Source organism: Pholcus phalangioides, unplaced genomic scaffold (assembly GCF_987345545.1).
Source record: "Pholcus phalangioides strain wild (caught in Gottingen) unplaced genomic scaffold, Ppha-v1.0 ptg000007l_1, whole genome shotgun sequence".
NCBI lineage: Eukaryota > Metazoa > Arthropoda > Arachnida > Araneae > Pholcidae > Pholcus > Pholcus phalangioides.
The window spans coordinates 48,913,661-48,985,749 of NW_028301600.1; the positions used below are offsets into that span (position 1 = coordinate 48,913,661).

Sequence of the window (72,089 nt, forward strand, 5' to 3'; positions counted from 1 at the left end):
AGATGCAACAAGAACCGACACGGTAAGGCGATCGACGAGACTATCTACCAGGCGCCGATACACGGAGATATCTACCTCCTCGTCGGAAGATAACGAACCATCTGCTGCCGGACCAGCGAACCCGAAGCTGAAAACCCACGTGAAGAGAAAATCTCGAAAATGGAAAAAGAGGCAGAGGCCCACTAACTGGACCGCAGGGAAAAGAGGCACGGTGCCCATCAGTTAGCCCAATAAAAGAGTTGACAAGCCCTCACGACATAAACAGCAAAAGAGGTCGAGAGTTTATGATCAGCTTATACCACACGGTGAAAAGGGAAAAGAGGCTAAAAGCCCACTAGCTGCACAAGAACAGAGGCCAAGAGCTCACATCTTGCCCGACATTAATATACTAAGTAATATACTGTGTATTTTCCTTATTATTTTATTATTACTTGTTTTTTTTTATATTTTCTTTCCATCATTTATTAATTTTTATAATTATTTTTTCTCTTTTTATTCTTATTATGATTTTCTCTTTTTCTTCTTCCCTCGCTTACCCAGCCGGACTGCCAGCTGGAATTTTTCCGGCACGACCGCGCCCTCCGGGGTACAGAGCTTGTATCGCTGGTGCGACAGAGCCTGGTCGTGATCAGTTCGTTTAGTTTAGTTTAGTAAAATACGTGCCGGGCAGATTTTTCCCATATTATTCGACTGTTCGAATAAGTGAACACCCATTTCTCAATCTGCGCCCATAGGCAGGCGGATGGAAGAATGACATTCAATAAGAAATGAGTTGGCGTCAGATGAAAGGTAGCATTCGTCACAAAATATCTGTTCCGACAATTCATCGTCGAATCAAAGATGTCAAACATATCGTTTTGAAGAAAATGACTCGCTAACCTTGCCTTGTACCAAACCATGGACGTAGCCAAAAATTTATTTCCGGGGGGGGGGGCTGCAAAATGACAAAATAATAGATTTAATCATGTTATTCCATAAAAATCTGTCATTTTCTAACATTTAGGGAAGGGACCGGGCCCATGGTCCCCCACCTCGCTACGGCCTTATACCAGACGTGAATACCATCGATTAAACTGGCTGGTAAATACATTATGTGTTTATGCGGACAAATACAGGTTGATTCAGAAAAGATGGAAAAAACTTTGAGGTGATCATAGTTTCAAAAATCAAGGGGTGATATATAGTACACACCAATACAAACAATTGTCATCAAAGAATGCATGGTCTAACATGAAACTCCAGCCCTTTCGAAACGGCATTCCTGTTGAAATTTATCGGGAGAAAAAGAACACCATGCATGCAAAACCTGGGGAAGAAGAAACAGTATGAAAATCTGCGTCGCAGTGAATAAAAGGCGCGGACGCCAGCCCTGTGAAGTTATTCCAGCGTGCAACCGCGTTCTAACAGTTGTAATAAAAGCGATAATGGCGTGCTTTAGTAATACTGAGTTGTGTGAAAAACTGATTTTCACACACGTTTTCACATTAACACAGCTAGAAAGCTGCTCGTTCGCTCAATGAGTTTACAGCAGACGCCTCTGGGCAGCAATACTAATCATACCGATCTAGATTCAAACAGTGACCGAGAACAACGGTGTTCGGTATAACCCCGCTCTCTCCTACATTAAAGATATTGCCGTTTTAACGCATAAGGCCTCATAAGAGGCTTCATGAAAATGAGATCTCGCCAAAATTTTCTAGGGTACGCATGAAAATAGCTAAGCAAGCACTTCTAGCCAATCAGGAGCCTCAGAAAAATCACTTTGCCCAGAAGTCCATGAGGCTCTTGAGAGGGACCTGGTATACTGTGCATCGGTGGTTAATATCAACGATATGAAGACAAGAATCACGAATGAAATCGCAAATTATTGACGTAAATATACTGGGGCATATTTATGTACACATGTACTGGCATTGTCATCATTATGCCCTTCACAGCCCCTCCAGTCCTTCTTCGCTTATGTGTCCATGTTAAATGTTTGTGACTGTAAGTAGTTATTTGTGAATAACGTTTAATTAAAATTTATCTGCGAAAATGTGTTAATTTTTTTTAAATGAAGTTTGTACGAATTTTTTTTTTTTTTTTTGCGCACAAATAAAACTGTATTTTGCTGTTACAAGTCCACAAGAAACACAATTTTGCTATCTTATTTTCTTCAGGTTTTATTTGCTTTCTAAATTGTAAACCCTAATACATTCTGTATTTGTGTGGCATGTATATTTTACGGTAAATGTGATAAATCCGGTGATTATGCATAACCACCGATTATTACTCGTAATGTTTCATAAATTTTGCATATTTATCACATTTACCGGTGATTATCTATAATCGTCAATGAATTACTCAAATTTACCAGACATTTTGCTATAACTTTAGTCTAGGACGATGGGTTCGATCAGTGATGATGTTTAAAAATGTTGATAAATTTTAAGAAAACTAACATATGACACAGATTGATAATAATTTATGCGTTTTTATCCTTAAGTAAAAGGCACTATGCCACAAAAAGAATATTTTATAGGAGAACAATTTAAAGATTTTTTTGTGTATCTTTCTATACAGCTTGCTTGTTTTATAAATAGAATATATCGTAAGTGAATATTGTCTCTGTTATTTACTGAAATAGGACTTTGTGTCATATACCTCTGTGTAATGTAACGAAAGTACAGCAAATTAATAGCAATATTACAATACCGAAAAAAATTTAAATAGTGCTCGTTACCTCTGGCGTACGAATTTAATTTTTATGGCAAAATATGTGTCGTGAACACATTGCGTACTAGAGATACATACTGATAAATAGGGCTAGGATTTCTATCGCATGTCATACGTTTTTATGGCAAGTCATATCTTAAGCATTTTTGAGCGATCGGCCATATTTTATGAATTTTCAAGCAATAGATCTCTTTTTTTAGGTCATTTTATCACCGAAAATATTAATTCACTCGCACTGAATTCTGGCCTTTTTTTTTTTCTTTTTTTGGAAAAAAAAACTTTTACATTCCCAGTAGCCACTTTTTTGTTCTCGGAAGGTTCTTTTGCTGTTTCGGAATGGCAGCCAAGTACTTGCGAAAGATGTCATTCATTCGGACACTCGAAATCTTCACGTTCAATGCATTTTCACTCACGCCTAAATACAGTACATGGATTTTTGTCAGGAAGTTCAGACTTGGTTTTGACACCGTTCCCCGCCACTGTAAAACTCCAAAGCTCAATAGCAATGTTTGTTTTTTTGGCATTATGGGTTTTTGAAGTATAACAATCAATTTTTTAATTTTCTTCTTCCCTAAAACTGACACTCCTTGAAGTTTGGTAGTTGACTCCCTTAATTCTGGCACTACCTAAAAATAAGGGTTCAGAGAGTGAAAAAAGTTACAGAAATTTTCCCAGGATTTCAGCACCAACCATCTGACTGCAACCATCTGGTCATATGGGCATTGTAAAGGATTCGCATCACGTGGATATGAGTTCAAATCCCGACGGTGGCGCAGTGGTGGTTGGCTGAATTTGGTTTTCTGTCGTTTTCCAGCTTCAGGTGCAAATGGGAGTCTATCTCCTCGTTAAAAAAAAATCACACAACATATCCTACAGTCAAGGCAGCAACCAATTTTTTTTTTAATTTTTAGATGATAAAAACCCTACCCTACAGATAAGAGTGGTTGAATTTAAGTGATATTTCCTCATGATTTCTTCCGTAATTATCATACTTACCAACTTCATTCGGGAATTATGCATAATCACCATTTTTCCTTTAGGCCGTTCACCCAGCACCTCCTAGAGATAGAAGACCTCCGCACGCTGCTCGTGACGGCAGCAAGTGGATTATTTTCCCTGAGAATATTGAGGGGAAAAAATTCCCTGCTCGTGCCAGGATCATCGTTTTGTGGAAGACAAATGATCGGACTCGGAATTGGCGATTTCTGTGCCCCACATCCAATCACCATGCGGTATTGTGAGCCATCCAGGAAGATTCTACGCCAAAATAAGAAACGAAATAGGATGCTGGGGTTCAAAATGTGGCAAACTTGCTAGGTCGTCTTAATGACGTTACAGATGAACTTGACACTCCGTGCAGAGGCCTATCTCTAGGAGGTGCTGGTTCACCGCCCAGGCTCTATCGTCAATTGCCAATAGCCATTGCCCCAGTTAAGGGGCCGGGCGGTGTGCATAATCACCGGTAAAAGTGTGGTAAATGTGGGGAAATTTATCAAACTTACCAAGACGATTGGTGATTATATAATAACCAACGATTATATTTATAATCACAACATTGTTTACCGTAACGTATATACTGTATATTGTTTTGATTTTCTTTGATGATTCATGTACAATTTGAATTAGTCATTGGTGATAAAACTGTTGATATAAAAAAACATAAATGTTGACCATTTTTGTATAAAAAATAATTTATATCATAAAAATATGAACAAACTTTATCTGACTTTCGAAGAACAAAAAAACCTACAAATACGTTGCCATTTGTTATCACTATGAACATAGCCATCGACAGAGTCTGATGCAAACTGTCTTTCTAGAATTTTATGTCCATGAGCAGCTCCATCTATTTGAGGTTGTGAGATTTCTTCTTTTTTAAAGATTGATCGAGGCCGATTATAGTCTTGATCTTTTTGTACTTTCAGCTTTTTTGACCTTATACGAGCCTTACTTCTGCACTTTGGGTTTACTGAAAGTGTTGCTTGACTGCTGATGTGCGTAACTATCGACTTTTTCAGAGCAACTACTATATTCACTACAGCTTCTGCAACCTCTTCTGGTTTGGCTTCTTTTTCAGACAATAATTCCCAGTCTTCTTTTGATACACCCGGAGGAGGCTGGAAAATGAAATTTTTTCATTGAAATTTTAAAATTTTCGAGTAAAAGAAATAACATTGCAGTTGAAATTGGAAGAAAATCTTCGAGTTATAATTTTAAGTTATTAGTTATCTAATAGACTAAAATATAATTCTATGTAATTCTTGGGGTAATAAACTGATTTAAAGAAAACACGATGACCTGAAAAGAAAATTTTTCAACAGTTTATTATGTGCTAGTTTATCTTTTATACTACGCAAAATAGAAATACAAACGATTGCTAGAAAATTATACAGTGGTAGCAAACTTTGAATTTCAAAAAGGTTTCGCCTTTTGCGTAAACCTTGTGATAAATTTTAGCTGGAAACTGGAAATTTAAACATGATATTGTTCGTAGAGTGAAAATTATAATATTTCCTTATCTCACATCTAAATGCAGTATTAGACATTTAAATTCAAATCTCTATTTGCTTTTTATAAAACTATTAGAACAACTTTTGAGGAAGATAGAACAGTTTTTAAAACTGTAACAGTATAATAATGCTTTAAAAAAATAACTGTAACGAAGTATAGCATAAATAAAAAAAATTAATAATCTTATTGAATAAAATTAATAATCTTATTGAATAAAATTAATAATCTTATTGAATAAAATTAATAATCTTATTGAATAAAATTAATAATCTTATTGAATAAAATTAATAATCTTATTGAATAAAATTAATAATCTTATTGAATAAAATTAATAATCTTATTGAATAAAATTAATAATCTTATTGAATAAAATTAATAAATAAAACTATAACAGTAAGAAAACTACCATTATATAAGAATACTTTTTATACTGATAGAACACTGGCACTGAACACATGATGACTGGAAAAAAAGTTTTATGGTGTGACGAGTCGCGTTTTCAATTATATCGAGCAGATCAGGGCCGTCGCCATAAATTTATTTCGGTGGGGAACAACTGATATTTCGGAGGGGGGGGGACAAAAGTGTTAAAACAATAGACTTATGCATGTTATTCCATGTATATCAGCCATTTTCTAACATTTCGGGGGGCCGACTCCCGGCCCTCCTCTCGCTACGACCTTGGAGCCATGGCCCTCCACAAAGGTAGGGCCGGTGTAATCTCATTTTTTTGTTTTTTTTATACTATGAATTCACTGTAAAGGGGCCCGTCAAGGATTTCAGCCCGGGAGCCCGGATCGAAGATATGGGAGTCATGCTTGGAGTAGATGCATGTCGAGAGCGGCTGTTATAATCAACAGGCTAGTTCGTGGTACATTCATTTGTCATTCAATGGGACAAATAGTGCATCCGCAAGCGTCTGAGATAGGTGAATACTGTGCGAACATTTTTTTGACGGGACACACCCATTCCTTCTGGCGGGTTCTGCCTTTTCCATCAGGACAATGCGCCGCCATACAACTCAGTCATCGCCCAATAATTTTTAAAGGAACGCTCATTTGAGTTGGAGGTCATGACCCGACAAAGTAAGTCACCAGATCTCAACCCTAATTTTTTTTTTTGGGATGTTATTACAAAGCGCAGTGCTACACAGAAATCCAGTGTCTCAGAATACAGTAGAACTGTGGGACATTTTATACAGCACAACCAAACCTCGATTTAACGCCACAATTTATTTCGCAGAATTCTGATGTTATAACGAGTTAGGCGTTGTACCGAAACACGGTTTAACACGCGTAAAGCTTAGAAATGGAAGATTTTCACTGAAAATTTCTGACGTTAAGTGGGTCTGTCGCAACACCGGGGGGGGGGCCGTTATAACAGGGTTCGACTGTGTATGGTGTCAATTGCCTACAGCAGAGGTCTTCTTTTACTCATCATCAAAAGAAGAGCACCCTTACGACAAGTTTGGCATACGAATGCATGAAATCAGGATGATTTGAATCCTTGAATTAAATTTGTACAAGATGGTTTAATCGGAACGTTGATCAAGTGCTCGCGAACACGAAATCGGGCGTGAACATCGAGCACTCTGGATGCTTTACGGAAGCACTATGGTGCTTGCGAGCAACGGGTTGAAGATGCCTGTGGCCTACAGAATGCTTCCGAAAACTCGTGGAGTCCATACCCTGCATATATCTCTTTTGCTGTTCAGCGCACGCGTGGAGGAGCTTCCGACCAGTTTGTCTGGCAATAAATGCTGTGTATATTAATACATCTATTGTAAATACTGTGTCGACGCATTTCTCTTATTTTTTCATAGTTGAAGCGTTCGGCCGAATAAGGGTCTATGTTACAATTTTGTGAAATCGGTTTTTTGACTGAATAACGTTTCATACAGCTTCCGTTACACGTTCCTAAAGTAAGTTCCTCCAGGAACCAACAGATATACTTGCTATGCGCCTTTACACAGTTGCAGTCCATGCAATAAAGATGTTTCCCTAATTCAGCGATGACTTTCACTGTGTCTTCCTCTACAATTTGGAAAAAACGACATACACGTTATTCGGCCGAACGCTTCAATTATAAAATTTTCATTCTGATATTAGGATATAATTCCTTAAATTTTTTGTGTTGGTTACCGGTTACATAGAAAATGCTGCATTTAACGTGTTAAATATCGGAACTTAAACTTACTTCAAAAATTTTTAATGGGACCCCATACTGGCCTCCTGCAGCTCCCCCAGTAGAAATTATGGGGAGAACAAAGTGATCATTCCAGATGAACTCTTCAACTTCGTGAGCGGCACCCGGGCCACCTGAAAAATGAAAAAAGTACATTTTTTCTCGTAAGTTGCTTTTACTAATAATTCAACACGATAGAATACTTTTTGATTTCATATTCCTAATTTTTTATGAGTACAGAACACAAGACCAACTGAGTTTTCCTGCCGAAATATACCTAACATTATTTCAAGTATACAATTTCTCTTATGCAATGCAGTGTATGGCCGGGATTACACTAAAAAAGTTTTATAAAAGATCTTTTTCAAAACTTTTGAAAAACAACCAATAAGCCTATTGCGTTACATTCGCTCGAATGTAACCGATACGTATATTGGTTGCATTTTTCAAGTTTTATCAAAGAGCTTTTACAAAATTTTTATTGTGTAATGACGGCCTATGAGACTGAAGTTTATACGGAAATGAAGTCCTTGATTTAAATCGCGTTGAAATTCATCATCTGATAATTATTAAATGATGTGAACGGAATACTCAGTAGAATATACAGGTGCATAGCAAACGAGGGGGTTATGATATTTTACTGGCGAACCGTTGATCCTGGAGGTATACAAGTTTCCAAATAACGTGTAGCACTCAGATATGTCATTCATTTTTCAAGGGGTGTGTTGTATAACTATTAAAATAAGAAAGTTGTTGGCCCGCCTTTCCTGATACCAACAAAAATTTCCAGCGATAAATGCGGGTAAAACGGTTTTTCCGTATTTAGAGCTATTCTTTCCCAAATTTCCTCCGTTTTTCGAATACCGAACATCTCTGTGAATAATGCACTTAGAAAAGTGGAATTTTATTTTTGTTGGCATCAGGAGAGACAGGGCAAAACAACTTTTTAATTGGAAGTTAGAGCACATGGGGACCACATCAAAAATTTAGGTTTTTCATTTTGTGACGCACTGTATTTTCACTCACAAAACTGGTACAGGGTAATCTTTGAACGCATGTCGAGCATTTTTTTAATTGGAATCATATCTCTACGACGGACGGTTGAGGAGATAAAGGCCTTACAGGACACCCTGTATAGTAATTATTCTGCATTTTTTTAGACCTTTCCAAAAGGGTTGAAATCTCTGATCAATCACAAAAAAAAAAAAAAAAGGAAATTTTTTCCATATATCCATCATTATTGATGTGTTCCTTCTGCACTTTGAAGCTGTCCTTTGCTAGACTATTCTGAGTAGACGGGGATAAACGTCGGCTAAGGCAAAGGAGCCTTGAGTAACGAAAATTTGAAAACCGCTGATCTAAAGTAATGAGACTTGCATATAGTAGCCCATATCCCCCCAGAAACGTCACCCTATTCTAATAAGAGGCCCTGTTCATCAGTACGTTTGAGTGGTTCTCGATCGGGGCCATTGTGGTACTGGGATATATTGGGGGGGGGGGCATAAAGAGCTGTGAAAAAATCAGGATCAAATTTGCTCTACAAGGAAATATGTAGAGAAAAAATCGCCATCTGGTGGCATTGTCAGCAATTGTCAGAAGACTGGGAATTATTGCAACAGCTTTGGCCTGAGTTAGGTGACCGTCTATGTACGGTCCCGTTCAGTGCACACGAGCTCCAAGGAAAGAGTGCGATGTTCGTTGCCTCTGTAGTCTAGTGACCTAAGGCGTTCACCCGGAAAGTGAAAGGACGTGGGTTCGATTTCCCGCAGGGCAGTTGAATTTTCTCTTTTTCCAAAATAATATCTTTGCATCAGCCCGCTGTTAAAAACCTTTGTGTGTGTGTGTAGAGAAAAAATATGCTTACTTTTTTTAGAATCCTGTTCATGGAAGTAGGGAATGTTCCCATTTACCGGGGTCTCACGTCCAGGAACTCAACTACAAATGAAAACTAACTCTGTGGTTCGTGGCCAGTATCTACTTTGGCGCTTCCCCCACCTTAATCTCGAGTGGGAAAATAGTAAACCTAGAGAGTCCAGATGCACAAGACCCCCCGTCGTTACGGCTTTGCTCATGTTTATAGGAAGCCTATACATGATGAGAACTGGTACTTACTTCCAGCTAAGCGTGAGCCACAGAACACCACTTTTCCCAGGGAACCATGATGGCGAGACGGTCATGCATAGAACCAACACCTTCTACAGCACTCTGCTTTAGAAGGTATTGATAGAACCCGGACAACAAGAAAACTCACTCTGGGGCTCTTGAGAAGAATCAAGAAGATCACCCCCTCGTCTCTTCTGGATCCATGCCTGACCCGGGAGGTTACAGAAATCGATCTTATTTATAAAATTTTTGTTCATTATAAAAATTTAGTTTTAACTAAATTCAATTTATTAAGCAAGATGGATTTTCTTTTTGGATGAGAGTGGGGCCCCGGATTAGACAAGGGGGCCACAAGGAAAAAATATGGTCAAAGGGGGGGGGGGCCATGAGCTAAAAAAAAAGGTTAGGAAATACTGCGCCAAAGGGTAAATTTCTGGTTTTCTTATTCAAGCGGTAGTCGCCATACGAAGATCATACACCTAGCGGTGTACGAACACGGAGCTGGCATACATGTACATACATTTAGTGTATGAAATAGCTGAGGGCAATGGACGAATCGCTCAACAAATTCATCGGAAATGCTTCCCATACAGACATGAACCGGGACGCCGTTTGTTTGCATCTTTACATCAAAACTTGTGTGATTTTGGGGCATTTAGAGGTATCCATGCTCTTATTTGTAAAATAACTATGTCCAATAAATGTTTTTTCCACTGAGTCATTTCAGCTTTTTGTACGTCTGCAACCACTTTCCCATGACGTTTTCAGTTATGGGTTACTATGCAATTCTTATTCCTTTAAATGATGTTTACCTCGCCTAAGCATTTGTCATAATATTTTTGAGACATCCTGCATAAACCAAAATAAAAACATTTCTTTATAGCTATAATATTGCCGTGTGTGTGAGTAAAACATAGAAAATACACTATTCATTTATATAACAGTACAGTTTGCTCGGTCCAAGGTCCGGTATTCTGTGAAGGATTTAAGTGCAAATGTGCTGCGTGACCCAACGATTGGTATATTGAGCTTGATGATTGTTTATAGTAATTTATATATATATACAGCTCTCGGAAGGTGGGATGAAAATGACGTGAACTTTGAAGCAGTGTTTCTCAAAATTTTGTCATCCGTGAGCCTAGGTCAACGTTCATCGCGGCTCCCCAGAATAGTCTAATAAATAACCCTCCAACGCAATCACACGTCAATATCACCAGCTCACCGCGATGCCCCTGACAAAAGTTAGCGACGCCCCAAAGAGCTGCGACGCGCATTTTGAGAATCATTGGCTTAAAAGATAGTCGAGAACCCATCGAGAGAAGAAAGATATTCCTTTCTTTCGAAAAGAGTCGGAAACCGGTTAGTTTGTTATTGCGCGTATGCTCAGAAAAATTTCAAGATTAGGCTTGCAACAACTTCATGTTGTATTTTTAGGCTTTGTGTGTGTGTGTGTATAGTCAAGTTTTATATCCTTTATATAAGTGAATTTTCACATTCTTTCTGATATTTTCTTTTTTGTTTTGGCCCAAAAGTACATATACGAACCTTCGATAACGATACAGGTGTCAAATAATCTTGCAACAGCAGTTTCTCGTTCTCTGACAGAATCACCTACAAAATACGTTTGTCCGTATGAGACTGCTTCAAAACTTCCATCTGGATTTTGGTGAGCCTTTGCGTTAAATTTCTGTATTGAACAGATAAAAAAAATCCATTTATTATACATACCGTATACATACACAAATATCACTGAAGATATTAGAAAATAGAACAAACACTTCAATAGAGCACTTCTTTATATTTCTTATACGGTGATAGCTCGGCTTACGAATATTTCGGCTAATGAAGATTTTTTGATGATTTTTCTGACTCGGCTAACGAATACGGATTCAGCTAACGAACATTTCCGTTAATATGAATGCATGTGCTAACAAACTAGCAGCTTCGTGTGCTGAATTTTCAAGCCAATTATCATCAGAATTACTAGCACCAAAGTCCGATTAACTCATACCCACCTCGGAATCTTTTTCCAGATGTGGGGGAGAGCGGGGTAATGCCGAACACTTGAGGGAAATCTTTAATTACTCAGTTATTTGTAATAGTTCATGAAAAAATTTACTATATAGGTAGATACCCTGTTTTATTACCCACTAAAAAACCACATTTGACTTTATAGTTAGTTTTCATAGAATTTTTTTTGCAAGAGCTTAAAATATGTTCGAAATTGCCCGGCAATACCGAACGGGGTCAGCTAAGTAAGGAATGTAGCTTTCGTTACGCATTTTTTAATGAAATATTAGTTACTTTAATTACTTAAATGACATAATCAACTCTAGAACCAATTGTTCCTGCTAAAATATACAACCATACAACTAAGGTGAACACAAAGCTAGCAATTATTTTTGATCTATGTGAATACTTTTCATGTTCTAAAAATTTAAATAACATTTGTATCTATGTTCTAAAAAATAGCAAAAATAACATCAACATAAGAGTTGAAACTGGCTTAGAACCTAACGCTGCCTACAAAAATCACAACTAAAATTTTCTCTGCAGTCTCTGCACCACAGCACTCTGAGTGCATACCCAGAAAACATACGATACCTGAACCAGAGTTCTTCGTTTTTACCCAATTCACCAAAAGTTAGACCCCTCTCTTGAAGTGGCAGGAGCAGGGCCGCAATTAGATGCTTGGTCAACCGGGGCAAGCACGGATTTTGGCGCCCCTTGTTATGTTGAAGGAGAGGCTAAAGGGTGAAATTTTCGCCCCTTCTAGTCCGGCGCCCGGGGCACCAGACCCGTCTGCTCCGCCCTAGTTGCGGCTATGGGCAGGAGGATGAAAGTAATTAGATCGACGTCGTCTAACTCGTCATTATTACATAATGTTTCATCAATGTCATCTTCATCTTCCAATGATGATTCAAAAGATATGTTTCTTCTGCACTTTTTCTTTTGAAGTCATATTGGGTATTAGATTTTAGATACAGTTTTTCTAGGGTTTCTGTTTTCTTATGGTTCGGTCTTCTTAACCTTCGAATTAGTCTTCCTTAATTTGTTTTGTTTCCTTTTATTCCAAGATTCTCTCGTGGTTTCTGTTCTTCATCTGTAAGTTTTTTTAGTAATTTAATTTCCTTAATCTTTTCCTTTAGTTCTTTTATTTTGAGCCTTAATTATTTTTCTTTAGATGCATCTTCAACGGGTTTTTTATTTGGTGTCCGTGTATAAAAACCATTAAAAGTTCCTGTCTTGAACCAGGTTTTACCACTTTTAAGTGGGAGAAATTTGTTTAAATGCATTCCACAGAAGCAGATGGTGTAGAAATTTCCGCATTCTATGGAATTGATCCACCAACTTCAGATGCACCAAGTGCATTTACACGTAAGCTTGGGTTTTTCCCGTTTCAATTGAAATATCAGAAATAACATCATATGTTGAAGTCCCGTTTTCTCCTTCTTGGATACCATCATCTATGATTGGTAATAGGTGATTCATAAAGTAATATTAAGTAGGGCTGGTCCGCGCGCGCGCGCGTGATTATATAATCGATTAATCGGGTCAGTTAATCGATCAATTGTTAATCGCAGTTAAAAATTTTAGTTGAGTTAATCGACTCGATCAATTCGATTAAAATTTTTATTAAAAGTTTGAATTAATCGGTTTTTTTGAAAAAAACCGATTAGATAATGTATGAATCATGTTTTATATACAGAACATTTTTGATAAATGCCATGTTTAAAAATATTTGAATCAATATTTTGATCAAATTAGATTGAACAAAAACTGATGATTTCAATTTCAAATTGAGTTTGATTGAAGTTTTAGAAAGCCAAAACTTATTGTCTCCACTATGAACAGTAGTTTTTCGTATTCTTGGAAGCATCAGCTCATCTCTTCACAAGTATCATTCGAGAGGAGTCAAAAAAGCAACAATGTAATCGCAAGTATGTAGTTTCCAAATCAGTGAAAAGTAACCGATTTTTCTAAAAAACGACAAGATCCACGTGAAGAAATTAAAGGTTTTGCAATTATGTTCAGAATATTAAATTGTTTGAAGCGGGTAGAGAATATTAAATTGTTTGAAGCGGGTAGCCTTATTGCTTAACCTATTCCTATATTTTTTTTAAATCTACCGAATAGGTGAGTTGAAATGAATGAAATATATTTTTATAGTATCTATTAATATTATATAGTATTACAAAAAATATTCCATTAAAATTCGATTAATAGGTCGATAAATTGATTAAAATTTTTTGTTTAACCAGTTAAATATTTTAATCGATTTCCAGCCCTAGTATTAACCCCTTGAACTGAAATGACAAGTCCAGCTCATCGTGAAATTGTATGTCTGAGCAGTGCTGCCTGAAATAAATTGCATTTCAAGGGGTTAAGAAGTCCTAATATAAGTAATCCATATTTCAGCGATAGTAAAACAGTAATATTTATTTATTCACAAAATTTCCCATGACAAAGCATTAAGGACAATACGGAACACCAGCGGATGTTCGATTAAAATTCGACATCTCGTGGCAATTTCTCAATCTAAAACTTTCTTCCTATTTAAAACTTTCGGCCGGTATTGCACTATAAACGTTTGATAAAATCACTTTTATAAAACTCAAAAAAAATCCAACCAATAAAGCGCATAGGTTTTATTCGAGCAAATGCAACCGATAATCTTATTGGTTGAATTTTTCAAGTTTTATAAAAGGACTTTTAGAAAACTTTTATAGTGCAATACCGGCCTTATCCAAGTTAGCGCCAATTTAGTATTCGTGAAATGACCATGAATAAATTATAATCGCAAACAGATGACTGTTAGAAGAACGATGATTATAATAATAATTGTTCTGAAATTCAATTGACTATTTCATTTTCTTTAATGAAACAGTCTTGTGAATTAGTTTGTGTTACCCGGTGCTTTTCAGTTAATATCTATCAACAGTTTACACTTCAAGAAAATAAGTTCGCACTCACTTTCGAATCATGTTTGGGTAAAAGGTGAACGACTGGTTCTTTTGCGTCGATTTGCATGATGTCTCTATTGTTCTCAAATGCTTTGTAAAATGTCCTCGCAACGACGTCTGGAGCCCCGAAAAATCCACCGGTGCATAGTGTTATGTTCTTCACTTTCGCGAGTTCTTTACCCAGAGCTCTAAAAATGAAGAGATTAAGAATTTTACGTGATTTCTATAATAATAAAAAAGGATTTCGAAAAACTGCGAAATAAAAAATTAAGAGATGCTTACTTAGCTATTTCTTCCGATCTTGGATTTTGAAATTTACTGCTACCGGATATGTATACACAGGTTTCCGGCTGAGTAAAAAATTTCTTCATACAGTTGACCTGAAAAAAACAAGTTCTTTATACATTACATGTTCATTGAATTTAACTTGAATCATTTTTCTTCAAAGTACTTCTTCAAAGATGAAAAAATAAATTCACTCTTAGCTGATAACATATTAATCACAAACATAGCCTCATCACAGGGCGAATGAGAAGTACAGTAGTATAAAGAAGAACGTAACTGAAAAAGGACATAAACATTTGCCACATGCATGTTAATGAATCTGAACGAAGAAAATAAAAATTATTTTTCCATACAATGGAAGAAATGCCAACTATGAAAACTGTTACCCATAACGGTGTTCTCACATCATAAATTGTTATACAACAAGCAATTAAAGTTGAAAATTTGAAATGATTGGACTGATTTGAAATGGTTTTTGGAAATATCTGTAGAGTCGGATTTGCTATATCGCCAGAATCTGGAAACGAAAAAGGAAACGTATGCAGGCCAAAATAACCATAAATGCATTTGGAAATTTTTTGGAAGCGCCGTCATGCACGTGAATTACCATTAGTAAGTTGAACTCATACCAGGAGCAGAAAGAATCTGAATATACGAGCAACATATTAAAGCACAAGACTCAAATTAATTTAAATATCGTACAGAAAAAATATTCAAACATACGTAGGAATAAAAAAATTCTATACTTCCAGGAAGAAATCTAAGGATGCTAGGGTGTGTCAATGCGAGGTCGCCTATATGTAATTAGTGTAACACAACACAAGAAAGAATTCGTTGCTTCGCCTCTGTTTCATTCTAAATAAACATCTTCATTCATAAATGCTTATATTATTTGGAACATATCTTCACTGCCGCAGCGATACTGAAGAAAAGTTTATTTTTAACTTAAACTATAATACTTATGGCTTTTATTGTAAGCGACATTAATAAAACTGTAGGACATAATAAGAGACAGATCAAATATCACTATGAGAAACCACAAAATTATTTTTTCTGTTCCCTTAGATTAGAGGGATCTTATATGTCAACGTTTTCATTAACGACAAGAATCCGCCTGTTCTTCAGCAGGCTACTGTATTTTATTTCAGTATTTGAGAAGTGAGAGTTTCCGGATGTGAGACCATCAAAGACAATGTGACTCACACGAAGGCTAGACATCACTTTTTTTATAAAACGGTTTACAGGAGTGATCATAAAAAAATTAATTAATTAATTTTTCTGTGAGCTTGGAATATTCAGTGGCAGCACATTTTCTTTTTTGTTACTGTAATTGTTTGAAGAAGCACCACGTCGTTTACTTGTTCAAAAAGTAACGAAAACTAAACATTTAACTAAATCTCCACAAAAACGATATGCTTCATGCAACGGCAATATAATGGTATCTAGATACATAATCTTCTAATCTAATTACTAGGGCTAGGATTTTATGCTCTAAAAACATCTAAAAAATACTCTATAAAATATGCATTTACGCTCTTGAAAAACTAAATATGCCCTATAAAACGAAAAATATGTCATAAAGAAATTTTTCATTCCTATCTCGAATAACATTAGTTTTAGCAAAATAATATGATAATGAGAAGTGTTGATGCAGTCGATAACTATTTTGAACCATTACTTATTGAATGAACTAAAAATTTCCCTTTTGAGCAAATTTTTCCCTCAAAATTCAGAATTAATGTGTTGCCATCTATAGGTAAAAATATCTAGTCAAGTAGTGTAGTATTTAGCGCTTTAGAAAAGCACAAAATTGAATAAATAAATAATTCTTTTTATTTGATAAAAACTCTCAAAATTTTCCACAAACGCTAAAAGATTCCCCCATTTACCAATTTTAGCCAACTTTTCCCACGAGTTACCTTCACCGATTTAGATGATTAATTTATTTACAGCCACACACCAGTGTCGTTGAAGGGCTAGTATTTTTATGGTCTAACAATTCAATGCCATTGCTTATTGGTTGAGAAATGTGAATTTCATGATTTTTTAACCAATCAGTAACGGCGTTCTATTTTTAGTGCATAAAAATCCTAGCCCTAAGAGCTCTTGTCAGAGGCGGGAATCGCAGAAACCATTCTGAAGTTGGATTGGAATATCGAGGAAAAAATTTACTTTTTATCGAAAATCATGAAATATGCAAAATATGCCTTAAAATTTTGAAAATATGCTCTATCACGTAAAAATAGCGAAATATACAAAAACAAAAAATATGCAAAGACAGAAATCCGAGCCGTACTAATTACATAGATAAATAATTCAGTTCGATTACATAATCTATCAAAAAAATGGATTATTTATACTGTTTACAGTCAAATCCCGTTTTAATGAATACCGTTATAACGAAAAATCTCGGTTTAACGAACACTTTTCTAATCCTCCAGATAAGTTTACATAGGAACAATGCAAAAACCTAGAATTCCTTTATAACGAAGTAATTTCTCTGGTCTCTTGGAGTTCGTTATAATGGGATTCGACTGTATTTTTAATAGACGTTGTAAATTGTACATGTACAGCAATAACATCCTGCAGCAGGGCTCCCAGGCTAGGATCTTCGGTGAGCCCCTCCAAAGTGAATTTGTAGTGTGAAAAAACAAAAAGTAATGAGAATAGTCCCGGGCCCCTGGGCTGGAGCCTTGTCAGTTCCACCCTTGTAAAGGCCATGGGCAGTAGTCTCGAGAAAGGATTTTGTCACACAAAAAAGTCTTCAGGCATTCATATGCCACATAAAACGAAAAAAAGATTTATGTAATGAAAAACTCCTAATATATTTTTCACTCTCGCTTATGGTATAGAATCTTTATTGCAGAGGTTTTATTTCGTTTTATAAGCTACTTTAATGCATTTCTAGAATCAATATTTTACGCATATCGTATCAGTTCAATTTAATGCAATATAACGCAAAACCAATTCATAACTCGCGATTTTGTCCAAAATGCTGAAGAAAAACTTGAGAAAACTCCAAAAACAAAGAGAGCTTTTTGATGTTTTCACTAGAACAATGCGTTTCATTCTTGATGACGCTGTTATTCCCCTTTTTCTTATTCAAAAAGAATTTGTAAAGCGGCAGTAACAACGACCACCAACTAATTTATCTTGATCTATACGTAGACCCATGATGCATGTGCGAGAAGTGTTCCGGGTCGGATTAAATTGACCTTCGACTGTCTGACGTTAGAAAGCAAATTCGATATGTCTGACAATCAAGCTGCTGAATAAAGAAAAAAGTTGAGCTTAATAATCTTTAAATTTCCGTGACGTTCCGGAAAATAGTAATACTGTTTTCAGGGATGGACTTAGGCAGGTGCGAAGGGGGCGACCGCACCGGGCCGCTAAATTTTTGGGGCCGCAAAAGGAGATGAAAATTTTTTGATTACATTTTTGACTTCAACTTCTTAACAAAGAAATAGCTTAAAATTCAGTCCAGGGTAGAGAACCTCTAAGTGTGAGGGCCGGGATAGATACAGTCGGTCCCGCTTATAACGTTCCTGCTCACAACATTTTCCCGCTTAGTAGGACTTATTTTGTGGGTCCTAACTCTACCAAATTCTCATTAAGATTTCCTGTTTGAAGCGTTTTCTCGCTTACAACGTTTTTTCATGACGCTTTTTTGAAAAACGTTGTGAGCGGGATCCACTGTAATCGGTTTTCTAGCCCTGAGAGCCCTAAACCTTAAAGTGCCTGGGGGTGACTTGCAATTTTTCACTGGGAAGCGGACACTTTTGTCCGTATTTATTGCCAAATGGCATTTTTTTACGACCATGAAATAGTTTTACAGTCGTTCTCGGACACCAGTGTGAACCTGGTGGGCACCAGAGTACCCATGGTCACCCTGGGGTATTGGGAAACCCCTGTTCAGAGGGGCCGTAATTTTTTTTTTTTGCACCGGGCCGCAAAATACTTAAGCCCGTCTCTGACTGTTTTGTAATAAGCTTTTATTTAAAAAATATAATGCTATGTGCCGACGTGAAAAAACATTGGAGGGGGGGGACTGCAAAAAAATCACCATTCGTCAAGTATATACGAGACTCAAGATCGTACGCAAGAACGTGAATTGTGTTTTGGAAATGGCGAGGTGCCCAGTTTTCTCACAAAATTTATTGGGGGAAGGGGGTCAAATAGTTTCAGCCCCCAGCCCCGGCGCCCTATGTTATATACTTTATATTACGCTCAATGTGTTATATACTAATATGTACAATACCCGACTGTAAAACTTACCAAACATTGGATTTTAGCCTCGGCTGTGGCATCTTTAGGTGTTTCAGATGTTGATGGATTAAGAGCTCGTTTTATTCGAGCTTTCAAAGTGGCCATAAACTGAGGTGTGTGAACATTCTGTAATGATAGTAATAAATTTCAGGTCAGTGTTAATATGTTCTTCTCAGTTTATTTAATATCTATGTGAATTTGGCATTGCATTCCATATTTCTCCCTTTTTTTTCAGAATAAAACCCTCAAAAACATTATTGTACAAAGTATTGTTACATTGATACTACAGTATTACTGCAAACAAATACAATAACACATAGTACATAAACACTTTTAAATACACACATACGATTGGCATTTGCCAACCTAAAGTAATGTACATGGATATACAGTATTTCACTTCATGTGGTTATTGCATTGACAAAAAAATGAATCTTACGGTAATCATATCATTTCCCATGAGCATTGTGAACCAAGATGGCACAGGACATTGATCGAATTTCACCAAAACTACATGTTTACGGTGCTCACAATAAAACACCTATACATAGAGCAAAACATTTTCGATGTAAGAAAAAAAACAAACATTTATCAACAAACATACAATATTGCAAGTTCGATTTGCCTGAAAGTTCCTCGTATCAAGAACAACTGCTATCTCGGAGCAAACTTTGCTATTTAAAAATAATATATATTCTCCCTCACCCTCTGTCCCCTAACTTTAAATTAGAAAGTTGCTGCTCTGTTTCTCCTGAAGCAAAAAAAAAAAAATCCGATTATCTAAGTGTAATATTCGCTGAGATATTTGAATTCAAAATCGGAGAGAAGTTTGGAAAGAACAGCATAAATGAGGGCAAGGAGCGTTGTCCGTTAGCTAATGATGTTTTTTCCTGAACTTTTATCAGATTTTTGAATTCAAATATCTCAGCAAATATTGCGCTCAGAAACATGGCGGATATTTTTGTTGGGCTCAGAAGAGACAGAGCAAAAATTTTCTAATTGGAAGTTATAGGACGGAGGGGGGGGGGACAATATAAAAATTTAGGTTTTTTTATCTTGTGACACACTGTATTTTTACTCTCGAAACTGGTACAGGGTGACTTCTGAACACATTTTCTTCATTTTTTAAATTGAAACCATACCTCTACGACGAATGATTGATGAAATAAAGGCCAAAATAGGACTTAGGCTACAGGACACCTCTAACGACAGAGTTTACGTGATTGTGTTGAGATTTATGTTGGAATTTCAAAAGATTACGATAGCGTTATAAAATTACCTGTTGCTGAGATGTTTTGGACTTTGTATACGCTTCTGAGACTATTATTATGACGACACCTGCAAGATCGGTTTTCTGTTGAAAAGTGCATAATCTTTCGACCTTTTCAGGAGTTAACGATGAAACTTGGCTAATATCACTCACTTGCGATATCATCCTAGTAAGTTGCCTTCTATCTAAAAAATTAAACAGACATGAATAAATAAACGTACTGGTAAAAAAAAAAGTGTCATGAAGAGAGAGGCCGGGTATAAAAAGTTATTAAATACATATGTTATTATTACCTCCTTGTCCTTCGGAATCATGTTTTTGCATCATTGAGCGTTTGCTATCTGCTATGGTGTTAGATATGTCTTGATAGGCTTTTGATAGGACGGAGTGACCTTCTGGTATTGCTGCTAATTCCCTTGGAGTAGCGGAATTACTGGGACATACGCTGGCATCATCTACGACGTCTTGGCTTTCTTGAACATCTGACGAACACCAAACGTCATATCCATCAGCTTCCAAGCTAACTTTCAACTCGTGTGTCTGCCAGAACAAAGTGAGAATTTGCTTCAGAAAACTATATTAATATGTGTAAAACATTGCGTATGTGTGTTGTTTTATTTATTATTTTTACACACATCAACTACAGATAACAACACGAACAATCTAGAAAGTGACTATATCTTTAGAATATGTAGGAAATTAAGATACCGTAAATATATAGAGAAAATAGTGGCAAATCGTGTCGTTGGTGTTATTTATTTCCAGTTATTTGCTGTATAAAAATGTTGCGATTTTTTTTTCCACATTTTCAATCATTCCTAGATTGAAACCACTGAGACGATTTACAATTGCTTTCAAGATTAGAAGTTCTATATTAGAATCAGTATATACTGTATTATAGAAATAATAACGAGGTGTGATTATATTCTCAAACAAATCGTAAAGCTGATAAATATTTATAACTACTATTTAATCATGAATTTCACATTTTTTAATATTGACATTATATAACGAGTATTATAACAGCATTGTACTCACTAAGACTTTTTGTTTCGGATGTGCGCTTATGACAACTAGGTTTGGATTCGTAGTTTTTGCACTACGTGTTTCGTATACGACGGCTGAATTTGGAGCTTCTCGGAATTTCTGAAAAGATAATTAAAATGTAAAGCTTTCGATATCAAAACACATATTCACCCTTTTAATAACGTAAGGTATTTAGGGTAGGGGCCCAAATATCACCCACTTAAGCCATTATTTTAATTACACGACTAATTCGTGTGCAATTTGTGTAAAAATTGTTCTATTCTATATTGCCTAGACTATTATCTAAAAATAAACTGAATTACAACTGTATATAACAGGTAATTTTAACACACCCAAAAAAAATTTTTTTGCGACCTCTGAATTTTTCCTATTAAAAAAAGAGTTCCTAATTTCGCCCACTATTTGTTTCTAATATCGCCTACGTCTAAAATGAAGTTTGAAAGGTTGAAATAAAGTTTACTTTATGCTATGATCATGCATATTTTATTAAACGTGAAAATTAAGACACAACGAAATACAACGAGATTTTTTTTTGTACTTTTAGAAATATAATTAACGTAGCCTTTCAACACTTTTCCTAAACACAACATCAAAAAAAAAAAAAAAAAAAAAAAGAATTTAGGAGCATTCTACACAAACATAACGCTTTGTTTTCTCTACTTTATTCTTATTGTATTTTTCGTGGGACAATTTGCCATATATCAACCATTTTAACCATGTTTCTCCATGACAATCGTTTGAGCAGAGTCCTCCACAAATTGAGCATTGGGCATCATTACCTTCTTTGCCACAATTGCTGTCGTTGTGGTCAGTTGACACATATGGAGGTTCTTCATCTTCTGAAGAGGTCCTTCTTCTTTCCGTTTTTCCGATTTGCGTTTTTTCGGAACTGGTTCCTTTACAGTACAGTTTTGCTTGATGTTTTTTGCCAGCGTCTTGCCAGAAGTTGACGAACTTTCAAGTGATAGTGCTTTTCCCTTTTTTTTCTTTTCCAGAGACAAGTCAGTGTACGTGTTGAAAAAAGAGGGAGGCATTTCCTACCTGAACTTCAGAAAATGGGTGGCGTAAATTATTTCTAAAGGCAAGTTCAAATTCCATCCTTTTTATATCCGTTGTCGTAAGTCCATAATAAGTTTTATCCATTTGTAAATAATACTCAACAAATTGATCTTCTACATAAGGAGATAAAAAAGGCCTTCGCGTCCTAGTGGCATATCAAGTAATTTTTAAAGTTCATTTTCAGGTTTTTTACGTAGTCTTTTAATGTAGATCCAGGTACTTGAAAAGCTTCCGACGCCTTTCAATAGTCCCATAGCTTTATTTTTCACCGCTATTACATCTCTTTCATTTTAATTTTGTTCCACGTCTTTCAACGTGACATCTGAAAAAAAAACTACTTCGAAAGTGTTCGTAATATCGCCTAGGGCAATAATGGGAACACTCAAGCGGGCGATATTACGAACAACCCAACTCTCAAACATGGTGGCCTCTACCCCGGAATCAAATCGCAAACCAAGAAACAAACTACACCAAAATGCTGCCTGTTACTGTCGCTATCACTACCTCGAATGTTATAACGCTATCACTTGAATTTAATTGATTATACTAAAAGTGATGAAACGTGTTTATTAAGTCATCGTACACGAAAATAAGGAAAAATTCCTACAGAAAAGAGAAAACAATACCGGTGCGTCTGGTTTTCACAAACAACAACTGAAGGGGAAAGCTTCGTAGTTCCGGTAGTGACCACCAGCTATCAGCATTAGTCAAGAAGAAACCGTTGTAGGCGATAATTGGGCCCCCTTCCCCCCCCCCCCCCCTATATACATATTTTTTAGTGGTAATGTCATTGATAACATCTTAAGCTTCAGAACATTAAGTTGAAAAAGTCTTTTGACAGACAATAAAAAATATAAAAATTTGAAATATTTTCATGTTATAGAAATTCTTATGTGTCAGATATTTATGTTGACATCAACGTGGTTACTGGATTAGGAACAGTAAAAATTCAAATTACCTCGTTATCTGAAGTCTTTTTCATTGCATTTCGACATCTTTCCGTTAACTCTTTGCAAACCTTTTTTATATGAGCTGGATCCCAGACACGTGGATCTGGAGGCCTATAGTCAATATCTTTTCGACCTAAATCATAAAATAACAAGAAGAATTTTTTTTTTGAATGCATACATATATTCCAATAAATTTTATAAATATTTCCAACTATATACGTTGTAGATTATCATATTTTTTATATAAGTTACAGTATATTTGTGTAAGAGATCTCTTCATTCTTCATTTGAACAATAGCTCGCTAACGCATATGCTGTAACATCCACGAAAGCCACGAGAAAGTTATGATCAGGTTGCGGGGAAGTTATAACAAGGTAAAAAAAATTCAAGAACTTTATTGCTCTGATGAAAATAATTCTTTTGAGGTCCACTCGTACAGGATCGTGATTCTGGGGTTTTGTGTATGTGTTTTTTTTATTATAAAGATACAAGTTATAAATTTTTCGCTGTAAATTCAACCTTTGTTTGGTTATTTTAAACACATATTAAACTTTTTTGAATATGAAACGTATTTTGAAAGAGCTATAATCAAAGATTATTTGTAATTAAATATGTACATAAAAAGAGGATTGGAATCAGGGACGTAGCCAGAAATTTCGTTCGGGATGGGGGAACCAAAGTGATAGAATAATACATTTGGCCATCTTTTTCCCTTTTTTTCGGTCATTTTCTCACATTTCGGGGGGGGGGGCAGACCCCCAAGTCCCCCTCGCTACGCCCTTTGTTGGAATTCCCGTAACAAAAGGGTTCTATTTAAATAAAGTTCACTTTTCGAAGATCTAACTCAAATTAAAATTAGATAAACATGTAATTTGACGCTGTTACTAGAGGTCCACTCGTAAGGACCGTGATTCTGGGTTTTGTGTATGTGTTTTTTTTATAAAGATACAAGTTATAAGTTTTTCGCTGTAAATTCAACCTTATTTCGTAAGAAGCTCACTACATTTAAGATATGAAGTGGAGGATTTTCTATCTAAACTTGTTGAATAATAAAATATTTCTTCTATAAAAAAAAGAGAGATTTCTCTGATCTGCTGAAAATATAAATAAATGTGACAAGTGCAAAAAATAAATTCTCAAGCCTTACAATGTTCAGGTTCTTCCGGCCTCCATGGAATGTATTGAGTAGAAGCAAATTGAATGGCAAGACACTCGGGTGGCCACTGTTCTATAAAACTTATCGGAATGATGTTCTTGTGCAAAACGTCAGCCAATTTCACCTGAATAATGACACCAAAACGTCAAAATTTTCAGTCATGATTAAAAAAAAGTGATATTGAATATTAATAAAATGACAACAGTGTGACCGAGGGGATGGCTTTTCCCTAAAAAATATATACATGTATTACATTTCCTAATGTGTAAAACAAGGGTGCTCAACCTTTTGAAGAGTGCGGGCCACCTCATTGATTGGGAAACGTGTCGCGGGCCACATAAGTGATCTGTACATGAGCCACGGACCACATAAGTGATCTGTACATGAGCCACGGACCACATAAGTGATCTGTACATGAGCCACGGACCACATAAGTGAAGTAAAAATGCGCCGCGTGTTACTTAAGTGAAGTGAGAATATGGCGTGGGGCACTTAAGTTCTCTGGGAAAGTTTTGCGGGTCACCTAAGCTCTCTGAGAAAGTTTTGCGGGTCACCTAAGCTCTCTGAGAAAGTTCTGCGGGTCACCTAAGTAATCTGGAAATGTGCCGTAGGCCACTTAAGTTCTCTGGGAAAGTTTTGCGGGTCACCTAAGTAATCTGGAAATGTGCCGTAGGCCACTAAAGTGAAGTGAGAATGTCCCGTAGGCCACTAAAGTGAAGTGAGAATGTGCCGTAGGCCACTAAAGTGAAGTGAGAATGTGCCGTGGGCCACTCGAGTGTGGAACAGCGCCCTAGGTCGCTTAAGTGATCTGGGAATGTGCCGCTCAGTTCATTTTTACAAAACTAGGTTCTAGGGAGCGGGTCACATCAGATGACTCAGAGAACTACATTTGGACCGCTGGCCATGGGTTGAGCATGTATGGCGCAAGACAACCCCGATTATAAAAAAACAATTATAGAAATACCACGGAATCAAGGATGCATGAATCGAGAAAGTTTCCACTTTACTGTATTTTAGATTTTATTCTTAATAGATCATGTTCCCACGAGAATTTTTAATAGTTATGTGTTTCCAACAAGAACAATATTCAAGAATAGTAAACATGAATCCTATAGTTCTGGTTATATAATGTAAAAAATTTCCGTAGTTTTTTTTGTTTTTTTTCACAACGAGGTTACACTTCACTGAAGTTATATTGCATTGTCCGCAGAAAAATCTTTATTCTGTACGCATCGATAAACAGAATAAAAATTATATCTTTAAACAAATAAAGAAAATACCGTTTCCACAACAGTACCAAAAAGAGAGAGAATAGGTAATTTTTTGCATATTTTTCTTATAACAATGTATCAGAATCATTTGGTGGCAATATTTTTACCTCTCGATTCGTCCATTGTGTTTTTCCGTACATCGGTGTTACAAGAGGAACAAAGAATTTGCAATTGCTGACAGCATAATTCAAGGCATCTTGCCAGTCGCTACCTGTTTTTATTTCGTGCACATCCTGAAATAAATAAATAATAAAAAAGACATTCACACATACCAATAAAAAAAATGTGATATTTTCAGTAGTTTTTTTTCTAATATGCCAACTACTGTATAAAAGGACTGATTGTTGGTTTATTGGTGATGTATATGTTACGGTAAATGTGATAAATCTGGTTACGATGCATAATCACCGATCATTTTGGTAAGTTTGATAAACTTCCCTGAATTTGTACCACTTTAACCAACGTTTATGCTTAATACCCAAGCGTCGTTGGTAAATTTAATAAATACTAAAAAATTATCCCTTTTACCGGCGTTTATGCATAATATCCAAGCGTCTTTGGTAAATATAATAACCAAGGCGAGGATGTTGTTGATCTAAAAAAATTCTAGAAAATCACAATAAAAAAAATTCCCTAAGAGTTCGAAAAAATGCCTTAAAAACTAAAAGAAAAATTTCCCCAAAAATGACAAAAAATGCTATTAAGATAGCAAAACAAATTTCTTTAGAAACTGAACCAATCATTATATTGATTGGAGGTAAAAGAAAAAAATTCTTATAGTATCTATTGAAAATCACATTTATTTGCACATTTTCGAATAAACAATTCATAATTTATGAGTGGGTTAGGAAATCTAAAGACAAAATGAAATTTCTGAAAAGACAAGATAAATTTCTCTCAACATCAACAGATGTTATTGGGGATATTTCGGGTGGTTGGATGATCTACTCACAGTGCTAATTTATTTTCAATTTCAAAACTTTAAGACTTTCCCGTAAAGACATCAAAAAATTTTCTACAGGCAATAAGAGTTCACTTTTTTTCCCATTATTTTTTCAAATTTCATAAATCCGGTCATCATGCATAGCCATACGTAATTTCCGTATTTACGATATAGATGCGATAAATGCGAAAATTTGATTTTTACCACTTTTCCGCGAAATCTTGATAATTTACACATTTTGAAGCAAATGGGTAGTAATTTTGCTGAGCACTTGAATTATAGAACTTTCAACCAAGTACAGTACAGCATTAAATGCGGAAAACCCGTTTTACCCGCATTTAACGCTGTTCTCTCCCAAATTTCTTCAGTTTTTCGAATTTGAATATCTCAGTGAATATTGCACTTACGTTAGAAACATGGAAATTTTTTTAGCCATTAGAAAAGCCAAGGCAACGACTTTCTAACTGGGTTTTGGGGCACACGGGGACTGTATAAAAACTTGATTTTTTATTTTAACTCATTAACGCCGATTGGTAAGAAAATTTGCCATTCTACATTTTAAGTTTTTTCTTTGCCAATAAATGCTGGAAGTGGTTTCACTCATTATTTTTTTGTTTTTAAAAAAATCAAAGTCGTCGTTAATGGGTTAATAACTAAACAACCTTTGCAACGTGAATGTAATAACTGGGTACTACACGTTATTTGGTCACTTTTTCTAATTGGAAGTAGGAAGTATACCTCTAAGATCAACGGTTCGCCAGTAAAACCCCATACCCTCTATTTGCTATGTACCCTGTATACGCCAGATGTTATGTACGAACTTCAATGTAGGAGAATGAATTCGATCGGTAATGTTATCTATGTTTGCACATGCTTTTAAATATGAAAAAATCCAACATTAACAAGACTGATATAAAAAATTTTCATATCTACACACGTATTTAAATTTAATTTTTATGGTAAAATACATATAGGTCACTCATTACGCACGAGCAAAACTGATAATTTTAAAATTGAAGTGGTATTTCCACATGATTTCTTCCATATTTATCAAATTTACCAACTTTATTTGGGAATTACGCATAATCACCGGTAAAAGTGATAAATGCAGTGAAATTTATAAAACTTATTGAGACGATTGGTGATTATTAGAATAACCAGCGATTATGCATGTTTACTGATTTATTACATTTACTGTGATATATAAAGGATGGATACTACCTGCCGACCAATAATTACACTCGTGATTCCTTGTGAAAAACTAATATAGACGAGCATTTTCCGTTTTAGGATCGGACGAATATTTCGGGAGTTATAACGTTTCAAGTTTTGTGACGTGTCAGTTTTGTAACGGTCAGTTATGCACCAAACATCAAACGGAAGTAAATTTTTCCCCCAGCAATGGGTTGCAACTAATTAGAAATGCACTTAAATACTGTATTCAATCCCGTTAGAATCCAAGTTTAGTTTTTTCCTTTCGCAATAGGCGCTTTTTCTCTTCATGTAGAGAGAAGTTACAACTTTGTTATTACGTGTCACCTTCGCCGACTGTATAGGCAAATTTACCACCAGATTTGTAAAGTGTTAGCCAAATGAGATCTATTTGAAAAATTGTTTTCCCAAAATCGACACTTTTTTTGTCAAAATGCGGTAATTTTCTCTCCTTCATTTTTAATTCAAATCTTTGGTGAGGGAAAGTGCCAGGGGAAAAAATCGTTTTCACATCTTAAGCTGTAGCTGTATTGGTCCAATCGAAAAACTGTGAAAACACTTTCCATATTAGTTTTTCACAAGTAATCACGTGCGTAATTATTGGACAATCGATAGTATCCAAAATGTATAACATTTCTTTAATAGCTTAATTAGATTCAGCTTGTGGGGAGGCAGCCATGAATTTAAATAATGGCTTCAAAAGAGGACGCTGACCTCATTTTGCATTTCAATTTTTAAATGAACCACAACGTTATAAGCATCATAATAAAATAAATAATGTAAAAGTAATAATTTATGTGTAAATGTGAGTAGAACAGGTTATGTTTATTAATAGCTGATTTTGGAAAAGAATATATTAGAATTTTCACCAGGTACACGCTGCATTCTTGTTTTTCGAGTTCTTCCTTCAGATCTAGAGCATGTTGAGCTGCCTCTGCACGCACATAACTTATGAGTATCGGTTTTGCGACTAACCAGTTGTTTTTCTTCTTCAGAGATCCAAACCTGGTTATTCGTAATTAAAAAAAAATAATAATGTATTCACAAAATATATAATTTCACTTAGTAATTGACTAATTTCATGTTTTTTAATAATTTTATAAATTAATTTTTTACCTGTTTCTCGTTAGCTGCACAATTTTTTTCCCCTGTTTCGGTTTCTGTACAGAAGGGAGTTCTCGTGAAGGTGTCACCACCGGCAATTCGATTGGCGTAAGGTCTGGAGGGTAAAGATTGGACAACCGATTATGATACTGAATACAAATATGATATCCTTGCCTCATGATATCTAATACTGATAATATGTTCTCTTGTTCAACGGATACGGGCCAGCCATTCCGCTCTAAAAACCTGTATTTGCATCTTCTTGTTTCTGGCAGCTAAAAATAGGAGAATAAAAAAAAACGCGGGAAACGAAAATTAAAACGAGTTTTTGAAAATATCTTGACAGAGAGACTATAAATTTATTGATTATGGAGCTTCGTTGAATGATGAGAAGGAAAATGTTGCTAATTACGCGGAAACGTGTTGCATGGTGATTGAATAACAGCAGCTTGTCAACAGTATGGCAGAGAATTGATTATGACGCGAAAAACACGTGGTAAAATACATCGTTCTAACTGTTTCCTCTTACGAGTAATAAAAACAAAAACTTTCACGAGATATTTGTTTAACCAAAGCTGCTAAAAGATTATTGATACACGTGCTTTTGACAATAATGCGGAAATATTCAACTAGTCACCGAAAAGAAAATTAAGTTTGCAAATTGGTAAAACATCTTTCAGAAAATTGATACTCGAAATCGATTTGAATAAGTATACAGTCTGCCACTATACTATCTAATGTCTGAAGTCGATAACTTGTATATGTAGCCATTTATTCAAACATCGTGTATGCGTGAAAACAAAATTTTGATAAATTTTTAATACCAAAGTTTAAAAAAAGTGGCTGTAGAAATTAAGCATTCTAATCATAGAAATATTCATTTCTCACCTGCTCGTTTATTGCTTCTCGGGCTTGAAATATGCTAAAATGATAATCTATGAAAATGAAACCAAGGCAATCACCGGTAGCCGTCAAGACACCAACTCGTGAGTGATCTGTAATTAAGAAAACAAACAGCTCTATAAAGTCACACGTAGTATGGATATATTATTTGTGAATTGAAAAAAAAAATTGAATCACTTTTTAATTTTGTCTGACCATAATGCTGTAACCTGTATATGCTTTACTGGTGCTAAATGTATAATCATTCAATTTACTAACTCGCCCAAAAATACTGTTATAAAATGATTAATAATCACACTCACACACAGGGTGAAGCTTAGCTGTGATTCTTTTTAATTCTGTTTTTGAGGTGAGCCTCGCTTAATGATTATCATAGAGATTCACTGGTTAATAACAATGTGTATGATTTGGAGAATTATTTCGTAGGATTACAGGACTCATTTCACACTAATTCTACCCTTAATTGTTTTACATTGAATATAATGGAAGAATGATATTTACCGAAGCTTTTCTTGATCATCACAGTATTATTTTCTTTAATCACATGCGATAAGTGAACTTTAGCCTCCTGTGGAGAGTAAAGAGGCCATCTGTAATAAAATAATAGAAAATGTCATATTTCCTCCTCTTCAAAAGGTTCACTATTAAATAACTTAGATACCTATAGGTACTGTATTTTATTTTTATAAAAAAAAAAAGACAAAAGAAACTAGGAAATATCGAAAACTCTTTATTTTTCTAAATCGGGTACAACCCTGGTCTTCCGCCATTAAGGGGAGTTTTTTACAACACCGGTTCTCAGCCAGTGCCCTGCGGAGCTCTTGGGGTTCCGTGTGCACTCCTTAGGGGCACCGCGGTCGCTCGAGGGAAAAAGCAGTAAATTGGAAAAAGATAATTATAAATATTTTTAAATAAAAATGAATCTGTAACTTTTATGAATAACTAAAAAATATACCTATACTCGACTCCGCCGTAGAAATTATGTACCAGAGAGAGCTTCGCGAGTCAAAAAGAGGTTGAGAGCAGCTGTTCTACAGTAAAGAGAAACCGTCGAAGAAAACATCCCCGTAAATCAGAAATTATAAAATCGAAAGTGATAACCGACCAGACAGAGCTCTTTCAGTTTTTTAATGATAGTGCGAAAATGATGACAGACTGCCAAAAAGACTTATCTAAGTCTTCAAGAGAATGCAAGCATAACTTCCCTTCGAACATTAGTTATAAGAACTATTCATGCACTGTAAGCTGTATGGAAATGTTTCTCGAAGTGTACGTCACGGCTCCTGGGGGCATCGCCAACCTTTGTCAGAGGCGAGCTGGAGATACTGATTTGTGTGTGAGAGCTGTGGTCACTTCCTACGGTCGAGACGGGGGTTACGGGGGCTCTCTGTCTCACCACGTTCGCAGTTAGACGACCCCCCCCCCCAATTCTCTCCAACTAAATATAGTCCGATAATACAAGTCTTAAAGAACAACACAAAAGAATTGACACAATTCTTTCGATTTCAGTGGAATGAATAAATGCCAGGACAATGCCACCGGACTTAATCCGTTGCCGAGATCTCTTCCACCCCCAGCTTCGTTGCAGACTCTGGAACAAAGTGTGTTCACGCAACGGTCTGAGTGCTTATCTAGTGTTGTGTCTGATTTTTTTAGTGCTGCCATCTATATTTCAAACTATGAGTGAAGTGTTAGGATTGAATATTTGTACTGTTGTACGTCTGTTGCTCTTTGTGGCGAAACTTTGCAACGGGGAGATCGGCTCGCATTCGAGTGTCGAAGCTGGAAACCATAGAAGACCAACTACGGCCGACCACCGCTGTGACGCCGGTGGGGTTCGAACACGGGTCCTCGCGATGAGAGTCTCGCACTATGACCAGTCGACCATCACAGCGATTTCAGTGGCATAATTTCATGTGGACACAGCCCCTTATAACTTCAAGCTATTTATAATATGAAATAAAAGAAGGAAGGGATACACACACACACTATATATAAGAAGATAAACAGAAAAAGAAAAGCACGAAGAGGGCCTATATTTTGTAGAAGTGTCTCCAAGTTCTCCATGTGCGGAAATGCATCGTGCGGATCTTTTTATGCACTGGTGTGCGTGTGATAATAAAATTAATTAATTACTGATAAACTATTTATTGATAAAAGTGTCAATTCATCTGTATAAAATACATTGTATTTTTATTTTATAGAACTTAATTTTAGTTTCGATTCGCCGGTTAAAATCAAAATCGTCAGGATAAAACAAAAACAAAAAATAAGCCGATTGTTATTTAAAGTGATGATGTATATAATTCTGAAAAGTGAGAAAAAATGAAATGAATGATTATTTTTTGCTTTTTGCAGTCATTCATCAGCTGGGTAGACTAGTAAAGATGAGATGTGCATGCGATGATGCATGTGAATCAACCTCTAGTATGGCTGGGCAAACAGGTGTCCGTGAACTTGTTTGCACTTGGCCCATTTAGACATTTCCGTTCTTTTTCTTCTTCTTCGACAATGTTCAAAATCACCGCCGTGGAAAGAATGACTCATCGAATACATTTAAAAAGCATCGGAAAAACAAAAAGACAGAGAGGCTATCTTCAGGCATGCGGATCCCACGAGGAAAACCGCAAAAAGACCATGATCGCATCATGCCATGAATACAGTAACAAATGCTATTCGCTGCGTGAGTCATCAATCACCTTATAGATAAAGAAATCATCACACACATGAAACATTCAAAACCGAAACTATTCACAAATGCTTCATTACTTTCTGTGGTATCATTTGCACAGTTTCGTTATTCAAATTAACACGTGCAGAATACTTGATTGGGATTCCAAGGTGAAATTCGAATTTTATCGAGATACTATCGGTAGCAGTGAGTTAGTTATAACACGATATAGACTGACATTGATGCATTATGATATGACTTATTTTTTAAAAATTAATTTTCACTATTGACGGTACTTTAAAGTACCACCAATTTCTTAACCCCCGTAACATTCCTTACGTACGTTGTTGGGTGTCGGTATTTTGAAGTATAAAGACGGTAAGTATAACTACTTTTTATTTTACGATTACCAGATGACAGCATAAGTGTGGACAACTAGTCTTTTAAATATGATAATTAACAAAATTTAGTTAGATGTTTCGTCCCTTTAAAAGCGTTTACTGCATTACAGAAAAGTGCGATGCAATAAAACACTACTGTTACAAAATGTTCCCTGACAAATGTATAAAACAGATTATGGCTTTCTTGGTGGTAAAATAAATGAATATTCATTATTATGCATTATTCAACATAGTTGAATTGGTATTTTTTTTTACTGTAAGTGCTAACGAAACTTACAAAAGTACCAGGTTAATTAATTCGTTATGCACGAAATAATTTTTTGGGAAAAAAATTTGTTTTTGTTTTTATAGGCCTTAATTAGACCTAAAATGACCTACCCCAAAAAATTTACATGATAATTGTTGAATTTTTTGACTGTCAAATAAGGGAAAACAACTGAATTTCGAAAGTAAAAGAGTAGCAAGAAAAGCTTCCCATGATTTCATTCAAAAACAAAACTTGCAAACGAAAAGATTTTCAAGTTGAACGACGGAAGACGAGTCCTTTCAGACAAAATTGAAAAATTATGCTATTAAAACCTCATTCTCGGAACAAAAAAAAAAATCTTCGTTTAACTTACATTACTTATTACAGTGATGATGATGAAAGACAAAACTACAGGAGGTTTCAGTTACCATGTTAACGATAACAAACGTTTAATTGCTGCTGTGATAACTTATTTGGAACAACAATGTCCCCCTTTAGTCTTTGCACCATAAATTTCAAATCAAACTGGTAATAAAGATGAGAAAGACAGTTCTCCAATAGCAGTTCATATACAGGATGTCCTGTAAGTCCTAACTCGACCTTCTCAATAGAAAACTTTTCCCTGTACTCCTTGATTTGCATCTACTGAAAATAGGACAGAAGAAAGCCTACTTCATAACAAAAGATATGTGATGCATGGATCATATTCTCTCTCCCATATGTGACTTTAGGGCTATGCTTATAGTGTAGGTTCTCGTATTTAATTGTTTTGGGGGCCAACGGAGGTGGAATGAAATCATGTATCGTTCAGGTTAATGAAGTTAAAATTGTTTTGGGGTCAACCGAAGAATTTGTTAATTATTTTGAATTGAGTATGTATTATTTTTTTTTTATAAGGATGGTAATCTGAAAATACAATTTGCATTAATTCAATTAACTACAGTGTAAATAAACTCTAACTTCCAGAATCTCATGCATGACTACTTTGTGTAAACTTTGCCTGGGTTATACTTTATATATACACAACACAACGCAATGGAAACCAGGGAACGGTATTCGCTTACGTACTTACGAGAACGGTCTCAAACCCGAACGGGCTGACGCTATTTGGAAACTTTCCTAATTGAAAGTATACCTCTCTAGGATCTAGGGTTCGCCAGTAAAATGCCATACCCCCTGTTTGTTATGAACCCTGTATATTATAGTGAACTCACTTTACTTCACGACAGAAACGCGCAACCACTGCTTTTTTGTATTTTTATTTTATGTTTTACGATTTCCTTTGCTACTTAGGATGAAACTTCATCCAGTTCCGAAACGCTATCTACGCTATATTTTGAGCTTACCTCTACGTTGTTTCTTTTTCATTCAATCCTTTGTTTGTATTGCGTAATTTCACTGCAAAATAAATTCTAATGCGTTGAACGTATAATGAAAGAAAGAAAGCAATTACTGGCGTACGCACGTGCTTTTAGATATGTCTCAGTTACGATAATACATAGATAAAGGCTCAATCGGATATTGTGGTATGTGATCGCAACTTCTCGCACCTGCTGCTCGGAATTCAGTCCATCTCTCGAAGTTCATTAACTTTAACACACCGATCAGAGTGAAGGTTGGTATGTCCGTGAATAGCACGCCAGAGTCGAGTTACGCCTCCTTTCCTTTTGCGGGAAAATAAGGTGTAATGCTAGTAATTACTAGGTCCTGTTAAGGTGCCTATAAGTGTATTTCAAAGAACTCTAGGTTCTGTTACTGGGGGGGGGGGGTGGTTAATACTTAGGTAAAGACAACCATAATTTCTTATGTTGGGAAATGTATCATATTTTTCTCATAGTTTTTTGTTGCTCATGAAAATTGCTTTTTTTGTTTGGGTTGCTGAATTTTTAAATTTTTATTTGGCATCCATATTTTTACTAGCATTTTCTTTTCAACCACCTCGTTAGGCAGTTTGCCTGTTGCAGACTTCGTATTCGTATTTGTGCTACGCCGTAATTACACGTAATAAAGCCGTTACTTATATAGCTTTAAAAACTAATTTCCAGTTTCTGTGGCTAATTTAAAGCCGCGGGCCTATTAAATTTTTTTTCTGACTTCACGGGATTTTAATTAATTCTTACAAGCATTTTTTATGTATTTATTTTTAATACAGTGTTGTAAAAGCAATTTTTTTAATCCAGAGTAATGCCTAATGTACATTATAAAATTCTCAAGAAAAAATTGAATGGTAAAGTCAAATTCGCTACATTCAATTTTATTTCGATATCATTTTTTTTAGTTCTTGAATGAAAATTTCATGCGGCCTATACAAAGTTGTGGCGTATAAATAAATGCCATGGAGTTTCTACGAAAACTTTTTTTTCGAAAAACGATCGGAAACGATGAGAAAGAGGAGAAAAAAGAAGAGATGAGAAATGAGAGAGAGAGAAAAAAACTTATGTTGATTCCTCCAAAAACTTTGAATAGGTCCCTGAAGTCTTTGATATTCAATATGGTGTATAGACTGATCCGCATGGTGCATTTCCGCACATGGAAAACTTAGGAACAGATCTGAGCCTTTACGCTCATAAATAGCCTGAAGTTATAAGGGGGTATCCACATGAAATTGTGCCACTAAAATCGTTTTTCATGCATATTTGTGATTGAAATTATGGTTTTTGTAATTTTTCCCATTCCATGCAATATGAAGGATTAAATTTATTAGGCAAAAGCAAAATAATCTAAACTTCCTCAGAAATCAACATGCAATCTCAACTACATTTTTTGGTCATATTCGCAATATTTTACCAGCATCTTTGGTGGATTCAGAAATGATGTTTAGATATCTCTGGAATAAGTTCGATAGGCTCTCGATTGTATTTAGTTGGTTTCGATTTGGTCACGATTGGATTCACTCGGTGAATTTCAATCCAAGTGTCCGAATGATGACTCATGCTTTTCCAACTAATTTTTCATAGTTTGAAAAAATATAGTTTTTGACACTGTCACTCTGGAGTCACATTTTCGTCTTCGAAGAAGAAAACATCCTTTAATGGATGAATACATCATTATGTATATTCTAAAATATTTGATTAATTTCTTACCCTAGGATCAGAATAATAGGGAAAAAACTCAGATCACAACGCTTCCTACCTAAGTAGGTGCAGTAAAATATGTTATGACATTTTTTTCGTAGGCAATGTATTATACGAAGTTAATTCTTCATTAAAACACGCTACACGGAACAATACTGTACACAAAATTTTTTGTCATTTTCCTCAATTGGCGAAACAGATTCTAAATTTTTTTATAAATACTGTAATACTTTGACTAATTAATAATTGACTAGCTAATGAATTAACTTTTTTTTCATTTTGAGCCAGCCAGGGGAGTACGCAGAATCGATCTTTGAAGGAGGTTTGAGACGGGAGTACAAGGAATTTTCCTTCGATGCTGATTTTTTTTTTTACAAAAATATTTAAAAATATTTTAAATTTTATTGTCTTGGATGCATGCATACATGCAGAGGCGTACGCGGGGGGGGGTGCTCAAGAGGCCCGTGTTCCCTCAAACCGTTTAAAAATTAGAAAAAAATATCTAATATTTCGGTTAAAAGATGGAATATCTAAAGAAAATACTCTTTATATGCTATATTAAACAGTTTCTGTTCATTTATATGTTTTTTGAAGGGTGGTAACTCAAAAGTTCTCGGGAAGAAAATTTTTGTGCGCCTCCAAAGGTCGACCCTGCGCACGCCTTTGCATACACGCATCTTATCTTGCATGGTGCACACCCCCCCCCCCGGCCTGCGTCCACTCTAACATACGCTTCTGTTCTGAGCATCCATAGGTCTGAAACACTTCCGACTAACCTGCCTTTATAACCAAAGAGTTCTTTCTTAATTATATCCTTGGTGTTAATTTTGTTTTCTCAGAATAGTATTTTCAGCAACAATTTCAAGATTGCTGGTGGCAATTCTATTACGTTAGCATCAGTTTTTTATGGTGAATGAAATGGCATCAATAATACAGCATATTGTGTCTGATGCAATATTTCACTAGAAAGTGAAAAAAATCATCACTCTAAAATAAACTGGAGATGGGACGAATATTCGGGTGCTATTCAGTATTCGGCCTATTCGGCTCAAAAGAATAATTTTTAAGTATGCTCGGAAAAAATCATTCGGCATTTCGGTGTAGTAGAATCTTGAATGTTTGAAATGAATGTTGTACTAGTTGAACTTCAACAATGTGATGTGGATACAGCCCCCATACTACTCCTATTCACTTGAGAAAGGAAAATAAGGGATAGAAAGAAAAACAAAGGAAAAAAATTCAAGAATGGTTGTGCTTAAATATTGCCAAGTTCCACTTATGCGGAAATGACGTTGTACGGATCTGTCGCCAAACCATTCAATATTACCACGCCTAAAAATAATATCACAATTGATGGGTGGGCCAACGGGGACCACAAGTCAGAAAAAGTGGCCGAATTATTGGATACTTTTGAAAAAAGACAAGGTTTGTTTGTGTAAAATTGATCTCGATATCAAATTTATTTTGGGAATGAAGTAATGTAAAATATCTTAACTGAAATTCATAGAAACTATTTTCTACATACTCTATACATTTTATGACTGGTTAATCTAAATTTTATCCAGTATCATTCATCTACACTTATGCATATCATTCATCTATGCTTATTTATACATTTCTCCGAACCACATTAACAATATCAGAATTTTTTTATCGAAGTCTGATTGCCTCACCTCAAAACTGAAAAATGATAAAATCTCTTTTCAATATCTCCTCTCACAAGTTATATATAAAAAATTTCCAAGTAAAATTAAAAAGTAATTTTAATTTTATTTTCGAAAGCAAAAATGATGTTCCTGAAAGCTTTATTTATTTTAGAAGTGTCTTAGAGGAAAAGAAATACACACACACAAGCAGAATTATTCGTTATCTTCTTACTCAAGATACAGTATACACGAGTTCGGATACAGGTGTTGCCTCCACAGACTTTTTCCCTTGATATAAGGGTTCAAAGGAAATAATTCACGTCACTGAATAGACTATATCAAGAATTTGCCTGTAAAGTCGGTTCCGTCGCCTGCTTTATCTCAGACTGAGATAAGATGAAAAAAAAGAATCGCAGTTTTTTCGTCAAACAAAATGAATGCACCAAACAAAAGTTGGGGGAACGTTTGTAAGATAACATAAATCTTGAGCCCGAGTAGTTACCAATTATCTTTGCTTCAACCTTCAGTTTTTTTTTCAAGTATGCAATCATTGTAGATATTACATAAGACATTCTAATTTTTTAGATAAATTAACCGTTTTTTTACTGCAGGAAAATGCGACAGTAAAGTGAAAAACAGAATGATTTCGAAAGTATTTAGTGAAGTTAATATCTTTCTTTCAATCAAGTGAATATTTCAAGTTGAGAACCACAACCGTTACTAGATTTCTGTAGATTCAAATAAGTAGTAAATCACCATGATTCATTTATTTCAACCACATTCTTTCACATATCCCTCAAGTTACAATTTTTTATTTTTTTGTCTTTCAATAATTGCCCAAAAATTATCGTATTCCATGAGAAATTCTGTGGTGTTTGATCAGAACACGATATCTCCAAAAAATGGCTTTTTGATCTAAAAGTAAGTTTTGCTGATTAGAAGTGAGATAAATGGACAAATACGTGCGTACGGCTAAACAACATGCTGATGTATGATATTTTCATTTGCATTTGTGTGTATGCTTTAGTTTTGATTTTTAAATGACAATAAAAATAGTTATATCTCAAAAATGTGATTTTGGAGTTATGTTCTGACCAAACACCACAGAATTTATCTCATCTCGAAAACGTCTATTGCGTTGGAAGAATTTTTTTTCCGAGTATAATAATTTAATAGCGCCGATAGGAAAAAGAGAAAGTTTTTTTGAATATATTCTGCTCATGTTATTATAAAAATTGTAAATACTACATATAGAGTACACACGAAAGACACTATTAAGAAAGTTATCAGCTCCATCCGGTGAACAATGACAGTTTCTGTGGTATCAATCAGAATGATCTTCAAACACCGGTTCTTCAAGAAAAAAAAAGTTGATTTTTTTTTTCTAGATTACTGTGGAAGTACGGTATTGTTATGTCAAGAAACGTCTCATCCAAGGTCAGAAAATAAAAAAAACCGGATGAGGTTGGGAAGAATATAGCGAGAAAAGATTTATTCGCTTATATACACATAGAGAAGCTCTACACGAGGCTTCTCATCGAATTCAACTGAATAGCGAGTGTTACAAGCAAGAATGGCCTTAGTGTGTCCGTCTCAAAATTTAGAAGTAAAAATGTACCCAGTAGAACTATTTAAAAACTTTATGATATGAGAAAAAGAAATGCAATGCAAACAAAAGAGTTTATCTGAAGACACGCGGAAATGATTGAGCCATTAAACAATATGCAATGTGAGAAGTTTTGCACCTGCTTATTTGCTTGACATTGACATTATATCACCACAGTTTGCGATAAAAACAAAAAAAAGGAAAGAAAAACACTACTGCGACTCATTTTTCTGCTGGTTGTTAGAAATTGAAATTTGGGAGGCGAAATAAATTACATGCCATGCCTAATGCTGTGGATGCCACAATCGGTAAATCCTGGTTGATGCAGGCATTTACCTTAATGAGGTTCAAAAAAATAAAAAGTTCGAAAAATGGAATAAACGCTTTCATTTGAGCTGTTACGAACTGTTTCGTTGAGTAGGAGATAATGATCAGTACGATAAAAACGGTAATTGGTAAAAGCCTGTTTTGTTTGACTGATTATGTTTTTCAAATGAGCGTATGTATGTCTGTGGGTTCGGTTTTTAATTTTTAATCATTCCTTTAAACATACGCCCCAAAATTTTTTAACAGTCCAGTTTTGAATAATATCTTATTTGTTTTTATAGTTATATATGCAATATAAACAAAAAACAAATTGTGTTGATCCCTGGGATAATGCAGTCGACGTTCGCTATAATGACCCCCCCCCCCCCCGTTCAACGACAAATGAACTTCATATTAGGAGGTCGTAACATCGAACATTTGAAAAAAAAAGCTTCTCAAGAGAGTTCATATTTGGACGGAATGAGAAATTATATCATTTATTTTGTTATAATGTGAAAGTGCAGTGAAAATCCATCAGCATAGAAAATAACAATAAAATTGTGATACTTAATTACGTGCACGCACCACGTACCGAATTTTCCAATATCAGGGTCAAACACAATTTTGGTAAACGAAAAACACGGATATTGTACACTTCTATGCAAGAAACAGGAGGAATAGGACTACGTTCGGAACGTTGTATTAGATTGTATGGTTTTTGTAGGTCGTAATATTTGATAAGTAACATAGATCGAATAGGTCAAAATTTTGGACTTATCGTACCGGTCGTTATAACGGAATGGGCGCAATATCACATGGTCGTTATAAAGAACGTCAATTGTACATAGAATGTCATGTGTAAGTTTTGCATTTGTGTCTATGTCAAATAAATTTGAATTAATAATTATAGTTTTGTATGAAACTCAATTTTTTATGTAATATCTGTTGCAGTGAGTCCGTATTTTCAAGTTGCCACAGTTTATTTGTAAATTGTTTAATGTAACAAAAATAAAATACTTTTTTTATTATGACACTAAATTCCACATTTCCCACCATTAATTATTTTCACATTATAACTATTTGAAACGCGATAATACATTGAAGTGAACAGTGTCGTCTGTTTTTCCTGCCCGAATTGTACGGGCCGAACTGTTCTCTCCATAGAATTTCTGCTGCCCCCTCCCTTTTTCTGCCCTTTTCAACTTCCACAGTACCCGTTAATATATTATTAAAATACTACACTGGTGAAATAAATTAAGAGAATTTGCATATTTTATCGAATTTCATGAAAAGAACTGAACTGAATGTAAAACCACTGCTTCTAGACAAAAATGCAAATCTTGTACGTCAAATACGTAAGCGTACACGTGTGTGTAGGCGGAGCCAGTAGATAAACAGGCTTTATAAGCACGCGTAAGTTGACGCATTTCGTTCGCTAGCACACCTCGGCGAATTTCTTGGTGTTATTTTGCAGCAATCGGTTAATTTCAAATTGTAACAGTAAAAATGAGTAACCACCAACGTTTAGATGATGGAATGAGGTGGCGAATTGTGGGGAGGCTAGAAGCAGGCCAATCTCAAGTCCAGATTTGTAGAGAGCTCAATTTAACGCCCAGCGTCGTGTGTAACTTATGGAAACAGTTCCAGGATACCGGATCCATCGACAGAAAGCCTGGGCAAGGTCGTCCAAGAGCCACGACGGCCAGAGAAGATCGCCATTTGTCGATTATAGCGAGGCGTAACAGGAGTGCTACAGCTTCTCAGCTCTCTCGTGACTTTTACGCAGCCACAGGAACCCGTGTATCAAGGGTGACTGTTTCCAAAAGACTTCATGAGAGAGGGTTGTTTGCAAGAAGACCTGCTGTTTGCGTCCCGCTCTCTTCTACGGACAGGAGAATCCGTTTATCATGGTGCAGAGAGCATAGAGATTGGAGTATGGATCAATGGGCGACCGTTCTCTTCACTGATGAGTCCCGGTTCAGCCTAAGCACCGATTCTCGCCGTACGTTCACATGAGCCCCAAAGCAGAATGTGCCAAAATCTTCGCCAAAATTAGCGCTACTTCAGATCAATTTGGAAGAATTTTAAGAAAAAGTGAAAAAAAAAAAACCACTATTACATGTATGGGGATTTTTACCGCAGAACATCTCCAGTCAGTTGAGGGCTCGTCGCAGAACAGTGCTAAACATTCTGCTTTGGGGCATATGGGGACCCGCTACCTACCCTCCAATGTCCGCGAAATCGACCATTATGGCGGAGGAGGTTTAATGGTCTGGGCAGGCATCATGTTGGATCGCCGCACACCTCTCCATGTCTTTGAAAGAGTCACTGTGACTGGTGCGAGGTATAGGGATGAGGTCTTGGAGCCCTATGTTCGCCTTTTCAGGGGTGCAGTTGGCCCTGAGTTCGCGAGGCCACATAGAGCTCTTCTGCTCGACGATTTTCTAGAGAGTGAGGATATTGGCCGGATGGATTGGCCAGCCAGATCTCCAGACCTTAACCCTATAGAACATGTCTGGGACGCTCTGGGGAGGGCAATTGCAACTCGCAACCCCCCTCCGGGAACCAACGAGTGGGACCAATTGCCACAGGAAATGATAAACTGCCTTATTTCAAGTATGAAATCACGCTGCGAGACCTGTATATCTGTAAGAGGGGACCATACCCCCTATTAATCCATTTTTTTGTTTATTCTGCAACCGCTGTTTCATACCTTCCGACTCCAACGAGTGTTACGCACGATTATGCGTGTGTATTACAATTATTGAATGGTTATTTGTTTTATATGGTATCAATGTATGTACATATCAAATTTCATTAAAATCGGTACAGTAGTTCTAGAGATAATCGACCAAGTCTGCAAATTTTCTTAATTTCTTACACCAGTGTATATATATACGATTTATGTACAATACATCATAAGTAATGTGAAATTAATAATTAATATGTATGCCATAATAATGTGAAAAAAATGAGTAAAGAAATGAGTGAATAAATTTCATTTATTCTAAATGCAGGAAGAGGAATTGCATATCTGCATTTTTTTAGATAACTGAATTAAGTCAGCTTAAGTAATTCATCAACCTGTTTGTCGTGTCGGAGTTACGGTGAAAGAAATCGGAATTCAAACGTCATCGATTCAAAAAATAAACAAATAAATAAGAATTTTTCTATTGTTTTGAGCTTTTGTTGGGTACGTGGCTAAAGGGTACTGCGAGGAGCAAAAAGGAAATAAATTGTTATCAGCTGTTATCAGCAACTATTGTAGCTGGTATGCGAGACATCACCACTATGACAAGAATAAGGCATTTCATCACGTGTAAAAGATAAAATAGCCATTTGATGAACGTTATTTGTTTCTAACGATGGCGGAAAAGAAAAATGCTTAATATTGCAACACCTTGAGCAAAAATCATTCATGCTTCGCTGCATGCTTATTTTCTGAACTTCTAATTTCACAATATTTTCATCCAAAACAATCAACTAAAAATATATAACAATAAAAATTTATAAATATAGCGATTCACTTTTAGAGTTTTAATTCATTAAAAAGTTATATATCTACATAAATATAACAGTGAAACTACTAATGATGAGAGTGATGTCACTCGTTTCTTAATAATTTTCTACTGCGACGAAAAAATCATCTCAGCAGTAACTGTAATAAAAAACGTTACAGTAGTTAATAAACTTTCAGCGAAACCACAAACAGAAACCACGTGGATCTCATATGTAATAGCGAACTTCCGTCAAGACGATGAAAAAAACAACTAGCTGAATGAACACTTTAATTTGATTAATGTGTCAAATAAAGTTTTACAATTCAAGATTTTCTATCAAATGTTATATTTCGAATAGGAAATGCAACAACGAAAGCAACGAAAGAAATATAAAAAGTCTTACTATATTTAATCCTTTCCAATTCGAAATCCCGAACTCGTTTTGGCCAATGTCCAAAAACAAAACTTTTGACGTTATGACAACGTCCTTTGAAGTTCCGTCCTCGTTCTCGACCAAATAGATGCGGTATTGTTGTTTGTTTATTAGATTTTATTTTTATTTTCCGAAGGCTGTTTAGTTTTTGGTTTCACATTCATATTTCGAGCGTCACGAGAAAGTATAAGCTTTTTTTTAATACCATTCTTGACGTAATAATTGAATAAACGATCTCTGATAGCATAAATATAGTATCTGCCTCGTATCAAAAGTGGAGTTGTTATGCGGATGTAAGACCTTTATATACGAGGTTAGTTGAACTAGAATATATTAAGCATTTATAAATAGCATTTTAAAAATAACTGATTTTTTATGGCTGATTAGATGGTTGAACCAGCAGCTATGATGAGTTTTTCTATCATGCCTTAAATCGACAATAGTCGATAGAGCCTGCATCGTGTACGGTTAATAAAATTTTGGCGAGTAACAAACAGATAAAAAAAAATTGTCTTCTACATGGAGGAAGTACAAAAGTGAATTATAAGTTCATGTATTCTAGGAACAAAATAGTTCATATTCGAATTATTTTAGTATGCTAAAAGAAAATGTGTTCGAAGTTTTTATAATTTCAATTTAAAGCGATTAAAGAAATTGAAATTATAAAAATAAATCACTGATGTAATCATTTTGTTTTAGTGATTTGAAGTATTGACGCACCATCAGAGATGATGAAAAAATTACTGATACTTCAAAAAATGAGTAGCTATATACATATTGGCATACGCAAGGTGGTTGAGCCAAGACTTTAGCGTTATTTTTGCAGTAAAAAATCAACACCACCCCCCCCCCCCCCGCGATAAAACATGCGTACACAGGCTATGTAAGTAATTTATAGAGAGAAGTAGAAGCGGTGAAAAAAAAGAGATTAAATAAAAACTTTTAACTTCCTTAAATTTTTTTACAACTGATAGCTGAGATAATCTAATCAAACGTCACTTTAATTATTCATTTCATTCTATTCTAAGAACAAACAAGACTGAATGACTAAGAAGTGAGATTAATTTGGGGAGTTCTAAAAACAAAAGGTATTTAAAAAATATTCGTTGAAGAAATTCAACATTTTTTAAACTAATGGAAAACTAACTTACCCTTGCTTCGTAAGTATACTGAATGTACCTGGTAGTGAAAGAATTTGATTGCGCAAGGTCCTCCGAAGCTCGTCAACGAAAATGTCAGTATTTTCGAGTATAATCGCACCGAGATTATAAACGTGATCTGAGTAATTGATTTTATTGGTATTTGCAATCCGTTCGTCAGCCAGAAGCACTCCTATAAGAATAGGAGATACCCTCGACGACGACGAAGTCTGCGACGACCTGATAGGTTGAGAATTACCTATATCATTATGAATATTTCGATCGTAATTCACGTCAAAATTTTCACTATTGCAGTGAAATCCGTCCATCAGTTCACCTGGCATAGCCGCATACACATACACACACAGGCACTCGTGACAATCCAGTGACAGGCACAACCTTCTCTATTTATTTTTTTTAATACACGTATATTCTAAAAACACGTGTAAAGAGTCGGGGAATCCGAATGGTCACTGGTGTTTGTTTGGCAGACACAGAGTACAGCTACGGTTCATGGTCGGCTGATCTCGCGCCGTGCGTATCACGAGACACGTCACACCAATACAACGTACGAGTGCCAACTGAAACTCAAACACGATTCGACTTGCTTCTTTTCCAACGTACGCAAAGCCGGCGTACGACGATATCATACGCATAGGGTTTTGTAGGACAACGTGATGCGATTTCCCTTTTATTATTACGGGTTTTTCCCCTTTTTCAGCAGCTCGTTTTTCCCTAGGCGATTCCGGCTCATAACTCTGGCCTATTCATGAAAGCGGTTGGTTATTCGCTATATTGGGTTAGGTCGGTCGATGGCTGTCTTTTTCCCACAGCTCAACTATGACTTTACAGCAGCAAGAAAAACAAGGAATACTACTGTTCCGTAATCACGATCACTGAATGTTTTCGTTTTTTCTTTTCACGGTCTGAAAATAAAGAAGAGAGGGAAAGTTATTTTTTTTTCTACCTCATAAACGTTATCTGGTCCATCTTTTGTCAAAAAAATTAATTTTGATTGTTCACAATAGTGACTACAAGCTATAAGGGAAAAAAAACCGGAGGACAAGAGCAAATAATTTTGTAAAAAAAAAATCCAAACCCAAATTGTGTTAAGATAAAAGACAAAAATTGATAATTTTGGCTTTCGAATATATTTTTTTTCCCCAGAATTCAACTGAAATAATTTTTTGAAAACATTGTAATTTAGTTGATGAGGTTTTCACAGCCATTATTTGATGAAAATGGTCTATTTGTGTTCGAAGACAAGAGTTAGTTCTCAACTTTTCCCCAACACTAGTGGTTGGCATCATCAGGAGAATTGACAAAATTTTCGAACTTTGATCCAGTTTTATCGATTCTCTTGATGATGCCAGCCACTAGTGTTAGGGAAACGTTGAGAACTAACTGAAACGGAGGACGATCTTCGAACCCGAACAGACAATTTACAATGTAATTTGTTATTAATTTTTTTTAAACAACGTCTTCAATAAATATGAAATAAATAAATATATGATTAGAATAACATGAAAAAAATATGAATAATGCATGCGTAAAGAAATATGAAAAAAGATGGAAGAAAATTCTCAAACCATCTTTTTTTTTATTTGAAAAATGTGTTTCTATCAAAAAATAGCGCGACTTTTTTTAAATTTTTGGATGTATTTTTAGGTATGATTGATCATACCTATAAAAATATCATCCATATTTTTTTCACGCATTATTTTTTCTCTCAATCCATATTGAGAAATTAGCCTTATGTGTATTTCTAAATATTCTTGAACTTTTCCTTCATGCGGTTATTTTCAAATTTTAATTTTTTATTTTTATGTGTGGGAAAGCTCTTTCACTTCTTAATCTGTAATGTAATTTATGTTCCTTATTGTCGAACTTATTGTCGAATAATTTTTTTTGCTGTGTTCAGTTGTCTTTACTTCTAAAAATATTCACACTCGCATTAATTTTTTTTTATTAATTTCTTTACACTTATGTTAGGTTTTTTTTAATATAAAATATTAATTTTTTTTATTTTCTGATACATAATAGTTTTATGTTTATTCTGCTACGAGCACAATACATATTTTCAAGTATAAATAAATTTATAATGATATCTTTTCATATATTTATTTTGATGTATTCTGAAGATATTCTCAATCGTTAAAAATTCATTACTATCATTTTCTTGTAACTTATTTTTAAAGAAAGTCTCTATATACTGCACTTTCTCACGAATTGCATATTTCGTATACTGAGATGACTAAATATTTATTTCTGAAGAAATATTGTTACAAAAATTATAGTGATTATTTATCATTTATTATGCCATCTTTCACCTGTAAATAATCGATGTCGCACAAATCTGCAATTAAGAGATTAAATTAACTTCAGAGCATAACTTTCAAGCGACTTTGGTGTCGCATATCTTTGTAAATCTCACCAAACTGACGGCATACATAGCGCGTTTGATGGCAGCTCCGATTCGGCAATGCCATGATGCCACACAAGAAATGTAAAGATGACACACGAAAAACCTCGAGATTTTTTTAGAAGGTTTATTAATATTTATATAGTGGCGCCGCCATAAGAGAACTAGAGCAGTTGTAGAAATTTTAGTCGGAAGACAAGATCGCGCTCGCTATTTTTCGGTCACGTGCAGTCACGATCTTTGTTTTTTTAGAATGCACCCGTTATTAACTTCTTCATTTTAATTTAAGACCTATCATTAACTTCTTCATTTTAATTTAAGGCCTATCATTAACTCTCACTTTATAAAACATTCGTAAACTTCTGATTTAACGGACCCCGATTTTACTTTGAATTTAAAGGACAAAATTTCGCAACGATTTTTATTTTTTTAGATTTTTTAAAATGATTTAAAATTAAGGAGTAATTTTTCGAAGGTACAGGGATTTTATTTTGGAACAAGAAAATTATTCCAAAAGACATAAATAAAATGAATCGGCGTAGTGTGCGAATGTTTTATGAATGAAGCATTTTAAGTCCACCGTCTTTGATTTTGCTGCATAGAAAGATGAAGTCACTCACTTTAGTCAATGGAAAAGCAGATTTAGCAATAGACGAGATTGCTAACAGGGCTGCTTTCATCAGACTTGGCGTACGGCGCGAAAATAATAGAAGGGGGCCCCTTTTAGTCCCAATTTTTTTCTTTCTTCTGTGAGTAAGGGGAATCGAAAATTTAGGAAATGAAAATCATGGAAATTCGGAACGAATCCAAGGAATCGCTTCAGAGTTGATGAAAATTTAGAATAAATGAAATAGTTCCAGAATTGATGAAACTTCAGAATTCCAGAATTGAGCAAAATTTAGAATAAATAAAATAAATACTTTTAGAATTGATAAAAATTTAGAATAAATGAAAGAATTACTTTTAGAATACTGATGAAAATTCAGATTTCCAGAATTGATGAAAATTCAGAACTTATGAAAGAAGTTATTGTTACCGTGAATGCAGGGCCTCCCAAAACGCGGGACCCGTTGCGGCAGCACCAGTTGCACAACCCGTAAGTGCGGCTCTTCCTGAAAAAGATCTCAAATGTTTCGTGATTCGATTTCCATTATCATAAAAAGATAGACGGTGATTATGGTAAAAGCGCAGGGCCGTCATTTCAACTTTTTCAAGGGAGTAGGGCAAAGAACATGTACTCAATGCATTTATAATTATATATATACCATTTTTAGTGTATTTTCAAAAGCCGGGGGGCAACGGCCTCCCCCTGACCCCCCAAATGACGGGCCTGTAAAAGTGGCGTCGAAAATTGCTACCGGCGATAATCAAACGGTGTGACCTTGGGCGCAGATACGGGGGGAGGGGCATTGCCCCCCATCCAGCGTCAAAGGTAAAGCCGACTGATTTAATGTATTTACGTATATATGAATTGACATCATCCTCATCATGCTCCCCAGCAACCATCGTACCCCCCTCAGATTTTCAAATCTATCTCCGCCTATGGGTGTGCCGTTATGGTAAAATTGGCTAAAGCACCACGAGATATTTTGAAGAAAAACTATATTGAACAAAATAACAGGGCCGTGACTATACCAACCAGTATGTCGCAGCATTTTTAGATGCATTGAAGTGCCTCAAGATTAAGCAAGTGTCTGAACTCCAAACTCTGGAGAAGAGATATTTGAAATCCTAATCTCATTTCTTATGGTGCACGAACGAAATTTAATTTTTTACTTTCGCCGCAACATTAGAAATCGTCCTTCGGAATCCCTGGGTTAGATAATGAAAGTTGTGTTATTGTATAAATATATAATGTTATTGTGTGACATTCTTTATTTTGTATCCGGAAAGTATAAAATAAACAAACATCTTAATTTCCAAATACAGTCAAACCTCGTTAGTGCGTTACCCGGTTAACGCGTCACTCCGCTTACCGGGTCACTTTTTGGAAATCCCAATTGTCCTCAAACAGGAATTGGCACAGCTAGGGCTTACTCCATTTAACGAGTCACTCCGCTTTTTTCTCTCCCAAGAGTGACTCATTAACGAGGTTTGACTGTATTCCTGATCGGTTAATTTATTTATGACCTCATGAGTAGGGCTAGGATATAAATTCAGAGAAACAAAACGAAATAATGTTGAACTTCGTTACGAAGTCGAAAAAATACAAAAAAAAATTTGTATCAAACGAATTTTGTATTAAAAAAACAGTGAATTGATTATGTCCAGAGTGGCAAATATTTAATTCTTATTAGGCAAAAATTATATTGGGCCAGTTTTTCTTCAGGAGGTTCGGCTATACTCCCATTTTAGCATTGAGTTTATTGATAAATAAGTATTTTTTTGAATTGTTATTTTCTTTATGGATTATGCATTTAAGCAGTAAACTTTCAGTTTGGTACAGAAACCATAATTGAAACAGCTATGTTACTGATTCTATGATAGACCTTTATATTATTGATTTTATAGAGGCAGTTGATAAATTGAAGAATTTCAGTTCAAGAATAAAACTGATGATTTAAAATAGTTTTAATTGCAATGTAATCTTGTTTTATAGAGCATATATTTAGTTTCTTACGGCATAAATGCATTTTTGAAAGAGCATTTTTAAGCAGTTTTTAGGTCATAAAAATTCTAGCCCCACTCATGAGAAACTAACAAAAAATTAGCAAATTTAGGAATTTATTATTGTGAAAATAGAGTAAATCTTTCACTTAGTCATGAGTCATGACATTAATATTGTAAAAAATTAAAAATTTGCAATTCAACCTTTTCATTCCTTTAGTTAGTTATATTAAGCCTATCATTCTGCGAAGAATTCGTCATTATCTATTTCAAGAACTACTGCCTCTAATTCTACGAAGTACCGTTGTTTATCTATTTCAAGATTTACTTTTGGCTTTTATTCATTACTGACTATTTTTTTGGCTCTAATTCTACGAAGCATTCTTTATTTTTTTTTCTCAGACCTACTTTAGGCTTTCATTTTACGCAGCATTAGTTATTGGCTACTTTTTGGCTTTCATTCTATGAGAATTCTTTATTATTTTTCTCCTGAACTAGTTTTCGCTCTTATTTTACGAAGCATTCACTATTATCTATATTTCAATATGTACTTTTGGCTATCATTCTACGAAACAATCTTCATTAATTATTTCCTGGCCTACTTTTGGCTCTGATGTTACGAAGCGTTTCACTATTATTCATTTCCTGACTTACTTTTGGCTCTCATTTTACGAAGCGTTTCACTATTATTCATTTCCTGACTTACTTTTGGCTCTCATTTTACGAAGCGTTCACTATTATTCATTTCCTGACTTACTTTTGGCTCTCATTTTACGAAGCGTTCACTATTATTCATTTCCTGACTTACTTTTGGCTCTCATTTTACGAAGCGTTTCACTATTATTCATTTCCTGACTTACTTTTGGCTCTCATTTTACGAAGCGTTCACTATTATTCATTTCCTGACTTACTTTTGGCTCTCATTTTACGAAGCGTTTCACTATTATTCATTTCCTGACTTACTTTTGGCTCTCATTTTACGAAGCGTTCACTATTATTTATTTTAAGATCTACGTTTGACTCTCAACTGAACTTTGAAAAGTTCTCTCTCCGTACTTTGAAAGAAATAGAACTCTCTCTGAACTTTTTTTGGTTTTCACATTATGACGCATTCAACTGCTTCCTCTGTAACATATATCCATGGTCCTCTATTTATAACGCATTCATTTTTACGTTATTTCCTGGCGCGATCTACGTTTTCTATTTACGGATGCATTGTTGTTCCGTATTGCCCGATACACTCCATTACCTAGTTCCCTATTTTCTGACGCATACTCTGTTTCCACTTTTCCTTGACGTTATTTATTATTCATTTTCTCGTTACTCATCATTCACATTATTTGTCGCACATTTCTCTGCATCAATGTTTTTCGCTTTTTTTATACTCTTTATTTTTTTCTTTCCTTGCCCTTCAAAACAAAAATGCATCCGTAGTTTGAAAACGATTTTTTCTGACGTATTCTTTCTGAACAGATACTTTAAATTCCTCATTTTTATGAAGCACTTACTGTTCGTTGCTTTATGTAGCATTTAGTGTTTCCAATTTTCTGAAGCATTTATTGTTCCTTATTTTATGAAACATTTATTGTTTCTTATTTTATTTAGCATTTATTGTTTCTTATTTTATGAAGCATTTATTGTTCCTTATTTTATGAAACATTTATTGTTTCTTATTTTATTTAGCATTTATTGTTCCTTATTTTATGAAGCATTTATTGTTCCTTATTTTATGAAGCATTTATTGTTCCTTATTTTATGAAGCATTTATTGTTCCTTATTTTATGAAAAAGATCGGACTCTTTATATATTATAAAACATGCTTTTTTTAGTAAGCACACACATACCGTGTTTTTTTATGAAGCAAAACACATTGTGATTTTTTTTGTGAAGCGTATCACATTCATTATTTTATGAAGCATTTGCATTTAATGATCTTTATTTTGTGAAGCATATCGTGTTTCTTATTTTATGAAGTGTATCGTGTTTCTTATTTTATGGAGTGCATCGTGTTTCTTATTTCATGTATAGTTCGCTCCTGTAGCTCCTTATTTTATTGATCTCTAATTGTTCCTTATTTTATTGATCTCTAATTGTTCCTTATTTTATTGATCTCTAATTGTTCCTTATTTTATTGATCTCTAATTGTTCTTTAATTTACGAAGCATTCACATTAACCGTTTCTTATTTTATGAAGCATTTACTGTTCCTTATTTTATAGAGCATTTATTGTTCCTAAATTCACAAAGCACCAGCTTTTAGATGTTCCTAATTTTATGGAGCATTTATTGTTCCTTATTTTATTGATCTCTAATTGTTCTTTAATTTACGAAGCATTCACATTAACCGTTTCTTATTTTACAAATATTCACTTTTGCGGTTCCTTGAAACAAAGTATATCATGTTCTTCTTTTTTATGAAGCATTTACTGTTCCCTATTTTATGAAGCATTTACTGTTCCCTATTTTATGAAGCATTTACTGTTCTTTATTTTATGAAGCATTTACTGTTCCTAATTTTATGGAGCATTTATTGTTCCTTAATTTACAAAGCACCAGCTTTTAGATGTTCCTAATTTTATGGAACATTTATTGTTCCTTAATTTACAAAGCACCAGCTTTTAGATGTTCCTAATTTTATGGAGCATTTATTGTTCCTTAATTCACAAAGCACCAGTTTTTAGATGTTCCTAATTTTATGGAGTATTTATTGTTCCTTAATTTAAAAAGCACCAGCTTTTAAATGTTCCTTATTTTACCAAGCATTCGCTTCTACTGTTTCTTATTTTACGAAGATTCACTTTTACTGTTTCCTTAAACAAAGTATACCATGTCCGTTATTTTATGAAACAATTTGTATTTCTGGTTTTATGAAGCATTTTCTGTTTCTTATTTTATGAAGCATTTTCTGTTTCTTATTTTATGAAGCATTTTCTGTTTCTTATTTTATGAAGCATTTTCTGTTTCTTATTTTATGAAGCATTTTCTGTTTCTTATTTTATGAAGCATTTTCTGTTTCTTATTTTATGAAGCATTTTTGGTGCCTTATTTCATGAAACATTTATTGTTCCATAATTTACGGAGCTCCCGCTTTTAAATGTTTCTTATTTTACGAAGCATTCACTTTCACTATTCCTTGAAACATGAAGCATATCATGCTCCTTATTTTCTGAAGCATTTACTGTACCCTATTTTATGAAGTATCTACTGTTCCTTATTTTATGAAGCATTTATTGTTCCTTATGTTATGAAGCATTTATTGTTCCTTATTTTATGAAGCATTTATTGTTCCTTATTTTATGAAGCATTTATTGTTCCTTATTTTATGAAGCATTTATTGTTCCTTAATTTACTAAGCACCAGCTTTTAAATGTTCCTTATTTTACGAAGCATTCGCTTCCTTAAACATAAAGTATACCATGTTTCTTATTTTATACAAAAAATCTCTATTTTTTTGTTTTATAAAGAATTTTCTGTTTCTTATTTTACGAAATATTCGCTTCTACTGTTCCTTATTTTACGAAGATTCACTTTCACTGTTTCTTGAAACGTAAAACATATCACATCGAATATTCTAATCCAACCTTCACATTTCTCTGTTAGACTCAATCATTCCAAAAAATTACAGCCCATCTTTGCCTCTTCAGATTGTCACAAATTTTGCTTTTTCCCAAGCTCTATTATCGACTGGAACAACCTACCATCAAATATTGTAGATTGCCCTACGATTTCTGAATTTTCTCGTACCATCAATCGACACTTTTGCCATATATAATTCCGCATCCTCTTGTGTAGGCCTCGGCCAAACAATATTGTATAAATAAATAAATAAATATTTCTTATTTTATGAAGCATTACGATATTCAAGTAGAAGACGTGGAGGTCCTAAATCTTCTAAGAAATGTATGTTCAAGGAAAGCACCAGGACCAGATGATATCTATCCCAGGGTCCTCAGGGAATGTGCTAATGAATTGTTGGGGCCAGTCGCACAGATATACAGGAGTAGTGTTGCTGAGGGTATCGTCCCAAGGGATTGGAAACTTGCTAATGTTGTTCCGATATTTAAGAAGTGTAGTAGAGAAGCTGTGTCCAATTATCGTCCAGTGAGTTTGACGAGCTTACTCTCGAAAATTTTGGAAATTGTCATCAAAAGGCAGTTTGTGAAGTGGATAAACGAGAATAATGTATTGTCGGATAATCAGCATGGATTCAGGAAGGGGAAGTCATGTGTAACTAACCTCCTTTGCTTCTATGATCATGTGACTAAGGCTTTGGGTAAGAGCAAAAATGTAGATGTTGTTTACCTTGATTTCCAGAAGGCATTCGATCGGGTCCAACATGGTAAACTCTTGAAGCGTTTACACGAGATTAGAATTGGGGGCAACTTGCTGAATTGGATAGAATCGTGGTTAAGAGATAGGTCGGAACGAGTTATGGTGAACGGGGAATTCTCTGGTTGGACAGACGTCACAAGTGGAGTTCCTCAAGGAAGTGTCCTTGGCCCCATACTTTTTTCACTTTTTATCGATAAACTCGATCAGGGTATCGATGGGATTAGTAGCAAATTCGCAGATGATGTGAAGTTAATGGGGGTAATTGGGAATCAAAGCGATAGGGAGTCGCTCCAGACCAGTCTAAACAGGATTGCAGCATGGGCAAATGAATGGAGCATGACGTTTAGCGTTGATAAGTGCATGGTCGCTCATTTTGGTTCGAACAACCCACGGTTCTCTTACGAGTTGAATGGTGTCACTATCCCGGATGCAACTAGGGTCACCGAGTTGGGAATTCTCATTGACGAGCGGCTTAGGTTTTCTGAACATTGTTCAGCGGTGGTCAAAAAAGCGAATAGAATGCTTGGTCTCATTTTCAAAAAAGTCTCTTCGCGTTCTCCTAAAGTCATTCTTCCGCTTTTTCGAGACTTAGTTCGTCCTGGACTGGAGTATGCTGTAAGGTTTTGGAGACCATACCTACAGAGGGACTTAGACTTGATTGAAGGGGTGCAGAGAAGAGCTACGCGTGTCCTTATTGGCACACAGGGCTTGAGTTATGAAGAGAGACTTCATTTTTTGAATATGTTCACATTGGATGAACGCAGATGTCGAGGAGATATGATCGAAGTGTTCAAAATTTTCAATGGAATGGATAGGATGGACCATGAACTTTTAGTACACCGCCAATCGACTGCTTTTACAAGGGGACACCAGTATCGATTGGTGAGGGACAATGCCAGGTTATGGTGTCGCAGGGAATTTTTCTCTAATAGGGTTGTTAATAAATGGAATAGCTTACTCCCGGAGATAATAAATTGTAACACAATTGACACGTCAAAAAGAAATACGATAAACATGTTGGGGTAAATCGAGAAGCTATCCATACTTAGAATCAGACAACCATAAGTATTCTTTACGGGCATTGTATAATATTTTGTCATGTGTATATAATTGTTTATAATTTTTGTTAATTGCATTCTTAATTGGGTTGCTGTATTTTTGAAATATATGACATCCATATTTTTATGGGCATCTTTTTCTCAGCCACCTCGTTGGGCATTTTGCCTGTTGTGGCGTTGTATTTGTATTTGTATTACTGTTTCCTATTTTTTGAAGCATTTTCTGTTCTTTATTTTATGAAGCATTCATTGTTCTTTAAATTGTAATGAGAATCAGCGAACGCTTTATATAAAATAAGGAACAGTTTTTTTAAGAAGCACCCGCTTTTTAATTATTCCTTATTTTAAGAAGATTCACTTTTACTGTTCCTTGAAACATGAAATATATCATGTCCACAGCATTTGCTGTTCCCTATTTTATGAAGCATTTTCGGTGTCTTATTTTATGAAGCATTTACTGTTCCATAATTTACGAAGCCCCCCTCCATTTTGAAATGTTTCTTATTTTACGAAGCATTCAATTTAACTGTTTCTTATTTTACGAAGCATTCACTTTTACTATTCTTTAAAACGTAAAGCATATCATATTCCTTATTTTATGAAGCATTTACTGTTCCTTAAATTGTAATGAGAAACAGCGAACGCTTTATATAAAATAAGAACAGTTTTTTTACGAAGCACCCGCTTTTAAATGTTCCTTATTTTAAGAAGGCACTTTAATTGTTCCTTGAAACATGAAATATATCATATTCGCAGCATTTACTTTTTCCTTATTTTATGAAGCATATCATGTTCCTTATTTTATGAAACATATCATGTTCCTTATTTTATGAAGCATATCATGTTCCTTTTTTATGAAGCATTTACTGTTCCTTATTTTATGAAGCATTTACTGTTCGTTATTATACGGAGCATTTATTGTTCCTTAAATTGTAATGAGAAACAGCGAACGCTTTATATAAAATAAGAACAGTTTTTTTACGAAACACCCGCTTTTAAATGTTCCTTATTTTAAGAAGGCACTTTAATTGTTCCTTGAAACATGAAATATATCATATTCACAGCATTTACTTTTTCCTTATTTTATGAAGCATATCATGTTCCTTATTTTATGAAACATATCATGTTCCTTATTTTATGAAGCATTTACTGTTCGTTATTATACGGAGCATTTATTGTTCCTTAAATTGTAATGAGAAACAGCGAACGCTTTATATAAAATAAGAACAGTTTTTTTACGAAGCACCCGCTTTTAAATGTTCCTTATTTTAAGAAGGCACTTTAATTGTTCCTTAAAACATGAAATGTATCATATTCACAGCATTTACTTTTTCCTTATTTTATGAAGCATATCATGTTCCTTATTTTATGAAGCATTTACTGTTCCTTATTTTATGAAGCATATACTGTTCCTTATTTTATGAAGCATTTACTGTTCCTTATTTTATGAAGCATTTACTGTTCCTTATTTTATGAAGCTTTTACTGTTCCTTATTTTATGAAGCATTTACTGTTCCTTATTTTATGAAGCATTTACTGTTCCTTATTTTATGAAGCATTTACTGTTCCTTATTTTATGAAGCTTTTACTGTTTCTTATTTTATTAAGCATTTTCCTTATTTTCATTCGCTGTTACTTAGTTTATGAATAATTTGCTGTTACTTAGTTTATGAATAATTCACTGTTCCATATGGAGCATTTACTGTTCCTTATTTCATGAAGCATCCATTTACTACTTCTTATTTTATTAAGCATATCATGCTCCTTATTTTATTAAGCATATCGTGTTCCCTTATTATGAAGCATTCACTTTACCTTATTTCATGTGGACCTCACTTCTACTGATCTTCATTTTATGAAGCATTTGTTGTTCCTTATTTTATGAAGAATTTGTTGTTCCTTCTTTTATGAAGCATTTGTTGTTCCTTCTTTTATGAAGCATTTGTTGTTCCTTATTTTATGAAGCATTTATTGTTCCTTATTTTATGAAGCATTTGTTGTTCCTTATTTTATGAAGCATTTATTGTTCCTTATTTTATGAAGCATTTGTTGTTCCTTATTTTATGAAGCATTTACTGTTCCTTATTTTATGAAGCATTTACTGTTCCTTATTTTATGAAGCATTTACTGTTCCTTATTTTATGAAGCATTTACTGTTCCTTATTTTATGAAGCATTTACTGTTCCTTATTTTATGAAGCTTTTACTGTTTCTTATTTTATTAAGCATTTTCCTTATTTTCATTCGCTGTTACTTAGTTTATGAATAATTTGCTGTTACTTAGTTTATGAATAATTTGCTGTTACTTAGTTTATGAATAATTTGCTGTTACTTAGTTTATGAATAATTTGCTGTTACTTAGTTTATGAATAATTCACTGTTCCATATGGAGCATTTACTGTTCCTTATTTCATGAAGCATCCATTTACTACTTCTTATTTTATTAAGCATATCGTGCTCCTTATTTTAGTAAGCATATCGTGCTCCTTATTTTAGTAAGCATATCGTGCTCCTTATTTTAGTAAGCATATCGTGTTCCCTTATTATGAAGCATTCACTTTACCTTATTTCATGTGGACCTCACTTCTACTGATCTTCATTTTATGAAGCATTTGTTGTTCCTTATTTTATGAAGAATTTGTTGTTCCTTCTTTTATGAAGCATTTGTTGTTCCTTATTTTATGAAGCATTTATTGTTCCTTATTTTATGAAGCATTTATTGTTCCTTATTTTATGAAGCATTTGTTGTTCCTTATTTTATGAAGAATTTGTTGTTCCTTCTTTTATGAAGCATTTGTTGTTCCTTATTTTATGAAGCATTTATTGTTCCTTATTTTATGAAGCATTTATTGTTCCTTATTTTATGAAGCATTTGTTGTTCCTTATTTTATGAAGCATTTGTTGTTCCTTCTTTTATGAAGCATTTGTTGTTCCTTCTTTTATGAAGCATTTGTTGTTCCTTCTTTTATGGAGCATTTACTGTTTCCTATTTTATGAAGCATTTACTGTTCCTTATTGTATGAGACACTTTTATTTTTCTGCACCTCGTGTCACAATGCGTAAAATAAGGATGGCAGAGTCGTGTTTGCAGTGGTGTTTATTGTCTCACACTTGCCCAGTTTGCACGAAGTCATGGGTGCGATTCCCGGCGGAAAGACCCGATGACTTTCTTTTCGAGTTCCTCTCGCTATAATATCCAGAAGAGACTTATTTCCTTGTGAATTACTGTTCTTTTTTTATGAAGCGTTCGTTGTCTTTTTTTTTACGAAGTATTTATTGTTCATTCTATTATAAAACATTTACTGTTCCTTATTTTATGAATGTTGTTGTTCCTTATTTTATGAATGTTGTTGTTCCTTATTTTATGAATGTTGTTGTTCCTTATTTTATGAATGTTGTTGTTCCTTATTTTATGAATGTTGTTGTTCCTTACTTTATGAATGTTATTGTTCCTTACTTTATGAATGTTGTTGTTCCTTACTTTATGAATTTTGTTGTTGTTCCTTACTTTATGAATGTTGTTGTTCCTTACTTTATGAATGTTGTTGTTGTTCCTTACTTTATGAATGTTGTTGTTTTTATTTTATCAGGCATTTGCTTTTGCTGCTTCGAATTTTATGAAGCAAACCGTGTTTGTTATATTCCTTATTTTATGAAGCAATCGCTTTTATTGTTCTTTATTTTATGAAGCAATCACTTTTATTGTTCCTTACTTTATGAAGCAATCCGTTTTATTGTTCCATATTTTATAAAGTATTTACTTCACATTTTATGAAGCATTTACTGTTCTGAGAATGAAACGGCTTTTTCTCAGTCCAATACATCAAAGAAATAGGAATTCTCTGGATATTATGCCGAGGTGAATTCAGGAAGAAAACTCAGCTGGTATGTGCCTGGAATCGACCCCAGGTCCTTTTGTGAACCGTTTCACATGAGAACCATTTGTTAAAAGGGAGGTTACTACTGCTTCTATTTCCGCACCCTATACGAAAGTGCGTAAAATAAGGAAGGTAGGGTCGTGTTTCCAGTGATGTACATGGTAACATACTTTTCCAGTTTGCACGAAGTACTGGGTTCGATTCCCGGCTGAGACCAGATGAATTAACTTTCAGACTTCCCCTCGGTATAATATCCAGATAAAACTTATTTAATTGCTTGGCGGTTCTTTTCATGAAGTGTTGGCTGTCCTTTTTTAAGAACCGTTTATTTTTACTTATTTAATGAAGCATTTATTTTCCCCTTCTTTAATACAGCATTTACATCGTGTTCCGTATTTCATAAAGCATATCGTGTTCCTCATTTTATGAATTATATAGTGCTCTTTATTTGATGAACCATTTACTGTTTGTTCCTTACTTTATAGAGCGTATCGTATTGCTTATTTTGTGAAGCATATGGAGTTCCATACTTTATGATGCATTTAATATTCTTTATTGTATGAAGAATTTACGGTTTCTAATTTTATAGGAAGTTTTTTTTAAAGCATATTTATTATTGTATATATATTTTTAAGCATTTAGTGTTCCTTATTTTTTATGAATTGTGCGGTGTTCCTGGTTTTATGGATTATCAATTTACAGTTCTTGGCTTTATGGATTATTAATTCACAGTTCCTTATTTTATGAAGCATATCGTGTCCCTTATTTCGTGAAGCATGTTTTGTTCCATATTGCATGAGGAATTGGCTATTCTTTATTCTATGAAACTTACTATGTTCCTTATTTTACTCTAAGCATATCGTCTTAAAATTTTTTGAACCATTTACTGTTCTTTATTTCTTGAAGCATTCACTGTTTCATATATTATGAAGCAGATCATCATTTTATGAAGCTTCGCTGTGAGTTTTTTTATAAAGTATTTGAATTTACTGTTCCTTATTTAAGAAGGATTAATTGTTCCTTCTTTTATGAAGCATAACGTGTTCCTTAATTTATGAAGCATATCGTGTACCTTATTTTATGAAGCATGGGTCATGTTCCTTATTTCAAAAAGCATGGGTCATGTTCCTTATTTCAAAAAGCATAATGTATTCTTTATTTCGTAAAGTATGGGGTGTTTTTTATTTAGTGGAGCATATCGTGTTCCTTATTTTGTGAAGCATTTACTGTTTTTTATTTATGAAGCGTATCTTGTCTTTTATTTCATAAAGCATATCACGTTTCGTATTTTCTTAAAGCATCTTCTGTCCTTATTTTATGAAGAAAATTTACTGTTTCTCTCTCTCATTGTATTCAGAATATACTGTTCCTTATTTTGTGAAGCGTTCGCTGTGCGTTTTTTGAAAAGCCAAACAGATGCATTTACTGCTTCTTCTTTTGAAAATTAGTTGCTGTTCCATATTTTTACCTTTATTAGCATATCGGATTCAATATTTTATGGAGCCTATCGTGTTTTTTATATTATGAAGCGTTCACTGTGCGTTATTTTAGGAAGCATTCGTAGTTGTTCATTTCATTTGATGAAGCACATCTTGTTTCTTATTTGATGAAGCACATCTTGTTCTTATTTGAGGAAAAACATTTGTTGTTCCACATTTTATAAAACATCTATTGTGCCTTATTTTATGAAGGGTTTATTCTCCCTTATTTTATGTAACACATGGTGCTTTTTTTTATGAAGCCTAACATCTTACCTATTTTATGAAGCATATCGTATCCCTTATTTCTGCAGCTTTGACTTTTGTTTATTTTATGAAGCATTCACTATTTTTAAAGATTTCGCTGTTCGTCATTTTATGAAGCGTTCCCTGCGAACTAATAATAATAATAACGTGATCCACACGTATTCCCAAGGGATCAGTATGATCCGTCCAGGGAATTTGTTAGTGCTAGTAAACATCCATGCCTGAACCGGGATTCGAACCCAGACCTGCACAGTGAGAAGCCAGTTCCCTAACCACTCGACTGCCAGGCGGCCAATTATAATGTATCCACCTTTACTGCTCCTTGTTTAGGAAGGACTTCTGCGTGTGTTCCTGACTTTATGAGGCATATCATGTTCCTTCTTTTATAACGCGTACCTTGTTTCTTATTTCATGAATATATGGTGTACTGTTTATTATGAAGAATTTACCGTTAAATATTTCATGAAGTCCTTGTTTTTTTTATAAAGCGTTTGCTGTTCCGTCTTTAAGAAGCATCTATTGCTCCTTGTATTATGAATAATCTATTGTTCCTTATATTATGAATAATCTGTTGTTCCGTATTTTATGGAGCATTTATTGTTCCTTATATTATGAGGCATATGAAATTCTTTATTCTATGAATATATCACGTACCATTTTTCATGAAGAATTTACTTTTTCCTTATTTTATGAAGCATATCATGTTCCTTATTTTATGAAGCATATTGTATTCCTTATTTTATGAAGCATATTGTATTCCTTATTTTATGAAGCATATTGTATTCCTTATTTTATGAAGCATATTGTATTCCTTATTTTATGAAGCATTTATTGTTCCTTATTTTATGAAGCATTTATTGTTCCTTATTTTATGAAGCATATCGTGTTTCTTCCTTTATGAATCATATGGTGTTTGTTTCTTCCTTTATGAATCATATGGTGTTTGTTTCTTCCTTTATGAATCATATGGTGTTTGTTTCTTCCTTTATGAATCATATGGTGTTTGTTTCTTCCTTTATGAATCATATGGTGTTTGTTTCTTCTTTTATGAAGCATATCGTGTGCTTTCCTGTAAGAAGCATAACGTGTTTTTTTCATGAACAAATTATTGTTAATTTTTTTAAAAAGTTTATCATGTTTCTTGCTCATCATTTTGTGAAGCAGTTTGTTTTTGCTATGTATTAAAGCATTCTGTCTTTGTTTTGTATTGAATAATTCTTTTTTGTAATAATTTCAAATATTCTTTCTTTCTTATTTGATATTTTTTCTTTGTTTTTAAAAGGAATTTCAATTGTTCCACTTTTATAAACTTTGAAATATTGTATTTTTATAATCTTTGAAACAATATGATTTTTTTTTCGCGATTTATTCTTTTATACAATACAATACAAATACAATACAAATACAACGCCACAACAGGCAAAATGCCCAACGAGGTGGCTGATAAAAAGATGCCCATCTTTATGTATGAATACTTAGTATGAATACTGAAACGTTTTTATTAGTAAGTTTTAAAACACTGCCCCCTTTTTTGAGATTAAAAAATTTCTTTTCCTTAATTCTAAACACGTTGTAATCGTATTTTTCACTGCCTACTTTCTCTTGTCTGAAAATTTTATTTTTATTCTTTGTTTCCCATTTTTTTTAGAAAATCTTTGCGCTCCATTTTCAGACGCATTCTTTTAAAAGTAGTTCTGTAAGTAGTTCTGTAAGTAGTAGTTCTTAAAAGTAGTATTTTATGTTTACATTGGATGAACGCAGGTGTCGAGGAGATATGATCGAAGTGTTCAAAATTTTCAATGGGATGGATAGGATGGACCATGAACTTTTACTACACCGCCAATCGACTGCTTTTACAAGGGGACACCAGTATCGATTGGTGAGGGACAATGCAAGGTTATGGTGTCGCAGGGAATTTTTCTCCAATAGGGTTGTTAATAAATGGAATAGCTTACCCCCGGAGGTAGTAAATTGTAACACAATTGACACGTTTAAAAAGAAATACGATAAACATGTTGGGGTAAATCGAGAAGCTATCCATTCTTAGAATAAGACAACCATAAGTATTCTTTATGGGCATTGTATAATATTTTATCATGTGTATATATTGTTTGTAATTTGTGTTAATTGCATTTTTAATTGGGTTGCTGTATTTTTGAAACATATGACAACCATATTTTTATGGGCATCTTTTTATCAGCCACCTCGTTGGGCATTTTGCCTGTTGTGGCGTTGTATTTGTATTTGTATTTGTATTTGTATAGTTCCATACTTTCTCAAAATTTTTCTTCTTCAGTTTACAGTTTTTCATATTAATTGTCTTAATATTTTTGTCTGCGACATTTTGAAATATCTTTCTTTGTTTTTCAGTTAAAACAATTTTTGATAGAGTCTTTTTCTGAAGATGATGTCACTATCATCGAACCCACACCCTCTCACATCCTGAGTGAGCGCTTCAGATAGATGTTCATCTGGTGATAAAATGTTCAGTACATACTAGCTCTAAGGAAAGAAGTTCATTGCTTCTAATAGCGCAGTAGTCTAGACACTTATCCGGCATGTGAAAGAACGTGTGGATTCGATTACCCGTAGAGGCAGTTGGATTTTCTTTACTGAATTCGTCTTCGCATCAGCCAGTTATTAAAACTTTCGTAGAATTTCTTTGTCTATGATTCAAAAAATATTCTTCGATTCTTCTTTCTGAGAAATATTCTTTGATTTTCTTTTTCTGAGAAATATTCTCTCTTTCTACTTTTATTCACTTGTTTCCTAAATTTCTCAAATGTTTCCAATATTTCTTTAAAATCATTCATTTTTTCTGATTCTCAATGATTTTTTTTAGATTCATATTTTATCAAATTTATCTTTGTTACATATTGTAATTTCTGCATCTCTTTATGCATGCCGTATTTGCTTATGTGTTCATCCTATTATTTGGACGTTTTCTTTGATCTACTTTCGTCTACTCCTGGAAGTTTTTAAAAATTATTTTCGAAATGTGTACATGCATTATATTTTTCTTTTAATAGATCCGCTTTTGATTCCTTTTGATGAGTCTCTTGTTCCTCCACATAATGTAAATGCTACATTATTCTACAATATTCGATGTATTGCAAGTTATTTTCTACGTTCATTTTCTTCATTTGTTTTAAACTTTTGGTCTTTATTTCTTGTAAATTATTCATGACCTTTTAGTTCTTCAGCCCTGTTTGCAGGACTACAAAAAAAACAGCATTTAGAATTTATAAATGGTTTTGCATATTTTCTTCGTAAAATACGTCAGTACTTTGAATTTGCCATTCGATTGGATTTTTCAGTCAAAAAATCTTTTGTTGTTATATTTTTTTAATTGCACGCAAATTGTCACTTCTGCCTAATTAATGTAATATTTTTTATACAAGTACTATGAATTAAACCAGCGATAGATAAATAATCGTATATGGTGTTTTCGAAACTTGATGAACGAAGTTCTGCAGGTTAGTTTGTTTCACATGCATTATCAGTTGATTATGTTTTTCTGCAAATTATAAAGTGAAACAGTTTTACTTACTATGGGATACTCAAGTGAGGTTTGTTGTTGAATGCGAAAAAAATTCATTTTGTTTTTGGCTAAAAAACACGGGTATGCTTGTGATTGGTTTCCATTCACATTCACTCGTAGTATGATATTAAAGATATACAGAAAGAGAAAATCTTACGTTCCGCATTTACGCCCATTACGTACCACGCTTGTTCACCTGCTCTTATGAAAACACGAAATCTGTAGAAATGTAGAGTGACCTCGTGTAAGCATAAGCTTCCTTCTTTTCTTATTCGTACAAGGTGCGTTTCATAAGAACTAAGAGGAAAATCATAAAAAAATTAAGAAATATAGGTAGAGCAAAAAATAATGTATTATTTTTTCAAAATATCTTCCCTCAGATGATATGCAATGGTCTCATCGTTCAATCTACTTTTAAAAAGGAAGTAGAGAAGGCATTTTCTGGAAGCAGCCTCAGTGTGTGTGTGAACCCTGCACAGCTGAAATAACACGTCAGCATCTTCATTACATTTTCTGCCGCATTTCGTAAAGGGACCAAAACGATGCACCTAAATTTCATCGCCTGTTATTACTGTCCTTAAGAAACTCTGATCATTTTCAACCATCTGTTTCCACTCGTGACATTGGTGAAATCTTGTTTTCATTTATTAAATATGATAAGGGACACCTCTAGAACAAACACGGTGAAGCAATAAATTGTTGCGTAAAATACGAAATATTGACATTTTCAATATTACTTTTAGGTTGATCAGAACTAGGAGCTAGTTCTGATGACAAATTTCTTTTTTTGAAATCACTGTACCATCTAAACATCGTAAAGTCACCAAAACATTTTCCTCTTTGTAAGCTTCCTTCATTAAATCAACTGCTTTTGGAGCTATTTTGCCCAAACGATAGCAAAATTTTATCGCAAAACGCATTTCATTTCTTAACTCTGAATCACTTACCTCCATTGCTGTGTATGCAAAGAACAACAGTTCCTTAAACCACTGCTCAACTTAGAAAATAGATTCATCAGTTTCGCTTAAAATATTTTGATTCACGTTGTCTTTAAATTAAAAAAGTCGTCCTCGCTTTTATTGTCTAGCATAGTGGTCTTGCCAACTCAAGAAAAAATTACTCTCAATTTTTATAGAATGTTCTTTGTAACTCAAAATAAACGTTATTATTTCCGCCTATATGATCACTCAGTTTCGTTTTCTGATTTGTAACGTAGTGTCGTTTTACCGACAATTTTTGAAATTATTATTTGCTCCTGATAGCATGAGATTTTCTTGAGATTACAGGTACGTTACAGAAAATGAAACTAATATGCAGTTTTTCCGAATTGAAAGTACCAAAGTACTTACTGTATATAAACTTTTGTTATATTATATTATATATTTATTACGATGAGTTGGTTTGATTTCTTTCTTTTTTTACTTTCACCAAAAACGCACCGACAAAAAAAAAACTCTTAATAGTTCGCAGTTTTATTGCATATTTTATATGCCTTTTTTATGAGCGCGTTATTATTTCGCTGCTTTTTTTTTACAACCAAATAAATAACGTGCGAAACACGAGTATCGCGATTGTAAGTAGTAGGAAAAGAAGAATGGCTTTCCAAGCCAGTCTACAATGCTAATTACAATTAGTATCAAAACAAGAAGTTACGTCACTTCCTACGGAAATTTTCGCGCTCACCCATGCTGTCCGTATGAACCCATGGTTCTGCGATTGCTGATGCTTTTGTGGATGGTGGTGATGATGATGATGATGCAAATGAAAAAAGATCCGAATCGGCTCGATATACAAGCGACATTAACAACTCAAGAACAGCGAAAGTGAGCGGAAGATGTGAAGGACATTTCATTGTCTTTTTTGTTGTAGGAAGAGCGAGCGGAATTACGCATTCCATGTACAGTGCGACATGTTTCCCAACCCATTTTATGAAGCTATTTCTAATCCACTAGACTGTAACCACTCATTTACTGATTTATATCTGATGACAGCTATACGGAATTTTCTTTTTCGATTGAAGAAACTGCGTGCAGCATATAGAAAAAGGCATCTCTAAATTTGGATAATACAGTATTAGCTGGTTTAATTTCACTCTGAAAACTCGTACAACCGTGCAGGCTGTCCCAAATTGTTTGCACAGCGGATACCTCTGCAACCGTTGACTTTAGAGAGCAACATACTTTCAATTACAAAAAAAAGTTTTCAAATGACATGCGGTTACTCAAAATGTCTTAAATTTCCCAAGGGGTCGTATAGATAAAAAAATGGGAAAAATTAACTTTTATGTAGACCCTGTGTGGTAAAACTTCCAGTTAATGAAATGCAAATGCGGCTCTGAGAGGTCATTTATAAATAATTGCATATTTTTTAATGCAATTAACGGAGATATGACTTTTTTTTAAGTTTTCAATATTCATTGCCAACGATTGAGGGTGTGGTGCACAAATTTCGAAACGTAAATTAAATTCAAAGTTGTAAAAATTCTGTAATTTTCAAAAAATGTAATCGTTACTTATTGTGAATAAAAAAAATTAAATGGGCGAGTTCACACACATTTTATTTGTGCACACTCCCGAAATATGACAGTTTTTGCGTCAACGAAAAATTGCCAACGCAGTGATAAGTTGCTAAAACATGATTTTATATATTTAATATCTCGCGATAAATATTGCATTTAAAAATATGAAATATTTCACAAATGACTTTTCAGAGTGGGATTTAGATTTCAAAAATTGGAAGTTTCAACTCAACGGTACTGAATGAACGCCAAACGAATGAATGAACACCAGACGAATGAATGAACACCAGACGAATGAATGAACACCAGACGAATGAATGAACACCAGAACTTTGCCACTGGAACACTTAATTTTGTGTCAAAAAAAAAACCACAGAATTTTTACAACATATTTTCCCCGGACAACTGGGTACTGTCGCGATTAACAAATTTTGTGGTGATTACAGACGAGATGGGGTTGGGAGTTGGAGAAAAGTTCCGGGGTTTCGTTAAGACGGATGAATGTACACATATTAGGATGGAGGTATATTTTGAAAGCAATTGGAGGGGGGCCCATGCCATCTCAGCTGTTATCTTACACTTGCCGTATTATATGCACAGGATACAAAAAAAAAACGAAATGAGAATCATATTGGGAAATATAAGTATAAAATATCCATCGGAGCGAGTCATCTCGCTTAACACCTTATTGGTGAGCAAATGGGTTTGATAACTTGCGGACTAGAAGCCAGCATCTGTTTTATTGGGTTGAGTTCGCTCGCTCCGGTGGATTTAATGAAAATATACAAAATAGAAGTATTGTGTGGGGGAATATATACAATTAGGGATCACCCGTGCCATCTCGCTTAGCACAATATCCGGTGAGCAACATGAATACGACAATATGAGTACGCACGTGTGTTGTGGACATGAAATGCATGAAGAACTTGGATAGAGGAAAGAAAAATACACATACATTCATATACATATATATAACTGTCAGGCCGAGTCGTCTCGCTCTACACCTATTTTGGTGAGCAATGAGCAATGTGGAATTAGTTTAAACGGGGGATTGTCTGTGGTGTGGAGAGAGCCTTAGCTAAGGATCAGCTTCGGTCTTGTTGTTTTGGTTGACTCGCTCTGGCTGGTTATATTTATATTAAAAAAAATGAATATATATATATAATATAAACTACATGTAAAATGGTTATATTATGAAACCATTCGTGTCCTCCCGCCTAACACCCCCGCTAGAATAGCGGAATGGAGGACACTTGTGGTTATCAAATTTACATCATTGTTATGGGAATGTCATAAAAATTCTTGTTCGAGTCCCGTTAGTACATCTGAATGAACGCCAGGACTTTGCCACCGGACTTATCCCGTTGCCGAGATCTCTTGCAGCCCAGCGTCGTGGCAGAGTCTGGAAAAAAGTTAACCGGTTAAATAAGTTTCTTTAATTTTTTTGTATGTGATCCCTCAAACAAATTTTGAGATTCTAAGTAACTACACGCCATATTTGAAAACCTTTTGTTATTGAAAGTGTTTTTGAAGTGAAAAATAGTTGCAGCATCTGCTGTACAAACAATTTGGGACAGCCTGTATACTCTACTGTACGTTATTTTCTGTGTCTGGGAATTAGAATTATTTCTTAATAAAAACGTTCGTAAAATCTTCACGTATCAGAATAGTATGATAGTTTTTTAAGAAAACACTTAAAAAACATGTTTGACATGATTCAAATAATGGGATATTAGAAAGAAAAGTAAAATTTTAGAAAATTTGTTTCAAAATAATTGGGAAAAATGTTTAGGAACTAGAGCGAGAGAGAGGGGTTTCAAATAAACAACCTGGGGTGGGGCTATACGCTACTGTAGAGGGGGCAACAACTAAAAGACCAGGCTCCGCACCTGCAGCTAGGATTTAATCAGAGGGTCGTTAGAGGCGCTCGCTGATGGCTCACTTGCGGACGTCCTGGCCCGTCACCCCGGTCCTCCCCAGCATGACCCAACCCACACGGGTAAAAGTTTTACATCCCGGAAGGGACAGAGCCCGGATCATGTGTGGTCTAACAGAGAAAGAGAACTTTCTCAAAAATACATCGTTTCTTTATTTAAATAAACGATTGGAGAGGGTGCAGCCACTTTTGGTACCTCGGATGCAGGACCAAGAAAAAGTCACCGAATTCACTTTTTTACCATTCCTTCAACATTGCGGGGTCACACAGAAATGCTTGCTTTCCTCGGCTGACAAGTATCTAATTACGGCCTTACCATATTTCACCATGACAAATACAAGAAATCGCAATAATAAATATGGGAAAATACATCAGTTGTCGCCAAAATAAACAACTGTTTAAAACTGCTAAAACATGCCAACCGAATAAATAGAAATCTTCAGCAGCAGGAAGTGAAGGCCATAAATATTTAAACTCACACTGCTGCAAAATAACACAGCAAATCTGTTGTGAATCTGAATGTATTTGATGAAGAGAGTTACATACTGTATTCATATTTTGGGATCAATATTATTTTGATTCATGATCGCAGTGAAGATAACATATTCATTTCAGTTCCACTGAAATAACGGGACATCAAGAGGTCGAATCGGCCAGGAAATGTTAAAATACAGGTCATCCTATATAATTGGGGTTATCTCCGCATTACGTGTTGTATGAAAAATTTTACGTAGAAGTAGAGTTTTAAAAAGTGACATTTTTGTTGTGTATTTGACTACTGTTTCTATTCATTCATTTATGTATAAATATGGCGCTGACCTATATGGTCATGGCCAGCAGGCCAATATTCTCATTTTTCTGCAGAGACGACTTGACACACAGCATATACTCTACATTCTACAAGAAAGCCAAATAAAATACTGTTTATATTTTATACTGTAAAATGTGTAAATTTTATACTGTAAAATGTGTAAATTTTATACTGTAAAATGTGTAAATTTTATACTGTAAAATGTGTAAATTTTATACTGTAAAATGTGTAAATTTTATACTGTAAAATGTGTAAATTTTATACTGTAAAATGTGTAAATTTTATACTGTAAAATGTGTAAATTTTATATTGTAAAATGTGTAAATTTTATACTGTGAAATGTGTAAATTTTATACTGGAAATTCCCGTGAATTTTGCAGTATGGTGGAAAATGACGAGGTTCAGTAACATGCCCAAAAAATTAACAACTATTTCAGAACTTGACTCTCTTCAGTCCAGTGCAATTTTCACTTTTTTTTTTTTTAAGAATATAAATAATTTTCAAATATACACTGGACCATAGAGGGTTTAATTTTTTTTAAAACTCTCTTATATTTGAACATACGTGAAAAATACGTAGTAACGAAAAAAATACCCACTATACCAATTTTTTTTGGTATTTTAGAAAGTATATCTCTAAGTATCATTTTTTTTAGATGTCAAAATATATCTATATAAGTTCAATCCTTTTTTTTCATCTGGAAAGAGTTGATTCCTTGTCGGTGTCATTTTTTGAGAGCTGATAAAATTTTACTTGTTCAGAGATTTATAAAATCGCACCGAAATGAGGGCATTGGAAATAAAATTGAAGGTAACAACTACACAACTTTGCGAAGAAAAATTTTATCATTTCATAGATAGCAGTAAAATAATGGGAAACTACATATTTCACCGTTAATTCCCCATTGTGACTAACAGCAACAAGTTACAGCCGGTTTCCTGAAAAAAAAGTTTTTTTCAATACGTTTATATAAGGATGAACCATAGAGGATTAAAATCGGTTCAATAACCTCAGAGGATTAAATCTGTTCCTTTTTAATTTGGTGATTTAAAATTCAGCTCTTCTTTATGTATAGCCAATTCTTCTCTATACGGCTTTACCTTGAAGTGTTTTTTTGGGAATAACATTCGCAAACAGAACACAATGATTGGTTTACTATAAGGATATACAGTGTCCACACAAACATTAAAACCTTTAGTGATTCGAAAAGTATTTTTTAAGGTGATCAGTGAAATGGTATTTAATTTGTCTGTCTTATTCGCATTTGATTTCTAGATATGACTGAAAAAATAATTAGAGTGAAGGGACACGTAAATATACGATTGAGTTCAGATTGAATGTTTATTCAAAATTCCGTTGTATGGAAACTATGGCACTTTTTTTTGAGTATTTGAGTGAAACACGGACAAGTGTTTAGATATGTTAAAAAAGAAAAATCAATTACAAAGATACTTGAATGACAGAAAGAGAGACCTGATGGCCAGAAAAATACTCTCCATCTAGTGTTCAATTGATGATCAGAAAAAGATGATACCAAAATTTCAAGGATTAGGTGGACTTACCTACTTTTTTTTGAGAAATTGAATTTTTTGTTCGTTTAATAACAGGTAAATATTAAAGTTCGTACAGTATGGCTGATTCAAGACGTGATTTTAATTCGTCGATGGATGAGTCACTAGAAAAGTTTCTTTAAAATATATTCACGTAACTTAACTTGAGCTGTATCAATGCTGGACAAAATTTTAAAAAAAGCATGTAAAGGAGTTTTGCCTAAAAAATTGTTACTTTTAGAAAAAAAATATTTCAAGAAATGTGTGTGTGTGTGGAAATAAAATACACGTCTGATTAAAAATGTAATTTATTTTACTAAATATAAATCTAATATACTGAATTACACCAAAACTCATTAGTCATTAATAATATCAAAATCTCGGTTTATCTGGCATACCGGAAATCACCAGCTATTCAAAATCATGTAAAACTGGTATTCTTCGATTTTTTTGGCATGTCAGTATATGTGCGGGAAAATACGGTGTATTAATTCTCTAGATTTTAACAGTAGTAGAATGTAGGGCCGCCCTTACCACACATGTGCCAGGTGCGTCTAAACAATTTCGGGGCACCAAAAATGTTTAGGACCCACTTTGCCCCGATTATATATATTTTATGGGTGGGGAATCGGCATATACATATTTCAGCATATACAGGAATGCTAAGAAAAAAATATCCATACAAAAAATTTTGAAAACACAATCACATGTAGATTAACGCAAAA

General features: G+C 34.5%; 1 protein-coding gene across 1 annotated transcript; it reads right to left on the reverse strand.

Annotated features, from left to right (window-relative positions):
- Nucleotides 1-4,396: 4,396 nt before the first annotated feature.
- On the reverse strand, nt 4,397-45,604 carry LOC149085415 (uncharacterized). The gene is made up of 18 exons (XM_089233411.1): nt 44,980-45,604; nt 30,446-30,534; nt 29,930-30,036; nt 29,054-29,316; nt 28,807-28,942; nt 25,890-26,015; nt 24,503-24,635; nt 23,363-23,487; nt 21,337-21,444; nt 20,592-20,838; nt 20,308-20,483; nt 19,468-19,569; nt 19,038-19,154; nt 14,760-14,857; nt 14,488-14,665; nt 11,059-11,200; nt 7,423-7,544; nt 4,397-4,832 (listed from the first exon to the last, which is right to left on the reverse strand). The coding sequence occupies exons 1-18, from the start codon at nt 45,309-45,311 to the stop codon at nt 4,434-4,436; spliced, it is 3,000 nt and encodes a 999-aa protein (XP_089089537.1). The 5' UTR covers nt 45,312-45,604; the 3' UTR covers nt 4,397-4,433.
- Between the last annotated feature and the right edge of the window lie 26,485 nt (nt 45,605-72,089).

Excerpts from the sequence above, each read along its gene's own strand:
- LOC149085415 (XM_089233411.1), bottom strand. The coding sequence starts at position 45,311 with ATGCCAGGTGAACTGATGGACGGATTTCACTGCAATAGTGAAAATTTT. Across the intron at positions 20,839-21,336 it reads ATCCGAAACAAAAAGTCTTA|ACACACGAGTTGAAAGTTAG; the intron begins GTGAGTACAATG and ends TTGTTCTGGCAG. Across the intron at positions 14,666-14,759 it reads AGATCGGAAGAAATAGCTAA|AGCTCTGGGTAAAGAACTCG; the intron begins GTAAGCATCTCT and ends CTTCATTTTTAG.